General features: G+C 34.8%; 6 protein-coding genes across 9 annotated transcripts in view; 3 read left to right on the top strand and 3 right to left on the bottom strand.

Moving 5' to 3' along the window:
- LOC105338187 (zinc transporter ZIP4) overlaps positions 1-15,742 on the top strand; it is a 17,664-nt gene extending 1,922 nt beyond the window's left edge. Inside the window, exons 2-14 of the mRNA XM_011443186.4 lie at positions 6,808-7,232; positions 7,405-7,573; positions 7,843-7,960; positions 8,090-8,194; positions 8,385-8,512; positions 8,612-8,795; positions 8,916-9,094; positions 9,390-9,492; positions 11,913-12,034; positions 12,167-12,251; positions 12,676-12,831; positions 13,183-13,370; positions 15,191-15,742. Of these exons, the coding sequence (XP_011441488.3) occupies positions 6,808-7,232; positions 7,405-7,573; positions 7,843-7,960; positions 8,090-8,194; positions 8,385-8,512; positions 8,612-8,795; positions 8,916-9,094; positions 9,390-9,492; positions 11,913-12,034; positions 12,167-12,251; positions 12,676-12,831; positions 13,183-13,370; positions 15,191-15,325 (2,097 nt within the window). The 3' untranslated portion in view covers positions 15,326-15,742. The remainder of the gene's footprint in view (positions 1-6,807; positions 7,233-7,404; positions 7,574-7,842; positions 7,961-8,089; positions 8,195-8,384; positions 8,513-8,611; positions 8,796-8,915; positions 9,095-9,389; positions 9,493-11,912; positions 12,035-12,166; positions 12,252-12,675; positions 12,832-13,182; positions 13,371-15,190) is intronic.
- An 8,031-nt stretch (positions 15,743-23,773) lies between these two features.
- LOC105338186 (FAST kinase domain-containing protein 4) lies at positions 23,774-29,321 on the top strand. 2 transcript variants are annotated; one of them, XM_011443182.4, is made up of 7 exons: positions 23,774-23,913; positions 25,714-27,117; positions 27,589-27,713; positions 27,906-28,011; positions 28,379-28,448; positions 28,662-28,776; positions 29,142-29,321. In XM_011443182.4, exons 2-7 carry the CDS (start codon positions 25,728-25,730, stop codon positions 29,226-29,228), a joined length of 1,893 nt encoding a protein of 630 aa, XP_011441484.3. In that variant the 5' UTR covers positions 23,774-23,913; positions 25,714-25,727; the 3' UTR covers positions 29,229-29,321. The 2 variants fall into 2 exon arrangements, with proteins under 2 accessions (XP_011441484.3, XP_065940320.1); XM_066084248.1 differs by lacking the exon at positions 23,774-23,913 and adding an exon at positions 24,631-24,696.
- A 1,096-nt stretch (positions 29,322-30,417) lies between these two features.
- Positions 30,418-37,042, bottom strand: LOC105338185 (ras suppressor protein 1). The gene is made up of 9 exons (XM_011443181.4): positions 36,837-37,042; positions 36,658-36,708; positions 35,795-35,862; positions 35,046-35,098; positions 34,301-34,419; positions 33,842-33,924; positions 33,393-33,507; positions 32,993-33,125; positions 30,418-30,751 (listed from the first exon to the last, which is right to left on the bottom strand). The coding sequence occupies exons 1-9, from the start codon at positions 36,943-36,945 to the stop codon at positions 30,667-30,669; spliced, it is 816 nt and encodes a 271-aa protein (XP_011441483.1). The 5' UTR covers positions 36,946-37,042; the 3' UTR covers positions 30,418-30,666.
- A 158-nt stretch (positions 37,043-37,200) lies between these two features.
- LOC105346397 (probable cytosolic iron-sulfur protein assembly protein CIAO1 homolog) lies at positions 37,201-42,621 on the top strand. The gene is made up of 4 exons (XM_066084107.1): positions 37,201-37,312; positions 37,427-37,599; positions 41,573-41,822; positions 41,996-42,621. The coding sequence occupies exons 2-4, from the start codon at positions 37,456-37,458 to the stop codon at positions 42,604-42,606; spliced, it is 1,005 nt and encodes a 334-aa protein (XP_065940179.1). The 5' UTR covers positions 37,201-37,312; positions 37,427-37,455; the 3' UTR covers positions 42,607-42,621.
- A 921-nt stretch (positions 42,622-43,542) lies between these two features.
- Positions 43,543-60,130, bottom strand: LOC105338181 (tudor domain-containing protein 1). Of its 3 annotated transcripts, none has more exons than XM_066084105.1 (20): positions 60,041-60,130; positions 59,643-59,751; positions 58,319-58,457; positions 57,387-58,094; positions 57,106-57,149; positions 56,408-56,564; positions 55,500-56,292; positions 55,155-55,270; positions 52,275-52,408; positions 51,648-51,881; positions 49,684-50,978; positions 49,212-49,381; positions 48,467-48,580; positions 46,927-47,022; positions 46,538-46,726; positions 46,336-46,390; positions 45,992-46,127; positions 45,499-45,656; positions 45,105-45,161; positions 43,543-44,423 (listed from the first exon to the last, which is right to left on the bottom strand). In XM_066084105.1, exons 2-20 carry the CDS (start codon positions 59,739-59,741, stop codon positions 44,231-44,233), a joined length of 4,887 nt encoding a protein of 1,628 aa, XP_065940177.1. In that variant the 5' UTR covers positions 59,742-59,751; positions 60,041-60,130; the 3' UTR covers positions 43,543-44,230. The 3 variants fall into 3 exon arrangements, with proteins under 3 accessions (XP_065940177.1, XP_065940178.1, XP_065940176.1); XM_066084106.1 differs by having other exon boundaries at positions 46,526-46,726; positions 60,041-60,116; XM_066084104.1 differs by lacking the exon at positions 60,041-60,130 and adding an exon at positions 59,848-59,983 and having other exon boundaries at positions 46,526-46,726.
- Positions 60,131-63,686: 3,556 nt separating this feature from the next.
- LOC105346396 (uncharacterized) overlaps positions 63,687-69,426 on the bottom strand; it is a 13,909-nt gene continuing 8,169 nt past the window's right edge. The window contains exons 8-17 of the mRNA XM_066084994.1: positions 68,190-68,370; positions 67,833-67,994; positions 67,444-67,587; positions 67,041-67,163; positions 66,503-66,685; positions 66,048-66,238; positions 65,579-65,933; positions 65,096-65,492; positions 64,401-64,441; positions 63,687-64,142 (exon numbers count right to left, since the gene is read on the bottom strand). Coding sequence (XP_065941066.1) covers positions 64,072-64,142; positions 64,401-64,441; positions 65,096-65,492; positions 65,579-65,933; positions 66,048-66,238; positions 66,503-66,685; positions 67,041-67,163; positions 67,444-67,587; positions 67,833-67,994; positions 68,190-68,370 — 1,848 coding nt within the window. The 3' untranslated portion in view covers positions 63,687-64,071. The remainder of the gene's footprint in view (positions 64,143-64,400; positions 64,442-65,095; positions 65,493-65,578; positions 65,934-66,047; positions 66,239-66,502; positions 66,686-67,040; positions 67,164-67,443; positions 67,588-67,832; positions 67,995-68,189; positions 68,371-69,426) is intronic.

Genomic DNA, 69,426 nt, shown 5'->3' with positions numbered 1-69,426 from the left:
AATTAACAATATTTGATATGCGATGCTTCGTATTTTGCCGCTACCACGTATCACCAAAAAAAAAAAAAAAATGAAACAATGACTTTTTTTGCTTTATAGTTTGTCAGAATTATAATAGAAAAATGTTCAATAAGCTTTCAAATAAGCATTTGTTTACCGCAATTGCCCCCCCCCCCCCCAAAATGAATCATCAGTGTTGTCGATTCTGATTGCATGACGTCATTAATGGGACAGTGTCAAATCAAATGACTCCTACAGGCATCTGTCTATAAATATCGGTGGAGTCCCGGTGATGTCATTCGTGTTCAAATTGTTTCAGGTGTGTTACGAGGAAATGATACAGGCACGGTCCAATTCTTAACGAATCACTTTCATACACAAATTAATTAACATCCTGTGTTTTCTGCACGGACATAATCATTTTACTCACGGTTTTATGATATAAATAGTTACAGCTTGACATCTCGACCCCCCCCCCCATTTTCACCTGCACACACGCATATTTCTGACGTAGACTCATGTGGGGCAGGGGGTCAGTCATGGTCGTTCGTGCCGGACAATTTGTACCTCATCTGTCACGGAAGTGCTTTAGGCTGCACGATGTTATATATTTTGTTGTCTGAGAAAAAATGAATGTGTTTTGTGTCTCATACAATGTACATAGATTGACAATCGAAACAATTAAAGGATTGTTCGCGTAGTTGAATAACACTTCATTCACATTGACTCCTTTTAGCTTGTGTCATCCATCTAGGCCTTTGTTTAGAGTTCTCTATAGTGCAAAGTGTCTGGGTGAGACGTAGCTGTTGACATTCGAAAAGTCTTTCAATCCGAATCAAATATTTTTTATTGCTGAAATTGTATTGCATATGCACGGTATTTGCAATGTATTCAAACCAAAAAATACATGCAGCAAGCGTCTTATTTCTTTATGCTTTGAATACTGCTATTTTCAATTTGAGACTTCACGGAACTTGATATGGGGGTTTGGGAATAAAATAATCAAAAAGGACTAGATTTTAATTATTTTCCTATTTTCTACCTCAATAGGCGTTTCTCTTATATTAATCTATTCAGTAAGTGAAGTTACGCCCGATGTTTCAAATCATGTTTAATTTCCATCTAGAGGAACATTCATCATAGCTGAAAATATATTGAATATTTTCAGCTATATATAAAACAAACTTTGAAATCTGTTGTTTATGTTGCATAGACTTTCATTGATTCAAATCATTTTTAATTTCCATTCAGAGGAACATTCACCATAGCTGGAAATATATTGAATATACATAAAACACACTTTGAAATCTGTTGTTTATGTTGTGTAGACTTTTCGTTAAATAAAATAGATTTATTCAAATTAGGGACACGATAATACACTAAATGGTAAATGTATATCTTTTCGACATATTTGTGACATTGATGAATGCTGATCCAGCAGTCTTCCGTATTTTTGCTACATCACTGGGCCGGTTTTATGCCCTTTTACATTATTTAACCGTTTCACTATATATATTGCTTGACTGCTCAAATCCAATAGAATTAGGAGATCGGGTCATTTCTTTTATGTCCATAAAAGTTTATTTACTCAACAAAATTGATATCGCACATTCATACATGTACAATCTTTAAATAACGCCTTAGGCAGAAATGCCTTTTACAGTGTACTTTATACATGTCTTTGCAAATCGTCACCAGTTATATTGAGCATGTGTTTTTATTTTTGTGCAGATGACATGTTAGTTTTCGATATCTGCAAAATATGTTCAAATTAGCACAGATTATATAATGTGTACAAGTAGATAAGGCTTGAAAGGCTAGGTATGCGAGGATTAGCAAGATTAATAGAAAATGTATTGATCTGTAACATAGATTGGAATCTGTAGGCCATTTAAAGACAGTTTAGGTACGACAGTACTGGCTATTTGGAAAGATTGACCGACTTAATACACAAAGAACCATTTTAACAAGACCTTGGACTTTGGGTAGTTGTGTCAAACAGAAATGTGATGTAGGCCTGTCTATTTCATTGCTGGTCATTCAGCCTTGGCTGTTTGAAATCGACAGAATTTGTCTTGCTTTTGATCTAAAACTACGCAATCGGTGCATATTTCACTTGATACTGCGTCATTTTTAACTTGTTTTGACGCAAGAAATAGATATCTACGTCCTACCGAAAGTCCAAGGTCTTGTTTAAATGGTTCTAAGATCGACTCGACTCCATTTTGTTATCACCGGGGAAATTAAGGTGTTTCTATATATCCGGCGACAATAAAACTAAAATGCTTTAGATGGTAAAAAGCACTTTATTTGAACTTTAGGTCGGTATAGGTGATTTCTGGGAATCCAAAAACTACACCCGAACAATCCGAAACCTAATTCCTCTCTCCCGACAATAGTGTATAACACAATATAAATAAGAATTGAAAACAATAGAAATTAGCACTTAAGCACGAGTGACATATGTCATAGAGTAAAACTTCAATATGAGTGAGTCAATTAAATCAAAGGTGAGGGTAAGAGTTAATAAAATAATTAAGCAATTATAACTGAAGTGAATTATTGTCTTGTACAAAGGGAAAGGGCATATTTATGAATAAATAACAGTTACTCAAATTTCACTCCATGATAATTCCCTCGCGCTTCGAAAAATGAGACGTCCTCGTCTAGAAGATCATCGGAATGATTTGTAGGGAATGTGCGGTCTGTATCTCATCGTCGTTTGCTTAGGTCTTGGCCGGAATATGCAAAATATGTTCTACATTGCGGAGGTCCACAACTGCAACACGGCATTCTGGGCTGAACCATATTTAAAACGAACCTTTGTCGTCGGTCCCCACACCAGGAAAATATTCCTAGGATTCGAATGCAATAAATCGGTCGCTTAAAAGAACATATTAGCATAGTGGCAAAGAAATCCACACACGAAACACACAGAACGAGAACAAGTGTTCGCAGGGTGACGTCATCCCGCTCTTGTTACATGCTGGATGGAATCCAGGCGTAGAGTATGTCCGTGCAAGTCCTGGGATGTCCAAAACTCGAAAAGCAGCGACGTTGGTATATGGTCGTAAAAGGCGGTTAATTGAATCTTCTGCTCTTGGGTTGTATTATCGTCGTTTGTTGATGCTCTTGGAAACTCGCTCGGTTGCTGGTACGCAGGATCTAACTGCTACAAAGTATATGTAGCAGTCCCGGGTTGTGTCACGGTGTGAAATTCAATCTTTCGGACTATTTTTAATTATTGTGTAAATTATGTTTTTCGGACTTTGTGTTAATTGTTACAAAAACTTTTCATCTATTTCGACAACTGTTTTATAAACGTTATAAATTCCGCGCAGCATTAATCCCACCTGAGGCACAATCAGTGATGGACAGCTAATCTTTTAATTGACTTCTGTTTATGTTTATTGACACTTAAGCTTCTTTCATCATATTAATCCTTTTATGTACATGCTGCTAAAATGTCCCGAGTCACTCAATAGCTGTTTGATAATTGATTTACTTACATCTGTACTTCTTATGTTAATCCTTCATTGTGTTGTTCCATTGTTCATTATATATTATTCTGAATTGTAAATTATAGTCAGTTGGAATCAGACCTTCGGTGCTGATGCATACCAAACTCACGTAAAAGTATAGTTCATGTAAAATCTATATTAAAGTCGGAAAACTAAAACGCGTGTTGGCTTGTTGGAGGTTTTATGAGGCTGGGTCCAACAACAAGAGAAAAAGCTCACGGCTGGCCCAGTGTTAGTCCTGTACGGGAGAGAGCGCCCCGTAATACTTGGTGGAGAAACCTAAGGGTAACGACACCCGGGACTGCTACATATATTTTGTAGTAGTCAGATCCTGGACCTCTACAACAGTTTAGCGAGTTTCCCCAGATTAAGAGTCTACAGATGAAGAAGACGATTTAAACTAGATTCAACATGGAATATTCTTTCCGACCGCAGTGGAGACAGAAGAAGTTCAGCTTTCCCTCCTGTCAGCGTCCAGTGTGCGGAAGGTGTGGAAACGTGCATCCCAACGTTTTATGTTTCGCGTTCAACCAGAAGTGTTACCGATGTCACAGAATTGGACATTATTCCAGAATGTGTTTTACACAGATGAAGAAACCAACAAAATGTGTTGAAAAGGAAGCAGTTTTGGGTCGTAAAAAGACGCGAGACATGAAACGACTGTGCAAATATCTTGAAAACAAACGTACTTTGAGAGATTTGCCGTTTTATTCAATTCGTAACAATCAATTTCATTCTTTGTTTGATACCTCAAGTATTCTACGAACTGAGCTACACAACATTAAGATTCAGCTACGCAAGTCCGATCTACTTACGAAGAGTATGGCTGAAAATCTACAACGTGCTAAGTCTGAGAACGCAAGACTTCAAAGTGAAAATACGGATTTGAGAACAAAGCTCCAAGAAAACTCGAAACGTTCTGACATTGATATTTATGTGAAGAAAATACAAAAATTAGAAGCAGAGGCACACGGTGATAAAGTACTCATGGATTTAATGCAGAGGAAACTAAAAGATATCAGGAGTGAACATTCTCAATATGTAATGAAAATTCAGACAGAGGCTGACGACACAATCAAACAGCTGAGGGAACAAAACAACGCCCTGCTGCAGACCATTTATGTATTGGAATGTGATAACGAACATCTAGAGGCCGTGTTGCACGATAAACAACTTGACCGCCGATTTCAACCACACAGGCAGCAAAGAAGACAACAACGCGGTTACCGTCGATGATAAAAATTTAAAACACGAGGACGTGTTTTACGCGGACGCGAAGCATGTGTCACGGTGTGAAATTCAATCTTTCGGACTATTTTTAATTATTGTGTAAATTATGTTTTTCGGACTTTGTGTTAATTGTTACAAAAACTTTTCATCTATTTCGACAACTGTTTTATAAACGTTATAAATTCCGCGCAGCATTAATCCCACCTGAGGCACAATCAGTGATGGACAGCTAATCTTTTAATTGACTTCTGTTTATGTTTATTGACACTTAAGCTTCTTTCATCATATTAATCCTTTTATGTACATGCTGCTAAAATGTCCCGAGTCACTCAATAGCTGTTTGATAATTGATTTACTTACATCTGTACTTCTTATGTTAATCCTTCATTGTGTTGTTCCATTGTTCATTATATATTATTCTGAATTGTAAATTATAGTCAGTTGGAATCAGACCTTCGGTGCTGATGCATACCAAACTCACGTAAAAGTATAGTTCATGTAAAATCTATATTAAAGTCGGAAAACTAAAACGCGTGTTGGCTTGTTGGAGGTTTTATGAGGCTGGGTCCAACAACAAGAGAAAAAGCTCACGGCTGGCCCAGTGTTAGTCCTGTACGGGAGAGAGCGCCCCGTAATATTGTTATAAAAAAGTGCACTATTTCTATGAATAGTGTTAATATACCAAATGGTGTGTGTGTGTGTGTGTGTGTGTGTGTGTGTGTGTGTGTGTGTGTGTGTGTGTGTGTGTGTGTGTGTATATATATATATATATATATATATATATATATATATATATATATATATATATATATATATATATATATATATATATATATATATATATATATATATATATATATATAACCACACTTTATATTGATAATACTGCATACATTTGAATGAATGCATGATCAAATGTACGCAGATAGCATAAACAGGAGACTACACAAAACATCCAAACTTGTTATCTTGTTATTATAAGAAGTGAGGATGATCTTGTAAACATCGTTAATAAAGTATTTAAATTGTCAAGATGTTTTGGATCGTTGACATGTATACTTAGGTCCGATACACCCAAAGATTCACCAAGCAATTGATTTTTAACTCGAGTATTTTCTAATTATAATTTTGAGTTTGTTATTACTTTGGTATTAGGTCACAAATTAGTGATCTAATCAAATACTAATTCATATGTTTCATGTTAATCAATATGCAACAACAGGGATCACTGTGAATATATTTTTCGTTTTCGTCGTCGACCGAAATGTAAGCCAATGTTTATAAAATGTCGTTGTAACATGTCGTGAACTTGTGTTTAAAACACTTGGAATCTCGTGTTTTAAAACCTTATCGTTCTTTTTTTTTAAACAAAGAAACTTCTGTGTATTTTTATCGTAAACAAAGCTAACTCTGGCGATGCATGCTTCATGAAAAAAAAATAGACAATGCGTATTAAAACATCTGATATGTGTATAAATCTACTCTACTCTACATTGTCATTAATTTGCATAGAGGGAAATCATTGTACCGTATAGACATTTTTTGAAAGTATAAGAAACTAATCTGTTATTCAGAACAGGATCCTCTCCAAAAACTTTTTTAAATAAAGGTTTCACTACATCATAAAACTTCTTATCGATTTAGAATTTATTCTCAGACTCCCGCATTACTTTCGCTATAAATTGTTTGATGTTAACCATTTCAAAGGCTGATCAACAAATAGGTGATATAAGCACAATTAGAGATAGGGGGCGGTTAAAAATGGGGTTTCGGTAACCGAGAATGAAATTGTATAAAGTAGTTCATACTCGATAAATATACTATTTTATTGAGAGAAAAAAAACACGAAAAAAAAAACAACGTAAGCATTATGTCTGCTGTTGCTCTTTGTTGTCTGTGTGTTTGAATTGTCACGAAGAAAATAACCATAGTTACATAATTTAACAAGTACAACTTAAAGAATAAACATACAGAAAGAAAAAATTAACAATGCCAAGATATGAATTATTACACTTGAATATTTGCATTATCTAATTTTTCTGTGGTATTTTTTCAGTGTCTCTCCGGGAGTGAGATATTTGCTTACCTCGGCCTCCAGGAGACAGAGGAAATTCTGGAGTCCCATTTCGGCGACTTATCCAATCTTCTGTTGTACTATACGACGATCGCCAAAAACAGTTGCCAGCAGACTCCAACCATTAACTCCTCCTCACCCAAGACGTTCTACACCGGTGAGCTGACGAAATATTTCACTAGGGGTCAGCTAACATATGCCTCACTCACGATGAAGACGCTACAAGAAGCACTTGATGACCTTAATGACGTATACGAATCTGATGACGAAAGAGATGACGATCATGATGACGATCATTCAGATGAACATCATGATAATGATGATCACCATGATACCGATGATCATCATGATACAGATGATCACCATGACGACCACACAGATAGACCAAGCGACACAAGTACAGAAGAGTAGGTTCAATAATTTTTTAAGCAGCACAAAATAATTTTTTTTTTACAAACTCAACTCCACAAACCATAACGAGTAATTTTTGTACAGATCTATATACAATTTTTGTAAATTTGAAATCGAGAATTATCCATAGCACAAAACTGATAAATAAGCAAAATTCATTTACTTCAGCCATACTGACGACCATGGTCACGATCATGATGACGATGATCACATGACGACATCCTCCGTCACTGCCCATCATGATGACGATGACCATTCAAACGAGGACGATCACGACAGCCATGAACATGGTGATGACGATGATGATCACAAGACAGTCAACCTTCATCAGACAAAGGTGAGTATTGTAAAGAGAGAGAGAGAGAGAGAGAGAGAGAGAGAGAGAGAGAGAGAGAGAGAGAGAGAGAGAGAGAGAGACACTACAGACGTGAGAGAGAGAGAGAGAAGGAGAGAGAGAGACGCAGATAAAGAATGAATGAGAATGAATAAAAGAAGGCAACGAAAATGACAGATACAAGAGTGAAGAAGTCGAGTAAAAAATACAATAAGAATACACTGTATTACAATCATGATATTTAGTACACTATACTATGCTTCCTTTAAAAGTGTCTGAGCGCTGGGAGGCTATATGACGAGATGTACAAGGACCCCCTAGAGGACATGTTTGGTGATGAGCATGACTTGGAGGGACTGTCTCAACTCCTCCTCTTCCACATGCTCTCCGGTACGTCACTAACATTTATAATGTTTAACAGTTGATATTAATTTCCACATTATAATTATAAGTTTCCAAATACAATAAGAACCATTAGTACACTGTTTGTTGATAAAATTACATTGCATTATAATACAGGCGATAAAGTATCCCCTAACTGCCGAACTCTGCCCAGGAAAAATTACATGGAGAGTAGCCTTTTGCGATATGTCCATGCCAGCAACGACACGATTCGGAAAAAAGGTAAGTTTGTCCGCGGCATAGCAGTGCTAGTACATATATATAATGTTGACCCAGTTTGGGGCATTAGCATTTTTATTTTGCAAAAGACAAAACATAAAGATTAAAGATAAAGACGCTTAAAATATATCATTATAACATAAGCTATGGTATTTGAAATGTGAACACTTAATATTCAATGTTTATTTTCCAGATTTTGAAAATTTGATGACTGCTCTTGGTCTGGTGCAAACCGCCAAAGTAATGGAGGACAGTATGGACAGCCATGATGGACACGATCACCGCAGACGTAAGAGGGCGGTACCGGACAACGAGTCATATGTAAGGATATCAGTGGACATATTAGCTTATACAGTGTATGTATTTCTTTAGTTTAATTTCGTTTCAAAATATATGATAACGAATGTTTTGTGTTTTCAGCCAAACAAATGTTACAACGCGGACGAAATCCTGGCCATCTACAACGCTAGAAACACGGACACCTTGACCAAGAAGAATTTCTTAGAATTGTGTCCGTCCCTGATTTATCAGCAAGTGTCCAAGGCCTGTGCCCCACTTCCGCAGCAAGGATCAAAACCCAAGCTTACCTTAGATTCATCGGAAGGTCCGAATATTTCTATTTCGTTTGAAGAGTGGTCTTTTTGTATATTTTTTGTATTTCGATGGCATTTTATCATGAATTTCAATTTTATTTATTTATTTAATTTTCGTTTACCCTTTGCAGCATACGGATACGGGACCCTGGCCGTCTTCATAGTCTGCCTCTGCTCCATTGTGGCCGTTCTCTTTATTCCGTTTGCCAACACAATCTGTCTGAGGACTTTCGACTATGTGTTGGGGGTGTTTCTTGGCCTGGCCGTCGGAACACTGATCGCCGATTCTATTCTTCATCTGTTCCCGGCAGTAAGCTAGATTTTTTAAAAGGGTCCAAAAAAAAGCTCAACATTTTTACTACTATTTCTTTATGGCAATTAAATCAGAGATTTCACCCCCCAAAAAAAACGAAATGAATTTTTAATGTATCTCGATATTAAACGATAAGACACAATTTTAATGGAGGACTAATTTTACGACTCCACGGAAGAATAACTTTCAAATGACATTAATACTGACACCATTATTTTTTGACTGTTCAAAAGGTAATATAGCAAGTGCAGAAAATAAAACACGGCTTTGATTTCTTTTTTGTCTTGTCTAGGCGTTTGGATTACATGTCCACTCTGAGGATGAACATAACCACGCCCATGGCGATGGGGTAACCATGGAGCCCTATGTAGGGTATGGACTGGCAGCAATGGCTGGTAAGACTATTACCACATGCGCGGATCCAGAAAATTTTTCCGAGGGGGGTGGTCCGATGGTTATTTGAGTTTGCTGGGGGGGGGGGCTCCAAGGCATATTATTGGTAATTTTATAATGTAATTTGACTCCCTGAGCCCCCTTCTAGATCGGCATATGTATCATTTATAAGAACAACGAAGATTTATTTTAATAGTTTGAATTTTTGCGATGCTGTTTGTCAACTGCATCGATTCCTAAAACTCCCTCGTCACTTCACACATTCACAATATTCTGTGAAGATTTTTCATCGAAAAACAGTCGATGACAAACAAATGTGGCTATGTTCACTTTTCCATAAGAGGGAGTAATCTATAGCAAAAGAATTGCGTAATGAGTTCAGACTAAGTTCAAGATGTAAATTCCGTCTATAATGATGAATAACATGTTGTCCTCTAAATGTGATTGGTGAGATTGAGTACGGTAAACAGACTTGTTTTCTCCTCTTTTAATATTATTACGACAGGGAATTCTACACCTTAACATGTTTGTTTTGGTTTTGTGTCAAATTTATAATATGTTTTGTCAACAGCTTTTATAGTTGTACTTAAACAGTTAAACCTTTAAAGCTTTAAAGAAAAATCTCATGACGGTATATATATACATGACTGTTTTGAAAAAAGAATCACCGTGTCGCAAATAAAATGAGAAGTTATTTGCAAATTGCTGGAGTTTTTTTTTTTTTGGAAAGCACCGATTTACCCCGAACGACTGATGGATTGATTTTCACGCTTCTTTACTTGACATGAAAACGTAGCTTTGGCAGATAAAGAATCACTTTAATTATGTCGTTGTTATCCCATAGACATGTTGTGTTTTCCCCCAAAAAATCCCCCGCTGTAATGGATCCGTGTTACTTCGTGAAGTCAAATTGCTGTTTCTGACAGCAACCATTAAGAAAAAAAGAAAAAATTCATGTTATCTTTGTTGCCAATGTTTGTTCAATACAGGGAGAAAGGGCAATCGGTTTTTGGGACGCAATTCGCTATTCGCAATTCAAAATTGAACTGCACTCTAGAACGCAGTTCGCAATTCAAAATTTTTAATTCATATTTGGGGCCCTGGGGTAGGGGCCCTCGATGTTTCCGACCCCGATGTTTAAAACCCCATTTTAATGAATAGTGTTCTATAAGTGAGGACCCGAATCTTAAAAACAAACTAGAGATGACCTCTTCACCATATTTTGACAGTGGTAGTGGTATACCACAAGTAGATGGCGCTGAAAACTTCAGCCCCAGAGTAGATGTTTCTGAGCCCAATGATAAAATCCCATTATTATGAATAATGTATTTTTAGGGCACCTTATTTGAAAAACTGGAGATGACCACATCACCATTTTTCACGATGGAAGTGGTATACCACTAGTAGATGAAAAATCAATTTTGAATTGTGAACTGTTTATTCGAATTTTATTCAAAGTATAAATACATGCCAGTGTATATAAAAGAGCTGCTGTCTGTAAACAACTGAGCTGTAATCTAATTAAAACACAAGTGAATGCATCTTGGGTTATAATTCAAAGATTTCTTGTATGTGCAATTTAAAGAAGAGTTGTCCATTACCGCGTGTGGTCGCCAGCTAAACTCTCCAGATACATGTATAACCTTGAAATCAAGCTCCAATTTCATATGTTCAATGGTGGCAGTCTGGTTATTAAAGTCAAAGGCGCAAGTTGAAATGGGTACACGGTTCACGATTAGCCTATTGAAATCCTTTCAATCTTTATGGCTGTAGAATGGTGCAGTTCGGTTGTCCCTTTCTCATTTCTGTTTATTGTATAGAAAAACAGTCGACCTACAGTAGACATTGTTGGAAGATGAAAAAGATAACCCCAATTCACATTTTTCTTCTGAACATTTCACATACGACCAGTCTTGCATGCACTTACTGACCGCGGCAGCCAACTCATTGAAAGTTTCACGTTTTCATGAATATTTATTAGTCCCCTACCAGTGAAACCCGCGAGAGGGGGTGGGTGGGCTTAATTAATGTCTTTATCGTGGCTTGTCATTTTGTCCCCATTTCTTTCGTTGTGGTACTGGAGAATTGATTTGAGAATCATCACTGGTCTTAATTCGCAAATAAAAAGCGAAACTCTTTGGTATTTAGAATTAATTGTATCAACACGAAGTACATATTATAAATAACAACTTGCCCCATGCACATTGGTTCCAACAATAAATTTCACCACAAGCAATACATATAGCTGATAGAAGTTACATTGACCCATGTTTGTGACCTCATATTGTAGGTCACTAGTACTCTTCCTACTTAGATTAATAATGCGGTGTATCTGTACCATATTGGAATGCATCTTCCATGTAACTTTTTAACATTTTTGTATAGGATGCGTATCATCTAATTCTCTGCTTTGCCTTTCTAGGTATTTACGCCTTTTACTTCATGGAGATGTGCTTCAATCTGTTCAGTAAGTCCAATGACGCCGACGATGACCATGGCCACTCACATCTTCCAAGTCTGGACAAGATGGAACTGCACAGTGGTGTAAGTCTCTCTCTCTCTCTCTCTCTCTCTCTCTCTCTCTCTCTCTCTCTCTCTCTCTCATGTATTGAGTTATTAAACTTTAGTAACTTAATAACTTGAAAATTACTGATGAATATTCATATATTCAAATAGATGAAAAATGGAAAAACTACATCACGCTCCGAGTTATATGAAGTACAAAGTAATGCGGATTCGGAAAGTCCCAAAATTAGTACAGGTAAGATCTATAACAGGTATTATATAAACAGGTATATATGGAATCACTAATACGGGTAAGAACTTTTCTTCTCATCTAATAAATACAATTCCATGCGCGAGGAATGAACATTTGGTAAATTTTTAATGGTTCGCAAAACACAGAGATATGTATGCCAATACAGAAACAAAAAATGTTCAAATTCATTACAGTGGAACATCTGTCTTTGTATGACAGGTACATACTGTCAAAAAATCAGGATCATTGAAACATTTGCTAAAATTATAAAAAATAAAATTTTAAAATCCCAAATATTTTTTATAAAAATCGGTTTCCATTAAAATTTCTTTCAAAAGTTGAAGCTTTCTGATTATTGGAGTCCCGATCAATGGCGCTCATATGATTTACACTAGCAAAAGATTTTACGGTAGTTGTTATATTACAGCAAGTTCCCGATCCCTGATATTCATGGTACTGCTTGGAGACGCCCTCCACAACTTCGCCGACGGTCTGGCGATAGGAGCAGCCTTTACTGAGAGCGCGTCTGTGGGAATCGCCACAACCATCACTGTTTTCTGTCACGAACTCCCACACGAGTTAGGTAATAAACACTAGATTTATTCTTAAACTTGTCGTATGGGAAACATTTGAAATTTATTTCGAAATACGTTCATTTGTTTAGTTTATATATACATGTATATATGAAAAAACCAACGATTTTTAGCGTACAAAAGTTCGCAACTTCAATCACAAAATCGAACTTCTTTCATGTTGCAATATTGTTGTCCCTTTGACCACTTCACAATCTACTTTTACCTCAGTAGTAATATTAAATTTTTGTTTGAAGTAAAATAGACCAGAAGGACATATAGTTTACGCATTATCACCCGATGTTTTCTTCTTTGCCAAAATAGCCAACTACATGAGTTTACGGTCTTTTTTTTTCTTGCAGGTGACTACGCCATATTGGTCTCCAGTGGACTGTCCAGAGGGAGGGCTCTACTGTTTAATTTCTTATCTTCCCTGACCGCCTTCATTGGTCTATACATAGGGATTTCTGTGTCAACAGACGACACTGTTAGACAGTGGATTTTTGCCATCACCGCTGGGCTCTTCCTGTATATTGCCTTGGCTGATATGGTAAGTCAATAAATGTCAATTTTATAACTGTCTGAAATGCAAATGTACCATCAAACTTCACGGAAAGAAACACGCCTTTTATTTTTTGTTTTTGATAATCAGTATAAAACCAAGTCGAACAACATCTTGGTCACCTATTTCGGTGCGTCATTAAAAATTGAAACCCTATGACGATATATGGATGCAGATTTTTTTTAATGGACGGTGGAGCGCAGACGATATTGAATCGTTATTATAAGAATATATAATTCGAACAAATTTTATTGGATAATGTTTTTATTCGAAAGGGTAAAGGGATCGAGGGATAGTGTTGGTTTTTATTTAGTTAGGGTCGGGGTTAGTTTTGGGTGAACCGTTTGGAGAGAGGTGTAAGTAAATATAAAGTTACCAAAGAGTGAAGAGCATCCATGCGTAACTTTCTAACCCGCTGGCGCCTCAATTTGGCGTCATTTGAAGTTATTGGTTATATAGTACTAAATCGATACGTACTGTTAAAACAGGCTAAGACACTGGAAAATGTAAATATAATAGCGTAATCGAAACCTATTTGTACAATTAGAGTTCGTTTATGGAAATAAAAACAAATTCAATATTGCTTGTTAAACACTTACTTAAACTTGTTTTGCTGCATCCTTACGAGGGTCAATCAAAAAATACGAAGACTTTTGTCATAGCTATGTTACTTAACGTCATATCATTACTAAATTTGGTAGACATAATTTAACAATTGTTTCAAACAATTTGCAAGAAAAAAAGTTAATAAATTCCTTTATTTCTAAGAATTATTTAGAATCTAATCCTGCAAAAACGAGGTCACGGCGCACGGTCAAAATTTGTGTTATGTCAACAATAAACCATATAATGTTGAAAGTAATATCTCTATAAATTGGGCTTAAAACCAAATAATATTAAAACCTCGAATTAAGTTTTGTCTTGGTATTCTATGTTCCAAATAATGACGGGAAATATTGTTTTGTCGAACAGATATTAGTAACTAAAGACAGATAGTCCTCTTTAGAATTGACTAAAAACATCGACGTCGCCGGACGTCACGGCGCAACGAGAGGTACAAACAAAATGGATTTAACCCAGGAAAAAGCCGACACAAGCTGTAAAAATGCTCAATGGTGCAAAAAATAACACAACAATTATTTGCAAGTTTGTATTTAACTGTAATAAATTTTGTGGGGGTGGTGGTAATTGTATTTTGAATATAAAACAGTCCGAAAGAGAGTAGAATATCTGTAAATATTTGGTCAAAAAATAAGTAACGTCAACCGACGTTCAGGGTTATTGTTACTGTAAACCAAGAGATAGAAAATGAAAACGTTGAAGAACTAACTTATGATTCTCGAACAAATGTGTGCAAATAAGATGTTAAGTGGTTCAGAGCAATTTTAAATTGTAAGGAGAAAGGCACAAGAGACTAAGCGTGATATAAAGATGGGGTTTATCTATAAACTGTGTGTGTTTAATCTTGACGTCATGTTTTGAACGTTACCGTGCGCCGTGGTGAAAAAACATGTTGTTTTTAAAAAGGGGTAACAAAAATACCGTTTCATCAAATGGACTAAAACTTCGCATATCAATAACATAAGTGTTGGTGCACAGATTAATCTGTTAAATATGACTTTCATGAAAAATATATGCTATACAGCCACATTGTCTTCGTATTTTTTGATTGACCCTCGTATATGTTGCAACTTTAGAAAAAAAACTTCATGTACATGTACCAACCTGTATACTGAAAAATGCCAATATGCCAGTATGATGGTTCAACTCTTTTTTTTATTAAAATGGTTTTTTTTGCTCTGTTTTAGATGCCACATCTGACAAAAGTGAAGGGACCACATGGGAAAAGACTGCTAATGATTATATGTAACAACATTGGAATCTTTGTGGGTGTTCTCATTTTAGTTCTGTTGTCTTTATTTGAGTCAAAAATCAAAGTATGAACAAATTTCACAGTGCGATTCAAGTGCAATTTTTAATTTTCCATAAATCGTCATTTTTATGTGCAATTATTCGGTAATTTTGATATGAATTTTTTTTTTTTGAAATGACTTCTTTTGTATCTTCATTTTTTATGCAGAATGTCATCAAAATGTGTTTTTTTTTTCTTTTTTCAAAACTTGTATTTTAGATGTGATGTTATTCAATATGCAATGTTTGCAGAATGTACATAATTCATAAAAACGCTATGTATAGAGACATAACAAACAGCTTACGTCATTGTGACAATGGCTGAACTAATTCATGTTACCTGATACATAAAAAGATGTTTTATATACTGTACATATCTTCAACTGTTCTGTGATATACCGGTTTTAATGTTTTATATTTATCAATACAACGATGATGATGTATCTATCTCTTTGCGTTTTGTTTGTCTTTTTATCAGACAATTAAAAATACTACATCGTACTATGTATCTTAATCACGCTTTGCTGACAGTCTATCGAAGATATCTATAAAAAAAAAAATCAAACTTTGAGAACGTTTTAGACCAAAAAAACCCAAACAAACCATATTTCGAGACTTTTTTTTAATTAAATGAAATCTACAATATTGAATTTGAGTTTGATAATGCGTTTAATTCTCAAATATGATTTCCTCCCAAGATTAAAATCTTGGTATGCCATGTGCCTTAATTTTACTTAAGTTTCAATCTACAAACATATTAATCTGGAAAAATCCGTATCTTTATCTCTTAAAGGTTGCTTCAGATATGTGTCTCTATTAGGGATACAGGTCTGGCCCCGCTGTCACCAACTTTCCTCAAATTAATACTCAGCCTCAATTCGGAGTTTGACCTCAAATCCATGCACTATCCTTATAAGGATTTGAGTTGAGGACTAAGTTGAGTGATTTGAAAATTTTGGTGACGGTGGGACAAGGTCTATTAGAGATACAGATCTGAAGCAACCTTAATGAGGCTATGGGAAAATTCGGGCAAAAATGCAGTAGAGCTACAATTCCTCCCATATGAAATAAAGCCTGCAAAACATACATGTGTATATGTGCACGGCTCAAAAATATTCCTAAAAAACATGCACTCTGTTGAAACATTCGATACCAAAAATACAACGTAAGAAGACTATGTATGACGTGTTTTTCGCTGTTCAGCCAGATTTGTTTCATTTGATCTTTACTTTTACATTTATAAGCTTACATACAGTGTGTCCCGTGTAATAAATGAATCCATTTAAAATTTAAATAATTTAAACACTTTTGCATGGTAAGAACCTTGTAAATTGTTGCTCAAATAAAAGTGAATGGTTTAATTTCAGTGACGAAGCTAGGGTCAGAATATTTGTAATCATGGGGTCTGAATGGCGCAGTCCTCAAGAGGCTAGGCACATTTTTCAAAGAAATAAAAGGTTAGCCAGCTCACATATCCCAAGCCCTTACATTACATGACAATGTTACATAACATAAATAATAATAACAAAATAACATTATAAAAGACAGGGTATGCATTTGATATGTAAATAATTTGATTTTAAAACGAGTTTAACTGGATCCCAAAAATCATCACATCAAAACTTTCTGCAAGAATGCACATTAATTAACAACAACAACATTCTTAAAGAACGATCTCACACATCAAACGCTCTCACTTTACATGACATTGCTACATATAATGAAAGACAAGGAATACATTTGATATGTAATAATTTGATTTTAAAACGAGTTTAACTCCCCCAAAATCATCACATCAAAACTTTCTGCAAGAATGCACATTATTTAACAACAACAAAATTCTTTAAGAACAATCTCACATATCCCACGCCCTTATATTACATGACAATGCTACACATAATAAAAGACAGGGTGTGCATTTTATGCATATATAATTTGATTTTAAAAAGAGCTTAACTCCCATGCAAAAATCATCACATCAAAACTTTCTTCAAGCAACAAAATTCTTAACAACAAATTAAAAACAAAGTTTAAACGTTTAAAAGTGGCAAAATTTGCGTAAAAATAATGGAATCGGAATTTTCTGGTGATACATGTAGCCATCTCTGCACGTTGTGTCCCAAATACATACCAAGATTTACGCCGTGAATTCCGTGCAGCGGTTTAAAAGGAGTTTTGCTTACAAAAAACAGGACTGACTGACTGGCGGATGGACGGACGGACGGACGGACGGACCGGTCAAAAACATTTTATGCATCACAACTTTTTCCATGGGGTATAATTAGGTCGGCAGTATTAAATAGTTTAAATATTTTTATAGTTTCTTTTTATTACCTTTTGTCTACATATTACCAGAGACATTTATGTCTCTGATATTACATCGAAATCCTTCAAACAAAAAAATCAAAGAAGTTGATAATAAAACACAACACAAATCAACAGATACAAAAGAATCAAGAAAATAAATCTAAATAACTAACTCAGAGGTTCTTTTTATACGAGGCATCCATGCCTGAAACCACGGTGAAAGTGTGACTTTTGACTAGATTATTTATAATGTCTAGATTTTAATTTTGAACTTGCGACTCAGTCAATATTAAATGCATGTATTTCGAAAAGTGGTTTACTAAATGTATAAAAACAAGTTCAGAATGCTACAGAAAAAGTTGCTGCACAAACGCAGTGTTAAGCTAGGTTTTCGGGATTTGCAATGGAGTGGGGGAGCTTTTTTCGGTTATATTATGTGAATTTAATAGCGAGCGCAGCTCGCCGGCGCGCAGCGCCAGCGCGAAGCGAGCTCTACCGGCAAGGCGTGTGTGAATAGAAAATTCGGACTATTTGCACATTCATTCAACTACTCTAAGTAGTTATTGTAAATCTGCTGAAATATAAATACCAAAATCTTCTCAAAATCTTGCAGACCTAACGAATCGAGAGAATTTCAGAGATAGGAAACAGCTGTAACTTGCTCTCATTTGGATGAATGCTCACATTTATTTTATTCACTGTATTAACGGTAATTTCCAGGAACGTTTTTTTAAATGGGGCGTGGCAAAATCATTCAAAAAATCTTCACAAGCAAAAGGAAAAATAAAATTCTCAAAATCAGGAAAATTCTAATCGGGGTGAGGAATGGGGAGTGCGTGGTACCTTTTATGGAGGGTAATCGTGTTCAAAAATCCAGACATGTAAACTTGTAAATCCTAATATGCAATCGCGTTGATGTGTGAGCCTGAGTATGAATATGTGTAATTCTGATCGTGTAACCTATAAAACTCGGGCATAAACACGTGCAAGATTTGACTCAGTTCCTTCGCATGATGCACTTTTTGCAACTTTATTTTTTACATTAGTTAATTAAACCTTCAACTTTGCACACTTTCAATCCGTAGTTTCTGCATTTGTAATTTCGGGCTCAGCAATAGCACATCTGACATGATAGAAATTGACAAATGTAAAGGCTACAAGTTTGTCGAATTTTGACATGACCTTATATGGCAACTGCCTTGCTGCGGGAAAAGGCATGCCGTAATCGCCGGAATGGAGAAAAATAAACATAATATTCAGCTTAACTGTTGCAATCGAAAATACCAGATTGTTTTTAGAAAAAAATTTGAGGTATGATTGAAACTGGACCAAACAGGAAGAGGTTCATGTTAAAAAAAATCTTTTCCGATGTGACGAATGCGCTAATTTCCGTAATAAAATTCTCATGGTATTCAGGCACGTAGCATCGTTTTTGAAAGTGGGGGGGGGGGGGGGGGGGGGGCAGACCCATCCAAAAATTCTTGACAAGCAAAAAATAAAAGAAAAGGGAAATTAAAGTTTTCAAAAATCTTCAAAATCCTAATCCGTGGGGGGGGGGGGGGGGGGGGGGGGGGGGGGGGTACTAAACTATACTTTCAAAAAAAAGAATTCTTCCGTACCAAATTTTTTTCCCTCCAAATCATCAAACTCGTAATCCGTTTTTTTTTATATGTAAATTTTAAATAATTTGTTGCTGCGAGAAAAAGTGGGGGGCCAGGCCCCCCCCCCTGGCCCCCCCTGATGCTACGTGCCTGAGTATTATAAAAGGAAATGCCTAATATCTTATTTTCTAAAAAAAAATTGACATGTAATTTAAACTGGAATTTAAGTTAATGCGTACTCTTTTCTAGAAATGAGACGGATCAAGAAATTTTCTAAGGGGGTAAAGAATTTTTAACCGGGTTTCCGATTATTGAAATAGTAAAAATGGCGGGCGGGCGGGCGAGTGGCTGCCAAAAAGGTACCCTTCTTGTACCGAAAACTCCTCGAACAGTTTTCAAGATAGGAAAGTGTTCTTTTGCAGATTAATTCTACATATACATGTATCAGAGGTATGCAAATTGCTAGGATTTTGATTTCTGATTTATGATAAAAAATTAGCTGTTGAACTTAGTCATTTTTGGGCAAAAACATTGCATATAGAGTACCCAATTTCTTTGGATAGGTAGTATTTATCAATTCAGGATTGACAAATGGATTATGGATACTGTTCAAACAAAAGAAAACCAGTTTGCTGTCACATTGACAGCTTTACTCTTGTTATTTTTCTGAATTAGTTAGAATAAACGACCTGCAAAGATTTGGTATTTTACGCGGAAAAATTTATGTAACTTTACATGTACATGTATTTATACTTTTTTTTGTTATGCAAGTGAAAGATAAATAATTACACAATCTTCAATAATAAAAAAAAAAAAACCAGCGCATATTTTTGTGCGCCGTAAATTGAAGTTTTTATATGGGAGGCACTGTAGCTCCAAGGTCGTCCATCCAAATTTTTTCAGACCGGGAGCTACAGACCTGCAGCTAGTTCACAAGTGGCTGTAAAGCTGTATTATAATAGCTCTTCAGAAAATTTTTATCAGCCAATTTCCCAAAGTGAGTCTGTATTGAACCGACATTCAGGGCGTCATACTCATATCCCGTAATAATTGCTTGAAAAAAAAAATACTAATTTTTACCTGCATGATAGGCTTTTTCCCCTATATATTGCCGACAATGAAATGAAACATTTCTTAAAATAATTTATACACATTTTAATTTCACGACAGTTAACCTTATCTTTGGAATTTTTATTTATTTTTTTAAAGAGGGTGTCGCTTCTTATGTATCATATTAATCACAATCTCAAAACCAATGTCTTTAAATAGTTTGTTTTTCTTAACGGTAACTTTGCAACACAGCTGACCGACCCCGTGTAATTTTTCGCAAGGGGGGGGGGGGGGGGGTTCTTGTCCCAAATTTATGGTAGCGATAAGGATGCTTTTGGATATATTTTCTTAATTCAGCCGAGGCCTATACTTTAACAATTTGTTGCATGCACTCTTATAAAAAAAAAGCGTATATATCTTTATACACGTGTATTCAAACAAAGTCATTAAATGTAATTTTTTCAGTTCTAAGAAGATATCTGATCTGAAGCCGATCGAATTCTTCACTCGCATCTGTTATACATTTTCTTGATAAAATGTACACCAATCCTATAATTTAATTTTCCGAAAAATAATACTTTCTAAGAAATGTTGTTATCCAGAGATAATATGATTATAGGCCTACGTAATATTTTTTTTTTAATTTAATCCGTCCCTATTCCGGCGATTACGGCATGCCTTTACCTGCAGCTAGCCTTTTTCTATCAGTGACGTCACTGTTTCCATATATGGTCATGTCAAAATTCGACAAACTTGTAGACTTTACATTTGTCAATTTGTAACATGTCAGCCGTGATATTTCAGAAAACGGTTATACAAATGCAGACTCTACAGATGGAAAGTGTGTATTATAGTGTCAGGTAACATGTAAATAACCAACGACATTTTACAGTTGCAATTTGCATCTGTAGGAAAATTTAGATTGAAGGCTTGCGGGGTCAACTCTGAAGTGTTTATCCCTGAGTTTTATAGGTTACACGGTCAGAATTACACATATTCATACTCAGACTCACACACCAACACGATTGCATATTCGGATGTCTGGATTTTTGAACACGATTACCCTCCATAGCCTTTAGCTCTTTAGCTGCTAAAAAGTGTCTTTATTTTCACTACTATTTACGGTATTACATGCTACCGGGGGATCCATTTTTCTTATGTGATCAACACATTTTTTATACGTAAATTTGATTTCTTTTTAAACGGAGGAGGGGGGATTCTGTGATAAGTCAATTTTTATTTGTTTAAGAAAAATGTCTGCTGCAAGAAAAGAGGAAATATTATGTTAAAACATTATGTTAAAATCTTTATTATTCAACAACATTTTATCTGAGATAAATTCTATACTGGCGTGCGACCAGTATATAAACAATCTGATCAAAATCAGATTTTTGATCCGCTCCGACAAATTCTGATGTCGCTACACTTTGTTCAGCGACTATCAGAATTTCGGAGCGTTATTAAGATCTGATTTTAATCAGATTGGTATATAAATAAATAAAAAATCTTATGAATTATGAATAATAAAAATTTACTGGAAAATTGGTATATTTATTTTATTTTGCATTCTTCATTTGCGTGTACTTTACGTCACTACTTTTATTTTCATTGATTTATCATAATTCATTTTTGATCACCTGCTGCGCTCGCCCCAACGGTCGCGCCGTAAAACATATTAAGGTAACTCACTCCTCATGTTTTTATTTCATTGCGCAGATGATCATTATATTTAAAATGAATATGATTTTATTTATTTAATCATCACAGATAGATTATTATTTCATAATTACACAACATTCATAAAGAAAATCCATTTGAATTGAAGAAACAAACAAGTTTTTTGGGGAACTATTTTTTCGTGCGGAAGGTTTTTTAGACGAAAATGACAGAAACAAGCAATTTTATGAATTTTCAATATACTTTTCTTTTTATTATACTTTATTCATTATTCACATTTTTAACATTTGATAGCCTTGTAACATATTTTATAGGTTCTGTGTGACATGTACAAAATCAAATCTTGAAAATGTGATAGCCGTTTAGCATAAAATCATGCAAATATATAGAACATGTCTGAATTTTTTAAGCCAAATTTTGCGAGAATTTTACCTTTGAAGCCCTATATCTAAAATTTGACATCACTGACCCCCATGTTATATTATGTCAAAATGATACTGAATACATTATCTAGGCAAACTGGATTAATCTTATAAAATTCTTGATATTCAAAAAGTTTTTATTTCAAATCAAATTGTAACTATTATAAAAATTGTCTATTTTAAGTGCAAAAAGGTCACACAAAAATTTATGCAGCTTCGTACAATTTTTTTTCGTAATCCCTCTATTCAGTGTGACCATTGTGCATAATTAATATGTAAACGGTGTGACCGTTGGACCGAGCGCAGATTTAACTCAGTGCAGTTTGATTTTTGTAGAACAAAATTTATTTGAAACGGACGCAGTAGGATCCGCCTGGTTGACTACTCAAAGCATTAGCCAAAGTTTAACGAAACGTCGCGTGCTTAGTCTACATTATGACGTCATGTTTCAAACGTAATACACGTCTTATCTTCGGAAATAGCCGAAGAGAGTTACGTTATTCGAACTTTTTTTATTTCTTCTTTCATTGTTTATCAATTTAATTCATATAAATGCCGTAGTTATAAAATTGAATACTTTATTCAGTATCTAAAAGATCAGTTCCTTGATATTAATGTTTTTATTTTCCATCTGATAATTTGATAAGACATACATAGAACTAGTCGTGTTTCTTGACTGAAGCACTATTGAAACTTATTCGGTGTCCTCTTTTATTTCTTTTGATTCAAATAACCTTCTATGTAAATACTGGAACATTTTAATCGAGTTTAGGGGCAACAAACATCGATAAGTACCGGTCAAACAATGATCGAATTAACTTTTTAAAAACAAAATGGCTGCCAATATGGCGGCGCCCATGGCTGGAAGAAAATTTTTTTGGCCTTAGTACCCCTGATTCAACTTTCATTTTTCAATGATTTTCTTATATATACGTGTTACCATTAATCCTCGCTTCGCGAGGCGGGCTTCGCCCGCCTCTCGCTGCGCTCGGTAAAAACAATATTTGAAGAAATAAGTTCGCTTAATCAAAAATACTGACAACAAATCCTAACTAGGATGAAATTGCATTTTAGGTGCGAAAAGGTCAAATTAAATAGGCCATAACTCAGAGGGATGGATACTGACCCCCCATTATCTTTGTATTTTTTAAGTATGCTTTGTCTACAGATTTCAATGATATACATTTCAAGATAATCTTTATACAACAACATTGAGTGTTGAACACATGCCCCTGATTGTTTATACACTGACAATTTGATTTAAAAACACTGTCCTTTTTACACTCCTACGAGTGTAAGGAGAAGGGGGGGGGGGGTAATCAGACTTTTTACACAGCTACTCTGAAAATTTTATACGAATAACATTTGATCGACTTGTTTTAAATAAACTGGTTCTTGGTCTTGTTGTAGGATTTGGGTACCAGATTTCGTCATCGATGGGAAGAAACATGGTAAACCAATGTCGTACAGAACACAACAGAAATGCTACACTGATTGTCACTGAATGGTAAAATCTAGATAATGCACCGAGCTGAGGCAGAAATTCTACAGTTATAAGTAGAGGTATAGACGATTTGAAAGAATTAATGATATTTTATGCTGTGTTTGTTTTCATAACTGCATCATCTCGAATTACCTCGTTTACAACTTTATGTAATTCACTCATACTAAATACTTGAAAACACAGCTTGCATGATATGTTTTTGTTAATTGATCTACTTAACGTTTACGACATTTAAATATGCATGAAATAATCAAAATAGTCCCTTAGTCTTACTAACTTGTGTTCTACAGACCTGCAGCTATACTGTACTGGCATGCGACCAGGCTCCGGGGCCGTAAAAGTTAGACGAGCTCACTTTTGATCTCAGTCTCACTTTTCCACTATATATTACTTTTGTAAAAGCGAGACTGAGATCAAAAGTGAGCTCATCTCAGTTTTATGGCCCTGGAGCCAGTTCTCGCCGAGTACCTTATCTCGCCAGTACATTGTGACGTCATTTTATCAACACATAAAATTATAGACGAAATATGACGTCACAATGTACTGGCGAGAAATGGTACTCGGCAAGAACTGGTCGCACGCCAGTATAGTATAGCTGCAGGTCTGTAGCTCCCGGTCTGAAAAAAAATATGATGGACGACATGGGAGCTACAGTGTCATATGTGTAAAAAGTTGAAATTTACGCACACAAAAAATTGCATTAATTTTTGGCTGACTAACGGTAACCCTATTGTAACAAATTCTTTTATAGTAATTAGTACCATTAAATTCTTCAGACAATTTACTTTAGATATCATCGCAATACTTGATTCAGATGTTTAATACTGGATTCTACACTGTGAGTAAGTAAATGTCATACAACTGATTTTAAAAAGATAATTTTGTAATTATTAAGCTTTTAAATGGACAAGGGTATATAATAAATTTACCATTATAACAGTAACTTGATCCAAAGAGCCACTCACGTCTTATTATCAGACGGAAGCATCAGATCAAACTCGACTTTTGTGTCTCATTTGATCTGATGATCCTCGCTTGTCATTTTGACCTGATCTGACCTTTTGGATCAAGTCATTGTTATAGTAATATATATGTAGAACCCAAGTCATCCATCAAAATTTTATCAGACCAGGAGCTACAGACCTTCAGCTATTCTTAATACAGAAAAGAACTGCAAATGCTAATGCCCATTGCCCCAGCCTACATTTTACATCCCAATATTTCGGAATTTCTGTCAGATACCAAAAAGTTATCTAATAAAAAGTATCATCAATGCCTAATTGATTTATATTAGAATAGTAGTCAAATAATTATTTTTGAAACAGAAGTTTTGGTTACTGGGGGTCTTAACACTTCTCCATGGAAAACGGTGTCTATAAGTTACAAAGCAAAATGCTTATTTTGGAATGTCTGCAGACATATGCCCCCCCCCCCCCCCTAAAAAAAAAAACCCAAAAGAAATTTAATTTAATTTGTGTGGTAATTAATGAACAGAGAAAAGTTAACTAAAATTCCAAAAGGCATCCATGACTTTAGTGGATATATACATGTACATGTCGCCTTGAATGTGGTGAAACTGTAGTATTGATGTTGCAATTTGAGCACACAACCTTATTTCTTCTACTGGTTGTTCCAGCAATGTGGTTCTCATTATATGGGCCGTATCTACTTGCAATTATTTTGATTGTGTTTGCTTACATTTGACACTAAGACACTGATTAAATGTATTATAATCAATGAAGTGGTATTAAAATCATTTTTTTTCCACTGTTCCTTGAACATAAAACTACCTGGTGTCCCCTCCAATCCATAATGTTGATAGTATGCACAGTAAATATCTCTTTTTTCATTTTCTTTAGGTTGAAGTGCCAAGATGTTTTCCTTCCGACATTTATTCACACTTCGTCAGATGGCAATGCAAATGGGCCTGAGAAGATCAGTCCAAAGGCTTTCTAGCCACACAAAATGGGAACAGCATTCTATTCATGAATGTTCAAATGTTAGACTTCTATCCACAAGTGAATATGAGAAGCTTAATGAATTTGCAAACCCAGAAATGAAAAACGCACCTGAAAAACCTGTCTCAAATACATTTCTTTGCATTACGCACATCTTAGAAAGTACTAATAAGGGAGGGAAAGAAGAGGCTGAAAAAGTCTTCAATGATCTGGTCGAAGGATATCAGGCCAATGATGAGAAAAGGAATCTTAAGGCTGTGTTTGACACGCTGGAGTCAGTCATTGTAAAGGGAGATGTTCATTGGTTCAAACATTTACAGATTCTTCAGACATGTAAAGAATTTAGAGGACTATTGGAGAAAGTATTTTTCTCTTTATCTAATTATAATGAACACGATTTGTTGAACCTATTAACTTGTCAGCTGACTTTCCGGATTTATGATAAAACACGTGAAGCAAAACTTTGGGAAAATGTCCTTCCTAAATCAAATAAACTGAATATTTCTGGTTTAATTCGGCTTCACCATATGTCTAAAAACAGCAAAGACAATAGTCTCCAAAACCAAATATCAAAACAAATTGCAAGGCGTTGGATGGAAATAGAAAAGGTCAATGAACTTATTTCTGTCATGAAAATAATGATCCTAGAAAGCAAAAAATCTTCTGAAGCTTCTGTATTTGATCATTTGGAAGAGAAAGCTTTGCAGAAAGCGGAAACATTGAATTTAGAGGAAATAACTCAACTTTTTTTTGCATTGCGCGCCTCAGGAAGAAGAAATTTACCTTTGATCAAATCCCTGGCATACTGTATGAAGAAGAAAATGTCAGATGACTTCCCACTCAAATCCACTGCTTCAGTTTTTACAAGCATTAGTAAACTTAACTTCCATGATGCTGCCTTGCTAGGACTTCTGAGTGACCATGCTGTCATGAAGGTTAACGGTGTTCAAGAAAAGAAAGAAGCTGTGAATTTCCTGTCAATCATTTTAATGTCTTGCGCCCATTTGAGATGGTTCCCACCCAACCTTGAGAAAACAATTCAGTCTCACTTTGAGGAGTTTCCCAACCATCTTAATCCTGTCCACCTATGTTTTGCAATCTGCAATATGAGTAAGTTGCACAGCTTCAGTGAGAGTGAGAAGGAGGTGGTACGGAACATGGTGGCCAAGTTGGAGGAAAAGGGAATTGAAAAGAGCCACCCGGTTGTATGGTTGAACTTGGCATTGGCGTTGGGATGGAACGACTGCTCGGTAGACTGGGTCTTATCTTCAGTGCTAAAGCAAGATTTTGTAGATAACATTCAAAGTAAGTTTGCGTATTACATGATATTAATTGAAAGGATTGAAATATTTACAATAATTATCATTATTCAGTCATATGTTACAATTAAAACAATTAAAATAGATCAGTACTGCATCTGAAAAACATAAACACTTTTTCAGTGTAAAACTTTGCTATGTACATGTAGCATTGCATTCAGGTGGGAGTTATTTTTTGTTTAGTAATAATTGTCAGCTGATAAGTAGTGTTATTTATTTTATCTTCAAGCTATCCAAGAAAGATATCTTAAAGGATGAGAAAAGCTCTGATGCAGTTTTTTAGTAGCTCATTTTAGAGTACTTCCATTAATGGTTAATGAAGCCTGTTGTTAATCCTTATATTTACCATACACTTTTTATGAATGAAAGTTTTACAAATAGATGAAACATGTATTAATTATATATGTTTTATGACCACAGTACATGTACATGTACATGTATGTCTTTTCTCTCACAGAAAATTTCCCCACCATGGTATCAGTTTTGCGACAGTTGGATTACGAGGCCAGTTTTGCCTTTCCTAATTTCCAGGGGCCAAGACTAGATCTTGGGGGTCAAAAGCCAGAGAGGACTAATACCAAGGTATGAAGCAGCATTCCAATTTTTCTGTTTTATAAATCTATAAATCTTCATACTGGCTGCAATGACGTAGCCCTAGATGTAGTTTCTTGGTGATAAAAAATGGAGGTGGACAACAACTTTTGCGGGCAAATATACCCTGGTAATTCAAAGTTAACTCCAAATTGAGATTATGAACTCTTCATTTGATTTCAGCAAGATTCCCTGGTTACAGATGTTATAGACATAACACATGTACTGGATAAACAAATGGATGAAAGTGTACAAACCAGGATCATGACTTCACAGGGGCATGAGATAGGTTAGTTTTTACTTGTAATTTTATCAGTGAATTAATCGTTTTTCTTAATTAATGAATTTTTAGCTTGCATTAACCCAGTTGGGGAGCTTATTTAACCACCTTGCTGTCATTATGAAAGTTCTTGAAACATTTTCTTTTTAATTATTTAATTTGGACCAGAGCTGCACTGATAATGTGTTATTATCCATTCTGTGTTTTAATTCAGTATTTTTTATTTATAAAAGACAAGGTTGAAGTTTTTTGAGCAAGTTTTGTTTCCAAGCTTCTTTATGGTCTATTTGAACTTGCAGATTGCATGAATGATTGCCAAATATAAAGTTTGTTCAATACATGTATAAGTAAAAGTGATCATCTCTTGCCTTTTCAGACGCCCTGGTGTTGGTTGGTAATGATAAAAGAGTGGTTCCATTCTCTAGCAGTGGATCCAACTTCCACAAGTATGTATTACATGAAGATCTTGGTTATGTAGCTAAATATATCATTTATATTATAGTCATGGCTATATCCCTTGGCACAAGTGAATGAAGGGAGGAGGGTTCCATAAATCATGCTTTAAAAAAATTGAAAACAACGGTAAACCAGATAATTTTGATGAATGAATGTGATTTCATACTGTTAGTTAATAATTTATGATATTCAATGTTTTTCAGGGTAGCCATAAAGGTGTTGAAGTTTAAGGACATGATTCAGCCTGGCGTGGTCCCTACCTCGGAGAGCAGAATGTGGGTGAGGCACATGCAGTCTCTGGGCTACAAACTCGTAGTGGTGAGTGTGTAAAGACCTACAGGTCATTGGGAACAAAACGTATGGGGGATATATGTCCCTTGTTTTGTCAAGTGATTTTTTTGGACACGTGTACATGTGCAGCTGAAAACAAATTTCGTCTTCATTTTGATTGGATTTTTTTTTAATTCCCTTTTACAAATTTTAAAATCTCAACTTTCTCATCATTTTTGTAAAAATTAAATTTATTGTTCTAAAAGCATTGCTAATCCTAATGGATTATATCATACATGTTTGTAAGACACAGCTGTGGTAGATACCGATACCTGTATTGATGATAATGATTTTTGATTGACATATTTTCTGGAGATGATTTTTTTATTGAATGTTTGTTCCATTGTTTTTAGATTTCTTACAATGAATGGAAGTCTTTGCCTGGAAACAACTCCAAAATGATGTATCTTGAGAAAAAGATTACAGAATCAATATCATAGGGAAATCTAAATTATCTTAAATTTTATGAATTATAAAACTGTTTTAATGTCTTAATTGTCAGATTTAAATGAAAATAAAATTATCTTGCATAACTGGAGTTGTACATTTTATTGTATTAAGTTAACAATCAGTATTTTCAGTAGCTTCATTATTTGATATAACTATTTAGAGATTCATATATTCGTAATTTAAGAAAACATCACATAAGTACAAAATATTTATTTCATACTACAACATGAAATTCCACTTTTTAATATATAAACAATACAAGTATTAATATGTAAAGTATAAAATATTCAAGAAGTATACATCAGACCTGCTTAACCCTCTTTGACTTTTTCAAAAGATTTTGTTTACTGTAAAAGTGGTTATTTACACTGGTGGTTAATTACGCATTTTCTTTAGTCAAACAATACCTGTGGGTATTAAATATGCAGATGTGTGAATTATCACATTCAAGTTCTGATTTTATTACCTGGGGTATTTACACAGTTTTAAGCTTACAGTGTAACTAGTGTATATTTCCCCAACTCATAAATAATTATTTTCACAATAGACTGTTATTCAATGTCATTTAATTTAATTTTCCTTTCTGGCAGTAAACAAAAAATTGGTCACATTTAAAGTCCATTAAAATCTGTAATACAGTTATACAGTACAAAGAGTAAACTGATCTGATACATTGTATGTATCCTGTACATTTATGTACATACATGTACATATTAATGTATATACATATATATCAATGACTAGGATAGCAAAACTATATATTTTCTTGTAGAATATGTTAAATATAATCTTAAAAAAATGATAAACAAAAAGCATGACAAAAAGTCTGTATACATAATGACTTTTACAGATTATCCACATTATATTGAAATGTATGTATATCCTAATTGAAAATATTAACATAGTGAGTATGAATGTATTCTTGCCAGTTAAATATATCCAAGAAAAATTATTTGAGTTATATGTTGTAAATGTACAATATTCAAAAATGCAGTATTCAGAGTCAGCTACATGTACAAGCTATTCATAGGGAATAACTGGAATACATATTTGAGGAAGACATCTATGGGTTAAGCAGTGTATGTTCACATATCGGGTATACGTGTATGTATTCATAAAGGCATTGTTTGTTAATCACATATACATGGAATAACAGTTATAACTTGACCCCTAATTGAATTCAAAATTAGCACCACAATTTTATTACACATATTGTACTGGAAGAAGTCCATTGGTTATATTTAATATCAGCAATGTACACATGCATTTTCAGTCTTTAAAATATGGATTTACATGCACAAGCAACTCTTTATTGTTCATCTTCTCTGGCAGTCACTTAAACGGAGGCTTTGAGTATTAACTGCATTGTAATAAAGCGCTTATTGTAGTCACAAACGGGAACTTTCTGGGCAATTAAGCAGCACTGGTTCAACCCATCCTACTGATCTTTTTGGATTTGTCTGCCGGTTTATTGGGGGGTGGGGCATCGGCAGCAATATGCCGACCATATAAACTGGAAAATGACAAAAACAAAATATTCACAATAGAATTGTAACAGATCATCATAAAAAGTCTTTGGCTATTGGAAAACTTAAGGAGAATCTACAATAATTTGCTTTATACAAAAATGTTGATTACGGGTACTATGATATCTTCTTATCAAACTATCAGTATAGTTACATTTAAATATCATGGTAGTTATGTACCTTATTATTTTCACAGACATTAATGTACCATATACATAAGAGAAAACAATACTATGTATTACATAAACACAAGTACTTGTAATATAATAATAATATGTAATAATCCTATTAAATGCAAAATTTTGCTAAATATCCATAAATTGTTTTTCTAACATTTACCAAGGATATATCAAAGTACAGAAGTACTGACGGGAGTTGATTTTATGGATTATTATTTATTCTAAAATGGAATTTCGCATGGCAAGTAGTTTCTTAGCTGTATTTAAAAGGCTTTTCCTACCAGAATACGGAAAGACAGAAACCCCACATGAATGTGTTGTGTAATATTTAAAAATAGAACACCATCAAACTCTATGATACAATTGATGCATTATTATGGTGGCATAGATCTGCCACCACTTGTCAGATAATTATGTCGACTTGTCTGATAATTATGTTGACTTGTCAGTTCTTTAAGTCGACTTGTCACTTATTCACGTGTTTAAAAATTTAACTCTATAATCTTTTCACGCCAAATTTGTGCCATCCAGTTGAAATAATATTTTCTGACAAGTCGGCATAAGGATCTGACAAGTCGACATAGTCATCTTTAAGTCGACATAATTATCTGACAAGTCGACATAATTATCTGACAAGTCGACATAATTATTTGACAAGACGACATAACATCTGACAAGTCAACATCATTATCTGAAAAGTCGACTTATAATATGAATGATAATTTTCTTTAAACTAGTGGCCATAATATTTTTTCTGTCAGATAATTATGTTAACTTACCAGATCTTTATGTCGACTTGTCAAATAATTATGTTAACTTGTCTGATCTTTATGTCAACTTGTCAGAAATTATGATGCCAAGTAAATGGCAGTTAGTTATGGTGGCATAGATCTGCCACCACTTGTCAGATAATTATGTCGACTTGTCAGATCTTGATGTCGACTTGTCAGATAATTATGTTCACTTGTCAGTTCTTTAAATCGACTTGTCACTTATTCACGTGTTTAAGAATTCAACACTTTAACCTTTCCACGCCCAATTTGTGCCATCCATTTGAAATAATATTTTCTGACAAGTCGACATAAGGATCTGACAGGTTGACACAATCATCTTTTAACTCGATATAATTATTTGACAAGTCGACATAATTATCTGACAAGTCGACATAATTATTTGACAGGACGACATAACATCTGACAAGACAACATCAGATCTTTATGTCGACTTGACAGATGATTATGTAAACTTGTCAAATCTTTATGTCGACTTGTCAGATGATTATGTAAACTTGTCAGATATTTATGTTGACTTATATGATATTATGATGACAAGTAAATGGCAGTTAGTGGCACTAACAGCTTTGACAACAAAATATTGAGTTTCTAGTCACTATGGTTATTTTCTGACAAGGCAACATAAAGATCTGACAAGTTGACATAAATATCTGACAAGTCGACATTATCATTTGAGAAGTTAACATAATTATCTGACAAGTGGTGGCAGATCTATGCCACCATAGTTAGTAGCCTTAACACGCTTTAACATCGAAATATTGAGTTTCTAGTCAATATGGTTATTTTCTGACATGTCAACATAAAGATCTGACAAGTTGACATAAATATCTGACAAGTCGACATAATCATCTGACAAGTCGACATAATTATCTGACAAGTAGTGGCAGATCTATGCCACCATACATTATATATCAGTAATCAAAATATTTTTAGAATTTACACTGAACTCTGGCATAGGAGTACCTACGACTAAAAATATTTAAATTGTTTGTTCCATTTAAAATCTAACTATTTTTAAGGTAATCAATGCTTCTGAATACATCACATCGAATTTATTGATTATTTTTAAGAACTAAGTCTTGTCAGCGGTGATGATTTGTGCCTAGGTCCAAACACTGTTTCACTTCCGTTTTGCCAGAGTACCGTTAACTGCATAGGAGAGTTGATTAAAATCAACTCCATAAAATTAATTGGGCTTCTTTAATGCAGTTACATGTATAAAATACACATGCAATGTAAAAGATGAAATACTTACAATCTATATGTTTCTGAGCGGATGTAGTCGAAAACATGGGACACACCGACTTGGTATTGGTCAGCTATGGGTGTGACCCAGGGGTTATTCTCCCCCCTGAACACCTGCTTAGATCCAACTAAATCTAAATTTCCTGTAAGAAGAAAAATTACTTCCGACTTTTTTAATTTGAAAAATTGCAAGTGAGGACAGATTTTATGATTTCAAATTTCTAATTTATTTAGAACATGTATGAAAAATACTACAAAAACACCATTTCAAATGGGCAATGTTAAATGTCAAGTCCAAAATTCTATTTTGAATTATTTTTTATCTGTGCATGTACAATATACTGGTATATGTTTAAGCAAAATAGGATTTTATTTCTTGCTAGTCAGGTTGGTTAGTGTTAGAGACGTACCTATTTCTGGGGGTAGCACTGTCAGTCTGTTCCCCTGTATGTGGAGCTCTCTCAATCGCGGCAGATCCCCAACTTCCTTGGGCAGAGTCACCAGATCATTCTCTCTCAAACACAGCTGGAAACATATATAACAAGTGCCTATAAGGAGAAATATCACTCTCTCTCCCTTTCCTCCTTTCTCTCTCTCTCTCTCTGGTTTATATTTTATATTAGATATCTATGCTGTGCCTACAAATTTATATATATACATATAAATACATGTGTAAAAAATACATGTATGAACAATAATAAAATATATTACATGTATCTCTATGATAACTCTCTTGATATTATCTTGATAGTACCCGGTACATATAAATCGTATTCATTAAAAGAAAATAAGTTTTGTTTAGATTTCTTCTATGTATCTTGCTGTTAACTCCCATTGTTTAAATGCAAGTTTCACTTACAATTTGAAGATTCTTGAGTTTCCCTATTTCTGGTGGCAAGACTTCAAAATCATTGTCACCTAGATACAGTGCTCGTAATGTGTCTGAAATGAAATAAAAAAATAAAACAGTCAACAAATAAAAAGCATAATTGCAATTTTATTGTTTTGGCAATTACATTTATCTGATATTAAAAAAGACAATATGCTTTCAACTAAAAATTACATGTACTATTTTCACAGGATATTTTTAAAATTTTTATACATGAACATACCAGATATTAACATGTTATACCAAGTTTTTCTATCATTTTTAGAATAATGCAAAGAATACATAAATTCAAAGAAGATAAATGAAAATACTATTATAAATGCCCTAGGTAAAACAAAACTGGCAACTTGTTCATGTATTTTGTGAAATGTACAATAATATACAAGTAATTTCCCAAGAATTGTATGATAATAATCATTTTGTTCATACCTAAACAAAAGAAATTCCCAGGCAGAGATTTTTCGCTCAGGTTGTTGTAGGTAAGATCTAGGACTTCTAGAGCAGGAAAAGCACCAAATCCTCGCGGCAAGGCATTCAGTTTGTTCATTCTAGAAATGCAAAGAGTGGCCAATATTAAATACTGTTGGCTAGCGATATCAGGGAAATACCATATTATTAGATCTCATTATACCTATATTGTAATTTGATTGTCCCTAATCTCACACAAAGAAAATTAATAAACACATGGCTACAGTAATTTCAGGGAAATATTGACCCTCTTAGCTTGGCCACACATTTCTTAAAATAAATGCTGTTAATAAATTCTCTCTTTCACCCTTGCCTAGCTGAGCAGGGCATGCACTTAGGATAAGTGATAGCATACACACAACTTGATTTTATATGCAGGATGCTTTTAGAAAAAAATTTTAATCGCCTAAACTGCAAATAATTCCATGGCAAAAAAGTATGTTAACTTTATCATTCTTTTTAAATCCTGTCTCATCTATTCTGAAATTGCAAAAAAACAAAACAAAACAAAACACAAATAAAACAGTATCACACTATCATTCCTATTTTGGAAGTTTAATATTTTTACCCACAGAAATTATCAGTTATGCAGTAAATGTAATAATATGCCCAACAATTAAGCCATTGTGTGATTTAAGTTTCATAGGATTCAGCATATTTGAGACACTATTTTACTGCTGGGTTTTAAAAAATGTAGTACACATACCCAAGGTTTAATATTTTCAATTTCATTAGAGAATTCAGAGTACTTGGTAGTTCCTGAAAAGAAAAAAAAAACAATTCATGTTCAAGTGAAGGATAGATGTGAAGTACAGTGAGTTAAAAGGTCATAGTCACGATTTTGGTCAAATGTTATTTTTCTGTTTTTATTATTTACAATGCTTTAGGAATACTTTTGAAATGATCAAATGAAATTTGAGAGCCAGTCATAGAGTTATATAAGCAAGATATAAGGCTCACAATTCTTTGTCTTGTAAATAAGGCATGTGTCCTGTTTTTGTTTACATAGGTTTAATATACCCGGTACAAGTAAAAAAATCTTTTTCAAGCTGATTTGCCAATCATTTTAGACTCGTCATTTTAAGCATCAATAATAACACGTTATTCTAGGTCTAAAACTGGAATTTTTGCTTCAACAATTAGAGTGTAAACAAAAGCTTTCTTTACATTGCAAAGAATTGTAAGCTCTGTAACTCACTTATAACTCAACAAATTACACTCAAATTTTAGTTGCCTATGAAAATAACCTTACGCATTGTAATAACCTTAGCATTGTAAATATACCCGGTAATTAAAAATGAAAAAATCATTTTTGACCTACTCGTGACCCTTTAAATATCATTATGCACTTGAAAAGACTTTTCAACACGAAGTAAAGAAGTCAAATGTCTTCAGATTATTTCAATAACATAAAAATAATAAATATCTACAAAAAATGAAGTGAACAATCCTTGCCTTAATATGGTTATTGAAAAGATTAAGATGCTCCAAATTGGGTAATTCTGTTATGTTGGCAGGTACCTCTGAAAAGCAATTATAAGAATTTTAATGTACTGATAGATGTTAAATGGCACATACAAATAAATATAATCATTCTGGAAAGTGGTACATATTACAGTAAACAACTTCAGTTCCCCCCAAAAGATCTCTACATCTTAATATTTTATTGCAGAGCGCCAATGTTTATAAAGTTAAATTCATGATGGATATATTTTGCTTACAAATAGAATGCATTAACATTTTCATAAGGTTATAATAAATAAAGCAGTTTACTAATATAATCTGTCCCAAGTTATTGCTTCCATCAATTTTTGATGATTTTTAATAAAAATACACATACCTGTGAAAGAAATACAATAGAAATCGATGAAAGGGAATATATCCAAGATATCTTCATTGAACAATTATCCCTTTTCACTCATAAAATTTCACAGGAACAAAAACAAATTTTCTTACGGAGATTTATAATGGGAAATGTTTACATCTTTTCTCCATTCGGAAGTACTCGGGAAACCTCGCCCAATTTTTTGACGTTATCATCCGGGCTTATTAATGGCTGCCAGCCATTGGCTGATGCAACGCAAAATCTCCGTAGACTTTCAATTCTGGGATGTGTATATAGAAACCTGAAGCGGTAGAGGGGGCGTTTCAAAACAGATAACCTGGACATTTTTTCACATTAGTGGATGAACGTAGTTTGAGCACAAAGGTATTTTCAATTATTGAAATTTCTAGCAAAAAGTGGTGGAAGCAAAAACTCGGGACAGAGTATAAATAGATGTCCAACAGACTATACATGTACATATAAATATACCAACCATTTATTTTGTTGTGGGAAAGTGTTAGTCTAGTCAGGTGCTTCAGATCCACTGAAAAGTAAATAAAAAAATAGCATGAGATATCAGTAAGCATTAACTGTGTTTTAGAACACCGGAAATTTGTAAAATAACTCCAGAATAAGACGAATTCCTACATTGTTATAAAGTTAATTACTTACGAAGGCCTGGTATGTTTAAGTTGGGAATTCCTTTATCAACAAGATCCAATTCTGTATTGTTTGGATCGCCTTTGCATTCGTCAATGTATTTCTTGACTTTGCTCGACATTTTCAGATTTGTAAGACACTTAATGCAGTGGAATTTATAAAATGCCTCTTTAGGAAATATTTACTCCGGAAGTGCCTAACAACATATCAAACCAAATTTATACGCCTATAGAAATAGTTCTACTTTTTGGAACAAAATTTGATATCATTTTATCAATATTGTGTAAAATAATAACACATCTGTAGTTAAAACATGATTGTACTTTTAAATTGGATTTAATGAATGAGAGACTAAAAGCATGGCGTAACAATACGTGAACTATTTTCAAAATGGCTGCGCCCATGAAATGTACTTTTTCTGGGTTTTTAAAATAAATTTAGAGTGAAATAAGACAACTTTATTAATGTAATTCAAAATCCATCGTTTGGTAAGTTTTTCTCTGATATTTTTATATATGTTGCTTAGAGGTTTTAGAAGATTTATTGCCTCATGCCATTTAAATGATGAACATGCTGTTTTCATTACAATGTGTCACTTTTAGTTTTAGACTGCTGGTGACAAACGAAAATAATGGCTAAAATACAAGAATTAATGAAGCTGTCTGGACATCAAGACCGAGTTTGGTGCGTTGCATGGAATCCCACAGGAACATTGCTGGCCTCTTCTGGGGGAGACAAAACAATTCGTATTTGGGGAAAGGAAGGAGACAAATGGGTACATTATTTTATGTTCATAAAAATCATTAATGTAAAAAGTGTGATTTGATAAATGCGGTACAGTGCTGTCTTTAGAGCGAGAGTATTCCAATTATCCTTTGCATATTGACTGTGTCAAGTAATAGAAGGCCACTCCAATATAATTTCTTATTCGTAGGACCCCACGGGCTTGTATTTTAATAAAACTCTATAAATAATAATAATTAATTTCCCCCACCCAGGAAATATTTTCTGTTTTATTTCCGCCCTATTTTTTGTAGCTTCAATAGTTTTAAATTAATAAATCAGAGACAAGTAGAAAGAATACAACCCTCTGTACAAATTTATTAATGTACCGCCTAAAATTTTTGCCAACAAAAAAAAATTTCATTATTTATTCGCTCCAACAAACAAGAAATTATATTGGTGTGGCCTAATCAATACAAGGAAATCCCAGTCTGGTCCCTCATTATTTCTTCCATTCCATTACACATCCATGATTGCTTCTCTGGCTATCGTAATGTTTACAGTGCTTTAATACCAGGCACAGCTTTGCCCGCCTTACGAAGCAAGGCTTAATGGTAACACATATACATATAAGAAAATCAGTGAAAAATAGAAGTTGAATCGGGGATTACTTAGGGCTGAAAATTTTTATTCCAGCTCATCAATCAATAGAAAGTATATTGACTATGAAAACCAGATAGGTTTCAACAGTGCTTTAATCAGGAGATAAGACTAGTTTCACATATGTCTTAAAAGATGTAAAAAATAAAAACATTTCATCATGGAACAGATCTTTCGATACTGAATAAAGTATAAATAGAAAATTTATCAATTTATGAAATAGAAATATACCGTAAGCATTGAAAGGAGAAATTAAATACTCATGGAATCACATGCTTTTCTTCGGCTATTTTCGAAGACACAATTTTTAGCTCACCGAGACGAAGTCAGGGGGAGCTTATGCTATACCCTCGGCGTCTGGACCTGGTTAAAGTTTTTGTTGCAGGTCCTGTATCTAAGCTATTACTTGTCCTATCTTCACCAAACTTGCATGGATGATGCATCTGGACCTACTTATGGACTTGAAAGACTTGGATGCTGAATCTGAGTCCTAAATTTCAGATGCTGGAGGAGGCTAAAGGACCAGGTTAAAGTTTTTGTTGCAGGTGCCTTTCGATAGCAATATGTAAGTTACTGCAGGTCCGTACTTCACCAAACTTGCATGGATGGTGTGTCTTATGATACTGATGCACCCGACAGGCTTGAGTGCTGAATCTGAGCTATAGGTTTCGGATGCTGGAGGAGGTTAAGGTTTTTGGAGCAGGTTAAAGTTTTTGTTGCAGGTGCGCTTTGATAGCAATATCTAAGTTACTGCTGGTCCGTACTTCACCAAACTTGCATGGATGGTGTGTCTTATAATACTGATGCACCAGGCAGGCTAGGGTGCTGAATCTGAGCTATAGGTTACAGATGCTGAAGGAGGTTAAGGTTTTTAGAGCTGGTTAAAGTTTTTGTTGCAGGTGCCCTCTTTTGATTATATCTTAGTTACTACTTGGCCTAACTTCACCAGACTTCCATGGATGGTGCGTCTTATGATACTGATGCACCAGACAGGCTTGAATGCTGAAACTGAGCCATAGGTTTCGGATGCTGGAGGAGGTTAAGGTTTTTGGAACAGGTCACATGTTTAATAGATAATAGTACTATTTCAAACTTGCATAATTGATTAAACAGTAATATGAATGAATCACAGAGGAAGCTTCAGTTGCAGAGCTTGATCTCCATTATCAAGGATGCTAAAAAGTATATCTTAGTTATTACAGGTCCTAACTTCACCAAACTTGAATGGATGGTGTGTCTTATGATACAGATGCACCTGACAGGCATGGATGTTGAATCTGAGCCATAGGTTGCGGATGCTGGAGCAGGTTAAGGTTTTAATTGCTAGTGCCCTCTGATGATGATATCTTAATTATTACTGGTCTGAACTTCACCAAACTTGCATGGAGATGTGTCTTATGTATACTGATGCACCTGACAGGCTTGAATGCTGAATCTGAGCCATAGGTTTCGGATGCTGGATTGATGTTTAGTTTTTTTGGAACAAGTCACATGTTTTATAGATGATAGGTTGCACAGTTGATTAAACTATATTATAAATGAAACGCAGAGGTTGCTTCAGATGCAGAGCCTGATTTCCATTATCAAGGATGCTAAAGAAATCTCCTACCTCACTCCAACCTGCTCGATAGATAGATGTGTTTGTTAATAAATGATATAACATGATTCCTATGATATAGTATTGTATAGTATGAAACAATATTGTTTAATATGATACAATATAATATCATATGTAATATAATAAAAAGTTATATGATACGATATGATATTATATCAAATTTTTGATATTTTATGTTATGGTATTGTATCATGATATCGTTATGTATAGTATTGTATATTATGATACAATATTGTATAATATTATATTGTATTATTAATTTATTATTTTATCACATGATACTATTACATAAGATATTGCAAAGTATAATAATGTATCCTATGATACAATATTGTATATTCTATAATATTGTATCATACGATATTATATTATATAAATTATATTAGTTTCTGTAATATGGAATTATATCACATGAAATTGTATAATATGATACTGTAATATTTTATAATATCATATCATACGATATTGTATTATATGATATTGGTTTATAATATGATATATTATCACATCACATGAAATTGTATTGTATGATATTGTAAAATATATTATTGTATCAGATGATACAATATGTATAGTATAATATTGTATTATAAAATACTTTACTTTATCACATGATATTGTATCATTTGATATGATACAATGTTGTATCAAATTATATTGTATCATATGATACAATATCATATTATGTATAAAAAATGATACAGTATCATACAATATCATACTATATTATACAATATAATATCATATGTTTCAATGTTATGATGTATTATGTAATATGATATTGTAATATAATACTACATTGTTTTATATATTATGATATTGTATTATGTGATAAAATACAATAACGTATAACACAATACAATGTCATATCATACGTTACAATATCATATCTCATCATTGTTTATTATGGTATTTTATTGTATTTTATGATATATGTTGTAAATATGATAGGATGCAATATTTAATTTTATATTATTGTATTAATTAACACATGAGCATATGATTATCATACAATTTTTTAACAGATGATATATGATATTGTGTCAAAACAGAATCCATGAATATCCAAGATCATAAAGTATGATTTTCATTTAATATGATAAAGGTGGTCTCATAAAGGTGAAGTCTCAGAAGGGTGATGTCTCGTCTCGGTGAGCTTTGTAATCTGTGATTACCTATGTTTACATTTTGCGTATGAAACATGATGTCATTATTGAGACTGAGCATGCGACATTTAGTTTAACTTTGGCTCCTAATTTGAGTAGTCAGGTGGATACTGCTGTCTGCATTTCAAACCAAAAAAAAATCTGCACTCGGCGCAACCGTCACACCGTTTTCATATAACTTTTGTCAAAGCAATCGCTGTCCAATACTTTGGAAAATGTGATGTCCATCTTGTTACAATAAGTGGATTTAATGTTTGATTAATTCATAAGCTGAGGGGTTTAATTGGTTTATCATGAAACAGAGAGGAATATGAAACCTGCAATTTTTGACACCAATTGGTGGCCATTACACAGTAATACTGATGCTTGATCCACTTATTTATTCAATTGTGGGAAATACAATGAGCACTTCACATTTACTGTGATGTCACATTGTTTTAGTTTTGTTTCCAACAAATAACGAAGCTTTTGGAAACATTTTTCCCTGCTTTATATACAGTACATATTTTCTCTTAAAAAATTGGTTGAAAAAAAAGAAGAACTGATATTTTAAAGTCATCACAACTACCGGTATTCTTCAGGTTTGCAAAAGCATCCTTGCAGAAGGCCATCAGAGAACAATTCGCAGTGTTAGCTGGTCCCCGTGTGGCAATTACTTGGCTAGTGCCAGCTTTGATGCTACTACCAATATCTGGAGCAGGAAAGAAGGAGAATTTGAATGCATTGCATCTCTAGAGGGCCATGAGAATGAAGTGAAAGCTGTATCATGGGCTCCCACTGGTCTATTACTGGCAACGTGCAGTAGAGACAAAAGTGTATGGATTTGGGAAGGTAATCATTTCTCTTCTTCACATCATGTTCTTTAATAATATTAACAGAAACTGAATATATCTAAATATTGATAATAATGTAATGTAACTTTGCCTCAATTAGAGCCTCTGCAAAACGTCCTATAAAGTAATGACTTGCAAAAGATATTACATGTGTATTGCACTGTTTTACAGTCACAGAGGATGAAGAATATGAATGTGCAAGTGTGATCTCCAGCCACACCCAGGATGTTAAGTATGTAGTGTGGCATCCAACCAGGGAAATGCTTGCATCGTGTAGCTATGACAACACAATCAAATTATTTAAAGAGGAGATAGATGATTGGACATGCTGCAACACATTAGAATCCCATACCTCTACCGTGTGGAAAATAAGCTTTGACCAGACAGGTCACAGAATTGTATCATGTAGTGATGACAAAACATTGAAAATTTGGCAAGAATATTTACCGGGAAATCCAGAGGGAATTGATACAACAGGAAAAGAGTCAACATGGAAATGTGTGTGTACCCTCTCCGGATACCACAATCGAGTTATCTACGATGTGGACTGGAGTCCCAGCAACGGTTTAATTGTGTCAGCTTGTGGTGATGACTGTATTAGAGTATTTAGAGAAGAAGAGATATCGGACAAGAATCAGCCCTCGTTTAGCCTGGTGTGCTCTCAGAATAGAGCACACTCACAGGACGTGAACTCTGTAGCCTGGAACCCTAAGGAACCCGGCCTACTGGCATCAGGCAGTGACGACGGAGATGTTAAACTGTGGAAAGTGGTGCTCGATTAAAAAATTCAAATGAAATTCTTCTTGTTGTTTTCTTTTTTCCCTCCTACATTTCAACAATGCTGCAAGGTTTTAATTCTGTAGAATCTAAACTTTTCATAGGTACAATGTACATGTTGTTTTGCGACATATATGTAGAATAGTTGTGTATGGATTTAATATTGTCGTTTCAAAAATAACATGAAACATATTTTAATAAATAAATATTTTAATAGGGATTTCATTGATAAATGTTTTCAATGAAAGAAATGAAATTTAATTTCCAAATGAATATACATGTTTCAGCTGATTACAACAGGATTGCACTGAAAGTTAAGAACAATGCAATTTACATCTTTGAAAAAATTTAAAATCTCAAAAAATTGATTTTATTTTTTCATCCCTCCCTTGTGGCCTAACTTTTCTCAAAAGAGTCATGATTTAGTTAATCAAACTTAAGTCATTAATAAATCCTTCAATATACAAGTTAAAAATACTAGCATTTCCCAGAATTACCCCTTACATACAGGCATTTTTGTTTAATCTGAGGAAGATTAAGCAAAATAATGGAAATTACCTATAATATAAAACTGATTATAGAGAGATCCAATATGACTTTCACATTGACCTTGAAAATCGAATCAGGATCACTACACACCTTTACAAAAAAGCTCTGTATATGTGAAGTATGAGCCAAATATGGTCAATTGGAAAGTACATGTATATATGCTCTGAAAATGTATTTTTGCGTGGTCTAATATGACCTTGACCTACAAACTTTGTTCAAGGTCACTGCACACCTTTAACCATAGACAGTGAAGTATGAGCCAGATTGGATTCAAGGGGAAGAAGATAGGCCCCAGACAAGGGTTTTATATATACTGTAGAAGCAGAAATATTCGTTGCATGCACACAAATGATACAACTCTATTTCCAAGGGGCTAAATATGAACCCAAGTCTGTGAGAATTATAACAGCTTTATTGCTCTTCTTGCATTTTTTAAAACAGGACAGAAACATTTTGGCACAATCTGCTTTGTCTATTTGGACAAAATACATATTACATAATACTGCAAGTTACAAAATAAAAATTTACTTTGTATCAAAAGGAAAACAGTTTAATATCTACTTACAAAAAAATGATCAAAAGTTCAACAATAAGAATAAAGAAAAACGCTTTTTGATGACCCACTATGAATATATGAAATTAAAAGTGTTGTTTACTGTTTTAACTAGTGAGAAAAAGTATCAATTATTGTAAGTATCAATTATTGCAAGAGTATGATATATAACATACTTCATACTTTATAAGTTTATAACACCACATACTTGCATGAAAATCAGGTTTAGAAACCTAAATATATAGTGCCACCTTTGATACATCAATAAACATATGAATTTTAAACTGACCTTCCTAACAAGAATATCAATTTGAATCTAACTGGTGCTAAATTGCATTGAACGCATGAAATAATCTTTACATAAATTTATATTCAAGCAAGTTAAAATGGACTTCTTTAGCCTTTCATAAAAGGAAAAAAATACTTCCTTGAAGATAAAAAAAAAACCTGACAAATAAAAATGTCAAATCAAATGTTGGCATCAGTTCATGGGACCATAAATCCCTGTACACTGATTGGACGGCTGCCTATCCAGGGATTAAGACCAAGGACTCCTGACTTGACACAAGACTGGAAGTGTTACTACCCCGCCCACTGGTGGTGCTAGAAAGGACGGTTGACTCCTGGGCCAGGCCCCTCTCAATCAGTGACCCTGCGATGCTGATATCCTCCTCCCCTGTGGTATCAAAGAGCTCCACCCAGGCACAACCACTCCAAGACCTACAGCAGACACAACAGTTCAATTACCTATAGTAAGTTAAACTATTCAACTATCCCAAATCAAACAGATGTCTGTAAAATATACATATATATTATTACAGTAGCTCGCTTCAAAGGGTCAGATCATGTCGAGTTCCCAGGCGTGGATCATCAGATCAAACGAGACGTGAAGGTTCGAGTTTGATCTGATGATCCATGCTTAATCCAGCTCTTTGGATCAAGTTACTGTTAATGTAATTGATGGGTATATGATCAATACATGTAATGCGAACTGTACAATCTATTTGGATTTTTACATCATACATGTACATGTACTAGTTAAGTACAATCAATTTCATTCTATGCTCATTAAAATGAGGTTTGGGAGTATTAATAAATAGAAATTGGATGTACATGTAAACAGGGTATTATTCCAGCAATTTGAGGTCTGTTTTATTTTTGGTATAAGAAGTATTTGAGGGTACTTGTATTACAGATTAAATTCATGCAAAATCCAGTAATAATTTTTGGGTAAATCTAATTGGGGCCTAGAGCACATTACCCTTCATTTTCTCTTCTTTTTTAGCAGAGATCAACAAAAGAAAATGTCTTGTAAGTTATAGAAATCTTCTACATGCAGTTTTTAAATCTGAAAATTGAAATGAATGATGAAAAATGGCACAAATTTAGTGAAGTACAAACCTTGATTTTATGTATGCAACGAGTGTCTTCCCATCAACCAATTTTCTGAATTGAAGCCTAAAAGAAATATTATTATGAATTTTCATGTACATGTAACTTCATGTTCATTATTGCTCATACATCAAGTATTGGTACACACAAGTGTGAGGATTTTCATTATTACTTATCAGTCTGTGTTGATTTTGTCTACCCAGATATACAATAAAACCTTCAGCAAAATGCTTTAATATTGATGATGCTGGTACAAAATCTCAAACTAACTTAAATATTGGGGCATACCATCATATCCTTTACATGGAATAAAACTTCTCTTAAAACTTTGAAAACTACGGGTACACAGTTATGGTATAACATTGTAATATCATGTCAAATTCAGCTATCTGACAACATATACCTTGCTTCCTGAGAGAAACTGTCTCTTCCCCCTACTGGTTCTATATCAACAAGAAAACACTCCAGGGCTTGGAACGGCAGGTGAAGGAACTGGGGGTCAATATTACGAATGGAGATGTCCGACACAAACTCCTTGTTACCAAAGTCAACGTAAAATACCTGTAAAACAATTTGAGTTCAATTTAGATGAAATTGTGACGATTAATTAAGGATTTTGGTTTTTTCAATTATGAAAATAAAAATAAGTCACTCTGCAATTTTTTTTAGATTTACAGGATATTTAAATCATTCATTTACAGATTCCTTCAGAAATTCCTAATCAGCTTGTTTTTACCCATATTACTATGCTGATAAAAATCAACTAGAATGAGGGCAAAACCACATGAGGAAACATGTCTTCTGTTATAACATTGAGTAATTTTTCATTACTTTAAGACAAAAGTATTGAAGCAGTGAATATAGATTATGCTTTGTAGGACTGCTTTTGACTGTACCTCTACTTTCCTGTCCCCTGAGCTGATGACTCGGGCTCTGTACCACTGGAGATCCACACTGTAGCGGGCTACCACTACTTCTCCAGGGGCATAGTCTACATAACTCCCCTCAAACTGCTTGCCACCATAGAAGTCTCTGTAAAAATACAAAGTGATAATTAGACGACATTGCATCGTTTGTCGTTTTTTACTATCAGAGAGCCATGTGTATAAGGCCATTACATCTACAGAACATTTTCAAATAGATAAGTAGTGACCCATATAAAAGAAAATTGCTACAAGCAGGAAAATGCTTTTTTTAAGTGTCCAGTGTATATCTATATAAATGTCCTATGTGTACTTACTGCAAGCTAGCCATCAGGTCCTCTAAGGTCTCCTGTTGAAAACTTCCATAACCATCTACAAACAGTCTCTGACATTAGGTATATACTTCACAAGATGATTCATTCTTGTGTATATCTTTCTCTATAATGTTTTGCTGAAACTTTTTTTTTTTCAAATAAAGCACCTTTTTTGGAATTTTATTTCTCTCACCAGATGCACTACCTTCTTTTTTAGCAGGTTCCAGAGAAGCGAGCGGCTCTTTGCCAAAAGGCAGGACAATGTAAAAGTGGGCGGGGTTAATAATGGCAGACACTTCACAGGCTATCCAGGTCCCTGGGTCCGGGAGTCCATCCTGGTAATACTCCTCCATAACATCACCGTACACATAGTCCACATCCGCTGTCAAAGCACCTGTAACAGTGATTGTTTCATGCAATGTCTGAGGGCCACGGCATTTCAACATATGATGAGGCTTCCTTATCTTACTGTACATTGACTACCAGTGGAGCTAGGATTTCACATTTTCAATGTTATTTCCTCATTCTTTTCATATATCTCCCCCCCCCCCAAAAAAAAAGAAAGAATGTAAGTACTTCAATCTCAATCTGTACCTTCTGGGACAATTATATGTCTGTATGGACATCTGTCTCCACTCCAACACCTGTTTTTCTGGTAAAATCTGCAAATCTTCTGGTCGTCTTGCCCCTCTATCAACAAAAGAAATGTTTGGTTAATAAACATGGTTCTATTTGTAAATGTCATTTCAAACATCTGAAGGAAAGACACAATATGAGGCCCATGGGCTACATCGCTCACCTGAGGAACAATAGGTATGATAAAATCAGCTTAATGGTGTCATAATACAAACTATCTGGACAATGTACAATAATACATGTAGATCCTGTATAAATAAAATCCATTTTCCCCCTGGATATTCTTATGTTTATAATCATTAGTCCCTTTTCTAACAGGATGATTTTATAGTCATATCACAATTTCAATTTTCAATTTCTTTATTTACCAATTAAGGGCCCTCAAGGGGCAACATGAAGAATGTTGAGTACTGCAGTTCTCAAAAAGATCCTTAACAATTGTTTATATATGGGATATAAAGCTATATCAAACTCTGAACCTTCCTGTGAGGCCGAAGAATTGTCCTGGAGCCAAAGTCTAAACAATTATAAAGAATCATCTGGCTGATAAGTTTCTGAGAAGAAGATTTTTAAAGATTTACTCTATATATTCCTATGTAAAACTTCGCCCCCCCCCCCAATTGTGCCCCACCCTACCCCCAGGGATCATGATTTTTCACAACTTTGAATCTACATTACCTGAGGATGTTTCCACACAAGTTTCAGCTTTCCTGGCTGATTAGTTTCTGAGAAGAAGATTTTTAAAGATTTACTCTATATATTCCTATGTAAAACTTTGCCCCCCCCCCCAATTGTGCCCCACCCTACCCCTGGGGGTCATGATTTTCACAACTTTGAATATACACTACCTGAGGATGCTTCCACATAAGTTTAAGCTTTCCTGGCTTTATGGTTCTTGAGAAGAAGATTTTTGAAAATTCCTCAACATTTTTCATTTATTTCTAATTATCTCCCCTTGAAAAAGGGTGTCACCCTTAATTTTCACAACTTTGAATCTTCTTTGCCCAAGGATGATTTGTGCCAAGTTTGGTTGAAATTGGCCCAGTATTTGTTGAGAAGATGCTGCCAATGTGAAAAGTTTACGGACAGACGGACGGCAGACAAAATGTGCTCAGAAAAGCTCACTTGAGCTTTCAGCTCAGGTGAGCTAAAAACTATAAATTTTCCTGATTGTAACAAATTAATTCACAACAGCATCAGCTTCTTTTAAGTCAAAAGGCATTGATCAAGTCAATGATGTCTTTTGACTTAAAAGAAGCTATCAAGACTGCTTCTGTCCCAGCCTCAGGAATACTTTGTGTAAAATTTATACTAATGACTGTTATCATTGACGAGTCTGGTTCTCTTAGAGCCGTACTTACTGTAGCTTACAGTAGCCACTCCTGCATCATTCAGAGCTTTTCCTACTTAGCATATGGTAGCCACTCCTGCATTATTCAGAGCTGTACTTACTGCAGCCTACGATAGTCACTACTGCATCATTCTGAGCTGTACTTACTATAACCTACTGTAGCCACTCCTGCATCATCCACATCCACTTTGTAGGAGTTTCGTGCATCCATGTAATCCTCCATCATGGGGTTCCAGTCTTTCATCTGATCAGGGGAAGTCACTGCATAAAAATATCATAGATATACATGTACACTAATATGCCATTCAACAAAGACACCATACATTAAAGTACACTATATTAATATATATCTGACAGGTGATATTTTGTTACTGTGTACTTTATAATTATACAGGCACTTAATCATATTTTTTTTTTTTTTACAACTTGTCTAAATGCTGACATTGAAGATTATCAGTAACTGTTCTTCTAAAATTTATCTCACAAAAAATGAAACACAAGGACAAGACATAATATGTATCATTTGTGAAAGTATGATGTGACTTGGGAGTAAAATAGATTTTGAAATCCCTATAGCGTTTTCTCTGTACTTACTATAATAACACTGCGACAAACCAATAGAGATCTGCTATCTCTAGGTGTTAGGCACTACCGTCACTTTACTGAAGAAAATACAACTAAATACAATGGTCAACAACTCACTGATACAAGTGGGGGTCTGCACTCATCAAAGACCAGTAACAGAAAAAACAGATGCGATGTATATGTTTACATGCATGGTAGACAGTCAAGGCAGCACCTAGACAATTTTTTACCTAGCGTCACTAGGACCACTACACTATGTTCATTTCAAATATCCTGCTATGTGTAGTATGCGCTGTTTATATTTCACCTGTTTGTTGAAGACTGTTGGGTGGTTCTTTGGAAGAGTTCTCCGTGGCACATAGCCTGGCCAGTCCTAGTCTGATGAGGTCCATGTTCACACAAACATCCTCCTCTTCTTTTGTGTTGTCAACCAAAAGCACTTGCAAAGGATCCATCTTCGCTACTTCATTTGGATGTCTAAACAAAAATCCAAAGTTAATGTACGATAACAGATTCTAAGTTAGGTAATTGTGAAAAGATGAGGTATACTGTATACAGAGCTATTTTCTTCCCGAGTTATTTTCGCCCTTCTTGATTTTCAAACCGTTTTGTCCCTTCTTGATTTTGCCCAGACATAGTTGTGTTAAAAGAAATATATGTTAAGACATTAGAATTCGCCCAGTCTTAAATTCGCCCATTGACAACGAGGGCGAAAGGGGCGAAAATAAAACGAGGGCGAATATTTCCCTGTATACAGTATTTGGACAATACTGACTTACTTTTCAAGCATCATTTGAATATTCCCATCCACAATAATCATACTCATGGCAGAATCAAATCCTGTTAAAGAGATGAACTTTTCAGTGGCCTTGTCTGTCCACTTGACCTCCTTTTTAGGAGAGCCCCTGGCGACACTAGGCTGGATGTAGGCCAGACAGACATGCAGGGCCAATCCTGGAAGATCTGCGTACTGGGGAGGCAGGGGGAACACTCGCCTCTTGGGAACCACTTCATGATTACCAAAGTCTAAGTAAAACACTGACACCTTCCCAACGTTTTCTGAACTAGGATCTTTACTTCCAGAGCCTTTAGTGGGTGATGCCAACTCAAGCCCCATAACAAGTCCTCTGTAATACTGGTTATCGTAGGAAAACAGCACACAGCACAAATCTCCCACTGATGGTTTGTATGATTTGCTCATCTTCTGCAGCTGTTTCTTTGATGTTTCCTCCATTGTCTTATTCAAGCTAATGTGCATATGATCAATAGTTTTTGCAGACACCTCGGACACGAGGTGAACATAGAAATTAGACGGAGATTCTACATGAGACAGCATGACTTTCAGACCCGGGATGTCCACATCAATGTTGGTCGGTAGATTGACAGATTTGTCTTCAGCGTAATGAAGGCTCTCCGTCTCTGAGGATCGAACAGACACTAAGTCTTCAGCCACATTCTTGATCTTGATCTCCGTGATGTTCTGAACACAATTGTGGTTTTCCACTCCCTGCTCGGAGGCAGTATCTAGTGACTTCTCAATGTTAAGGTTATTGTGTATTCCATGGCCTTTAACCGGAGTGGAACAAACAGGTCGGGTTGAATCAGTGAGAGTATCATCCTCTGTCTGTACTTTGTCATCACATTTCCTTATCTTTGATCTAGGGCTGTCTTTAGCACTCTTTGTCTTCACACTTTTTGATTTTGAACTGTCTTTTACGCCTCTTGACTCCGTTTTTGTGTGTTTTACGCCCGTAGACCTGCCATCCTTCTCTCTCTGCTTGGCCTCTCTTTTGTCTTTCTCCTCCAAGGCTTTCCTCTCCCTCTCCTCCCTGGTGGTAGACTTAGGAAGTCGTGGAAGGCTGTGTAGGCTGTCAGACAGGGTCTCCATGCTACTACCCAGGTTCACTGTGGACTGACTCTGAATTGATCCCTTGCGGTCTATGTTTTGTGCCTTTTCCTCTACCTGGCCAGCCAGTGCTGGACTCCTGGCCACTTGATCAGCTGGTTCTTTCTGACATTGAAGAGTATAAAGTAACTGTAGCTGCTCCTCTACTGTTACTGACTTGGCTAATCCCTGTAACAGTCAATTTGAATATACTTTTACCACAAGCATTTTCTTTTCATAAATATTCATAACAAAGACACCTCCAAAATAATTGGTTATTAAATGCAAAACCCAATTAAACAAGCATTCTGGGAGTATTGCATAAGCAATACACGTCCCCTACCGGTTTGTGGAAATTGTGAAAACAATGCACTGTTATGCAGAATATCGAACCCGAACATTAAAAAATTTGAATATAAAAAATTAATTTTCTCGAAAAAATGTCAACCAGACACTACAAAAGTGTAAACTTGATCTGTAGTTTGACATTTTGAAGCTGTTCAGCAAATTTTATGTTATTCCTCAAACGCATAAAAAAAAAAGAGTGGAAAACTTTAAGTGGGACAGACAGACGGACGGACGGACAGACGGATGCAGAGGAAAGCTATAGTCCCCTCCGGTGAAAACCGGTAGGGGACTAATAATTATCAGAATAAAGTCACATGATGAAAATAAACATAAATCTTCAGAAAGCTTTAACACGATGATTACATTAATTATAATAAATAATCAAACATAAAAACAGTAAAGTTATGCAAAGTTTTAATCATCTCATCTAGTAGTTCTAAAATAGAAAAGATGGAACCATAAGGAAACTGACAAAGAAGAGGAGAACACTTCACCGTTTTCCTGACCCACCTTTTCTATGAGGTACTCGTGGATACTTATTTGTTTTGGTCCGGGCTGCATAACAATATTTCCATCTTTAATAACTTGTTCAGGGATGTTAAAGAAGAGACCCACAATGGAGGGCAGATCTGGTTTGGTGGAGACATGATACGGCATACAGTTAAAGTGTCTCCCTGAAACAATCTGTGTAAATAGCATGATCTGATCCTCCGTCCATATTCCATACTTATTGTTAGGAGCCACCTAAAATGAATTACCATAAGTTATTATGATTCTTCATCATAACAATGGGAGACAAAAAAAAAGACAGTACCATCTTGGCAAGGTTAATAATTTAATATGCATTGTTTATAAATGTTCACAAACATGCCTATAGTTGAAAAGATAATATCCACTTTGCTTTGCTTTAATTAATGGCTTTCAAGTCTGTCATTCGGATCTAAAAGTGATTAGTTCAAAAGTATTGAGGACGGCTACAGCTGTAGACCAAGAGCATACCTCCAGACCTCTAAGAATTGAGACTCCTAAAACTTAATCTGATATAAGCTTTTCTTGAAATGGAGACTAATTAATTCTATTTAGTTTGATCAAAAGGATTCCCTTTACATACCCAAGATCGCGATTCCCTTTACATACCTGAGATAGTGCACACAGAATTCCCTGGGCAGGTAGACTGGCATACTTCTGTGGTAACTTTCTAAGATGGGAGGGTTTTCTGGATTCACCATTACCATAATCCAAGAAAAGGACTTCTACCGAGATATCTTTTCCTATAGAAAATGACACAATAGCCACATAATAATTAAATAAATCTGTCAACTGGGGTAAACAAATGAAAGACATGAAATCTCTGACACCATATGCAAACTAGAACATTGAACCATAACTGGTTAATAATGATTGACTTTCCATGATCACCAGGGCTGCATTTTACGAAAGCACATAAGACTTTATACGACCAAATTAATAAATGCTTATTAATCACAAACTAATCAATACTTCAATTTATTGGCTGTAAAATATAATTATAGAAATCCAATTAACGAAAATTAATGTTTTATATAAATGTTGCTCCATAAGACTGAAAATATTTACGACTTTTTCATAAATTCTTTTGTAAAACGCAGCCCAGGTTCGATGACAAAAGACTATGTAATGTTGTCAAAACTGCTATGAAGCTAATCTGGAGTTTGGAAAACTTACGGATTACCAGCATGTTTATGACAAAAATATTACACACACCAGGGCACAAATAATACTGTGGTTTCATTAATTTTCAAGGCTATCAATTTTCGTGGATAAAGTAAAAATCACAGTTTCAAGGATACGTAAATTTGTGGTTGATGATACAAAAGGTTAGTAGCAGTAGATGTTGTATTTCAATGAACATGTAAATTCGTGGATCAACTTAACGAAATCCACGAAAATTGGTATTCAACGAATATTGATGAAACCACAGTACTTGAGTAATTTGCAAATTGTGCAATGCTCTTTGAACGAGAGATATTTGTGAAACCCTTCGAGTCCCTTGGACATACATTACATGGTTCAAAGCCTTTAATATGGGCAGTATTCATGGAAATGAAATTGAACTTTTGAACTAAAATTCAATAGCGAACATCTACTGGTACTAACTGAGATGCATCAACCTATTAAGCATGATGTGTCTAAGCTAAAAAGATTAAGAATTATGGGTCACACAAATCTTCTACATCACATCTTTAGCAAAAACATGTTTTTTATGATACATGTATATGTGGTAGAGTCAGGTATATGGCATTCCTACTAGCTCTGGCTAGTGGGTTAACCCTTTAGCTCGATCGGTAGAGTGCTGGACTGGCATGCCAAAGGACCCAGGTTCAAACCCCAGCGGAGGCAATAAGTGTCTCTGTTACATTTGGCGCCCACATTGGGACCTGGGAATTCTCTGGCGGGTGAAAGAGATTGTCTATAGTACTTCGCCCCAAAGGTGCTGGCACTCCAGGAGAGTCGGGACGCCTCTTTCCTTGGAGGGGGACAATGTGGTAGAGTCAGGTAAATGGCATTCCTACTAGCTCTGGCTAGTGGGTTAACCCTTTAGCTCGATCGGTAGAGTGCTGGACTGGCATGCCAAAGGACCCAGGTTCAAACCCCAGCGGAGGCAATAAGTGTCTCTGTTACATTTGGCGCCCACATTGGGACCTGGGAATTCTCTGGCGGGTGAAAGAGATTGTCTATAGTACTTCGCCCCAAAGGTGCTGGCACTCCAGGAGAGTCGGGACGCCTCTTTCCTTGGAGGGGGACAATGTGGTAGAGTCAGGTAAATGGCATTCCTACTAGCTCTGGCTAGTGGGTTAACCCTTTAGCTCGATCGGTAGAGTGCTGGACTGGCGTGCCAGAGGACCCGGGTTCAAACCCCCAGCAGAGGTATAAAGTGTCTCTGTTACATATATCAGTAATAATTTGTTCAATTTTTGCAGAGATAATGTACGGAAACAAATAATTGAAATTCTTCTAAGCACTGTCAAAAATTGCTCAATCTTACCCAAAACATAACTTGACCTAGATATGATTATAACCTGTTTACCAAATTTCATCTCAGTATTCGTAATCCCTGGGAAGAAAATGAACGGAAACGGCAAACAATTAGAATTTTTCTAAATCCACGGGGCATAACTCTGTCAAAAATTGCTTGATCATACTCAAAACAGAACTTGTACAAGATATTCTTATGATGAATCTGTATACTAAATTTCCTTTCAGTATGTGCAACTTTTGCAAAGAAAATGAACAAAAACTGTTTGTGGACCGATCAACAGACAGCAGTAGAGCAATATGCCATCCCTTCTTCAATGGTGGGCATAAATAGATTGAACCATTTTAACAAGAGCTTGGACTTTGGGTAGTTGTGTAAAACAGCACTGTGACATAAGCCTGTCTATTTCATTGCAGGCTACTCAGCCATGGCTCTTTGAAATCAACCAGATTTGTCTGGCTTTTGAGCTGAGACTATGCAATTGGTGCATATTTCACTTGAACTGCGTCATTTTTAACTTGTTCTGACGCAAAAAATAGATAGCCACATCCTACAGAAAGTCCAAGGTCTTGTTAAAATGGTTCTATAATGAAATCACTATGGCCATGTTGTAACATATTGACAAATTGAATAAATTTGAAATTTTCATTGAGTTGCAATGTATTGTGATATGAATCATATCACATCTCAAGTGTCGTGATATAAGTTCAGTATTGTTCCAGCCCTAGTACAGGATTATTCTCACTAATTTTATTTCGATCCAATCATGTTTGTAAAAAGGTTTTCCAAATCATTGTCTATACAAAATAAAATTTAATTACAAATTTATAACATATATCATTGAAATTAGACCTTAGCTTAATTTTCACACTGACAATGAAGATGAATGCGACAAAAGTAAAACAAATTTTCCCAGATTGTAATCATGTACGTATAACCTTTTCATCAAACCACTAACCATTTGGGAAATAACTTGTTTTTAAATTTAATTTCATGTTTACCTTTTGAAGAAAGTTCTACTACTTTAGCTCTATAAAAATTGCCATCTTTAGAAAACTGTGCCAAACAAAGTATTCCTTCTGTGGGTGAAATTATAGGCTCTAAATCTGTCACTGTTCTGAAAGCAGAATCACCAGAAAATATTTAAAGTACAAGTATTTTTGTTTCAGACATTTCCATATCAGATAAAGTAGAACATGTTTATATTTAAATGCAGGAGATGTTTAGATTTATTTCAAATTAAATTTATTTGTCATGAGTTATAAATAACATGATATTAAAAAATGATGTAAAAAAGTGCATAACACAGCTATTAATCTTAAATCTACACTATCACTAGAGCTTACCTTAGATCATTCATCATTTCTTCCAAGTCTGTGGTGAATTTCTGCACATAAAACATCCAGGGACTGTTGGCTTCACTCACAATGACACTGTGTATCTTACTGTTCTCCAACACCTCACAACGCAGACCAGGCCCCTTCCCATAGTCATCTTTTTCTGCAATGTTTGATGTTTGGTCATCATTCTTAATAAGACCTCCAAGATTGTCAGTATTCTTAGATGAAGATTGTTCGGTTGCAGTTTCTACAAGATCATTTGTTTCAACACTGTCTTTTACTACACAAAATGATTGCTGTTTGTTGGAGTCAGTTCCTGTTTTGCCTTCCACACATTTCACACTGTCACCAGAATCAGTCACTGCACCTTTCAAGACTTGACTATTCTTTGTTTCTTGCTTTGCTAATAGTTGGTCATCTTGCCCTGTTTCATCATTTGTTTCACTAAATGCTTTGCAATCTTGCTGATTCAAATTGTTTTCCACTAACACATCCTTTACATATTTAGAAGAAGCCTGTTCCTTACAATCTGAATGGACAACTAATTCTTTGGTCTCTTTCATAGGATCTTTAACTTCTGTTTCACTTTTATATCCTATTTCCTTGCATTCAAATGGAACAGCCTCATTTTCATAAGTAACTGCCTCATTTTGAATCTGTTTCTCCTCGTTATTTTGAGTGCCTGTCTTACTGTCAGTATGTTTTGTTTCTGACACAATGTCTGCGTCATCTCTTGATGTATTTCTGCTTTTCTGTAATTTCTCTCTTCCTTTTGCATTTTTCTTCCTCTCTTGTTTTTCTTAAAAAGAAATATTCTCTGTTTACATCATTTCATTTATAACAAGGCAAGTGAAATTAAATATTTCAAAAAATTAAAAATTCATTATAACAACAATTCTTTAAAGACCTTATACCATTGTTAAGCTTCATGTTATCCTCATTAGCTTGCTGAATGACCCCCCTCAGAAAGCGCTTAGCCACATCAATGTCCAGCTTTGGCTGACAGGAATTTCCAAATCCTACATAAGAGTGACAATCCTTGGACAGGGAAAGGCTGTTATTCTCTAAAGACTGCAAAAAAGGAAAGGAACAATGTATTCAAAGCATCTGAATATCATTAAAAAATAAACATATTTACAAATATATCACCATTAGCATGATTAAGAATAAATTCCTAAATGCAAGTACAATTAGAATATGAGCAAGGGCAAGAAAAATGAGAGGACAAGTTTTGAAGAGCTCTCTTCACATTTTCAACCAAAGCACAAACATTACTTATATTTCAATACAGTTACCATCTATTTTATTATCCTGCAACTAAGGTTCACAACTGATCAGATGAAACCATGACATCAAAGTGTAAATATTTAGGGAATCAGGAATCATTCAAAATTAATTCCTAGTGTTATCACAGACAATGACATTTGAAAATATTCCCATATAGACGGCATCACAACACATTTGAACAATGAATACATGCACTTAGATATATTCATTTGAGACACTGAACTTTGCTTTGGTTTCTTTGGTAACTTATTTGGCTTCTGGATGGAACAATTGCAAGATAAAAAGAGGTTAATATACAAGACTGAATTTTTAAGACAAAATTTACCTGTGTTGATGGCTCTGTTAAAATAGCTTGGCTTAGCTGAATACCTGTTATAAAAAAAAAGATATGATATTTAGCATTTGCAAATCAGATTTATTTTAATTATATTTCATTTTCTAACAAACTTTTCTAGTAGTCTCATGGTGAAAATAAGGAAAGTCTCAAAGCAAGTAGAACAATCCAGACTCTACTTTAATTTGTTTGATGACAAAAACTAGCTATTTACATGTAGTACACTATATATACCACTATCACAAAAGTATCAAATGATAACAAGCAGGTACCTTCTTTTTTAGAACTTTTCTTGCTGTGCTCCTTTTCTAGATTCTTAATTTTACCCTCTGCAGATTGGATTTCTTCCACTTTTATAGCTTTTTGTTCTAAAATACAACTTTCTTGTTCTGGATGGATATTATGGATGATCTCTATATTTTCCTGGTCCTTCTTCACCACAGTTTCTTGTACCTGCATTTTCTGTTGCTCTTGGGATTGTTTTTCTTTTGTTGATTCTTCTGTGCGATTCTCCTCATCCACGCCCCCTTGTACTGGCCTCAATACACTGAGTACACCTTTTACTGCACTAGGTTTGTTTGTTTGCTTGTTCAAGTTCACATCTTCACAAACCAAGACCGAGCTTTGGACAATGTTGCATTTAGAGTCTGCATTTGTTCTTAACTTGATGTCAGAGTTTCTGTTTTCACAATCTAGAGTATTCACATTGACAACTGTAGCTGCAACACTAAATGAATCTGGCTTGGCCGATTGACATTGGTCACGATCTCTATCACCACAAGGGTCTACTGTAGTACACAGAAAATTACTGGCCCTAGAATTTGAGAGACTTTGGTTATCTTTTGTTGAATCATGGCGACTGTCCGTGGAAGATGAGCGAAGATCCCTGGTTGTGTTTGCCCCTGCTGTAGCACCCAACTCAGTATCCTCGGTTCCCTCACTAAAACTGTCATCATCTCCCTTTGCGATGCTTCCACCATCTGTGAGAATGTTAAACAATAATGTTTATACATGACTTTTAACTTTTATAGTTTTTTAGGAACCCAATTCATTTTCCAATTTCCTCATCATAAGAGATCACTTAGTGATAGATTGGTGCAAATTATAATCAATATCAAAATTCTCTTTTATTGGCATAAAGAAATAGAATAGTTGTTATTATCAATAGAAAATATGAGCAACACTTATTCAAGACCTTGCTTACTTATTTTTTCCTCTGCCTCTGCTGACAGCAATACAAAGGTGTTATAACACCTGTCCAGGTGCTGCATGACCTCAATATAGTAGTTATTGAAATGACCAGCATCTTTGGTGGCAAGCAATTCATCTGCTTTACTTTCAGCCTGTAAAATTTAAATCAAGAGTTAACACTGGGTTTGTCAACATCATGTTGTCATGCTAAGAGTCATTCATACACATTCTACAACTATAAAATTATTTAATTCATGGGTTGGATGGAAGTTAATAATCTTTATTAATTTGCTTTGATTATGAATAATTCATTTTAATTTCACTAAGATACTGTGGAATCAATAAACTTGGTGGGGGCCAATTTTTGTGGATTGCTCAAGTTTAACAGGTTATTGGGGACATAATCTCGTGTATTATCTTATTCCTTCAAAAGGAGATACGACTTTATAACCCTAATTCAATAATTTTTAAAGGATGTTAATTCGTGGACGAGAGGTACCTACGAATCCCACAAAAATTGAGCCACCAAGAAATCTAATGATTCCACAGTATCATGCATATATGTAATATATGTAATAATAATTTTACTTCAGGATTGAAAAGCATATAAATTAAAGGATTGCCTAGCCAAAAGAAAAAAAATTGAATTCCTATTTAATGTGGAAAGATTGATCAACATTAATTGTTGTCTAAATTCTTAAGCCATGAAAAATCTGTAAAATCTTGTATGGACGACCTGGGAGCTATAATTCCTGGCGTGCAATAAAGTAGCTCTAGTTTTAGACTAATATTTAACTTATTTCCACACACATTCTGTGGAATTACTTACAAGTTACCACCATTACATTTCTAACTCGATTTACTACTACTGATGTCTTTGCTTTACTTATCTCAGACTTTCTATTATAGAGCAAGATTTTATACTGGTAGTTTTACCTCAGATAAATTCAGGTGGGGGTGGAGCCAAATTGATAAATGTGTGAATTAAGTCCATGGAGGGAAAACATGCTCCCTTGTGTATACACGTCTCTATACATGGGGAGTTCAAATTCTGTCAACATTTTTGTTCCAATGATATAGAAAAATTTGTAATATTGATGTATATGAACTAGAGAAAAAAAATTGTCAATCGTTGAAATTGCAACTTGTTATAACATATAAGGAACTGTAGCTCCCAGGTTGTCCATTTATATATTTTTTTTTCAGACCGGGAGTTACAGACTTGCAGCAACTTGAAAAGCAAGAAGAGTTTGTAAAAAATAAATGTGTTCAAAAATTCTTTGAATTAATATTGTCATTATACAAGTATAATGGTATAAAAGATAAAATGATTTTACCTCAGAGACAAATTCATTTAAAAATGCAACAATAACGTCTCTCTGGTCTTTGATATCCTGGATCTTCTCCTTGATTGTTTTCTTTAACTTTGCAGACATGTCTATAAATCTGAAGTGTAAACAGGTAAACATGCAGTTACTGATACACTTTAGCACTGACCATGATAAGTATGATATAGGAGTGCCAATTTAAATAAATTACAACCTTGCCTTGAAGTACAACTGAATGCACAGCTGCAGAAACACATAATGTCTCTGATGATGCTATTAAAGTCATTGATCTGATATTAAAAAACTTTCAGTCATCTATATTGCAACATATGCACGATATTTTTGACTTCAATATAATTTCATGATAAAAAATACATTAAGGAAGGATTTATAATCAGTTTCAGCACCTTTTACTAGAAGCACGTGTGACAATCGGCGGGAGATGAAAACAAATTTGGTCACGTGATGTTTTGGAAAATAAGCTAAAATAATGCGTACTACAAATATTTCGAATTATCAACGAATAGCAGAATCAAAGTACTAATAGTACCGGAAAGCATTTAGTTATATTTGTATAAAGGAAGTTGGATCATACAATTATTAGTCTTAATTTCTTATTAGTTAGATAATCTCACACAAAGAGCTTAAAACAACAATTGGAGGTCAATACAATATGCTTATTTCGGCACAATGGAGCACTGTACGTGTAACGTTGCAAATTACTTTTAAACTGCGTTTTAAGCGACTTTATTTTTACGGAATTATTCATGTCACCAAATGCGAAGTTATCAATAATAAATAATTAAATCTAAAATGCTCCAAATTCTATGATATAATGTGACTTTTTTGAAATAACAAAATGTTGTTTTCTGGAATTAATAGATTCGTAAACCCCTTTTTTAAGTCTACATCTGATCAAGTTATCTTTCAATTCGGACTACATTATATGTTGAGGTATCAAATCATTCCGATATAAATATTTTTTTAATGTTCTCAATAAAAAGTTAAAAACTTATGATTTATCAATGTTTAATTCAAAACAGAGGTCGATCTAATCAATGAACAGTATACAGTCGCGTGCCATAAACGAGTTCGCAAAATGGGCGCCGAAACATCTTTTTTTCTGTAAGGTAGATTTTTGAAACGAAAACAAAGCCAATTTTCTACAATGACCAGAATAAAAAAAACTCGTCCGATGATTCTACGCCTTTTTTTCTGCTTTAGCCTATTTTATTTTTTGAGTTAATCTCCTTTGGTAAACAATTATCGTCTGCAAACCAACATGGCATCGAACCGGAGAAAATTTATGGGAAGGCAGTTACTGTAACAAGTCGTCATACAGATGTCAGATGTTGGAATATACTTATAAAAAAAACTGGAATGATGAACGGAATAAAATACTGAAGACCATGGTAATGCTAAACTCGTAACTCGAAGTGAAAGTTGTTGAAAAAGGGTACCGCGAGATGACTGAATCCCCAGAAATAAACGAAGAAAATGTTAAAAAAAATTTCATGCCCAAGGATATGATACAAAGAACCATAAATATCTGCTTAGCCATATTTACTTTGTTGCTAGAAAGAGCAGTTCAAAAAAATCAGGTGATATTGATACCTGAAAAAACGCCTGCCATTTTACGAACTCACTTGGGCCAACTACTGTACAGCATTTAGGGAAATCACCTTCCATATGAAAGCAGACTATTATCGGGTAATTGTTTGTAATAAAATGAAGGAGGGATCGTTAAACTATCTATTTAACTTGCAATGACACAGTTTGTAGTTACGAAAATTAAGAATTTTACCATAAAAGATGTTTATGTATCACCGTGTATGCCTGTTTTCATAATATATTCACCGATATTTCTATCGCAAACCTAACTCTAATTAATCCACACAGAACCAGATAATGACGGTCTTGTATCACTCTGCTTTTGATCTCCATTGATTCTTTGACAAAAAATTAAAATTCCAGATAATAAACTATAGATCAATTAGAGATCAAATTTTCAGTGGGCCTAAAGTGTAAAGGAGATGAATTTGATTCGTGTTTATTACATGTCTTTAAAACTAAATCAAATGCCCGAAACGTATAATTATGTAGCCCATTCAAAAATTTCAATTTAATTTGACGGAGAAAGCGTTCATCTTTCCTGTGATTTTAACCAACCGTGAGTTTCCGACGATAGCGAGAGATGCAGATGATAGAGTTTTACTGCGATGATTGAAACCCTAGTCAGTATAAACTAATAAACAGATAAAGAAAGCACTTAGTTGTCAACTGCATGTTTTATATAAGCCATAAATGAACACAAAGAGAACAACATTTATTAGGCAATTCATTTAAGACATATCTGTAGGATACTGGATCTCATCAAGGTTGGTTTTTTTTCTCCACAATTCACTGATCATGAATATGAACTGAGTGATACTGTGTCATGTAAACTCGAACAGAAATTAAACAGCCAAACTGAAAACAAAAACTTCTGTCATGAGGAAATAATTAATCTAATTATATGATTTAAAGGGCATGGTCACAATTTTGGCCAAAAATGATTTTTCCGATTTTAATGTTTACAATGCTTTAAAAGATTTTGTCCTCTCTGTAACACAAAACGTATAGCCGATGAATTTCATTATATATTTTAGAATGTGATGCAATATCACAAGTCCGGAACGAGTTTACAGACCAAAAATTTTCGGCTAGACCAAATGTGCCAAAATTGTCGTACCTCATGACAACATGTAACATGAAATTGTTGAGAAAATTGTGTATATTTATAACAAAGATATACGAGGTAGTCTGTCCTCCATGAGGTTTCATTTTTTATAACTTTTCCTCACTTTATAACCCTTATATTTATATATGTTTACCTCTGACCACTTTATATGTATATTTTAATGTTATTTTTGTCCTCATTTACCATAACTTTGAAATGGTTTTGAGCGAATAAATGAACTGAACTGAAGTGAGGCAGTTTTAATAGGGAACCAAAATTTGAGTGTCATTTGTTGAGTTATAAACGAGTTACAGAGCTTACAATTCTTTGCTATGTAAGCAAAGCGTTTGTTTATATTATATTAAATGTTAAAGTGAAAATTCCAGTTTAAGATCTAAAATGAATGTGTTAAATGTTAGAAACTGTTTCTTTATGCTTAAAATGAATAAGAGGATAGACAAATCAGCCTGAACAAGATTTTTAGTGGTATATTGAACCATGTAAACAAAAATTGACACAAGCCTTGTTTATATGACAAAGAATTGTGAGCCCAGTATCTTGCTTATAACTCCACGACTGACTTTCAAATTTCATTTGATCATTAGAAATGCATTCCTAAAGCATTGTAAATAATAAAAATAGAAAAATACAATTTGACCAAAATCGTGACCATGTCCCTTGAAGTCCAAATTAATTAAAATGAGAATCAAAATTGATCACTAAAACTACATTTAGTAAAATTATAACAGATTTTTAAATAAAAGTATTTAAGATAAATCATATTTATAATTTGTCATGTAATAATTTTAAACTCTAGATTGACCCCAATAACCAACTCTCTGAACCAATTGGTGAAGTTTTCAACCCATCGTCGGAAACCCACGGCCAGTCTCGCATACGCTTACTGACCGTCAGGAAACGTATGCGAGACTGGCCGTGGGTTTCCGACGATGCTTTCAACCATTAACTTTCATCAGCCAAGAACCTGGTTTTGGGTCTAACAACAAAACATCATACTGGATGGAACCTTTGACCAACAACTCTAAGCCAATAGCCTACATGGGTTTGATTCAACAACTTCAAGAAATCTAGACATTGGAATGGGATCTCTTCGCCAATATCTGCATTGTCAGAGCCATGTGGCTGTTTCAAATCCCTGTAATTGATTAAATTGACTTTAAATTGATATTTCCACCTTTTATGTAATGGTACTTAATATTCATTTTTTTTCACAGATGCATGGTAGCATTTGTAGGACAAAGTCAAAGAAACAATTCAACGTCATGCTTGATCATTTAATCAATGTTGTTTTCATATCAAATAAAGTTTCAAATCATGATGCATCAAAGAAAAAAAATTGGAATACATATAAGCAACAACTGATTATTTAATAAAATAAATCTTAACAGAGTATAAAAAAATATATTTGTGTAACAATAATAAATAACATGGCATGTACAGCATGATACAATATTTTAATAATTTAGATATATAATTATGGAGAACATCCCAAAAAAATTGAAAGATATGAGGATGCAATAAAAATTATTTACATCTCTAATATCTGAATACTTAAATATCTCTCTCTCTCTCTCTCTCTCTCTCTCTCTCTCTCTCTCTCTCTCTCTCTCTCTCTGATTTAGAGAATTTTTCGATCTTTTACTTCCGAAAGTCAAAAGACTCCATTATATTTGGCGATTCGTATTTGGTCTGTTAATGTTATTGTGGGTTGAAACTATCCGGTATTCTCCATGCATTCCACGTTTCAAAGTTGGCCGGAGTTCTAACATCTAGAGAAATTTCAAAAACGAAGAAAAGGTTTGCCATTTAGTCAACAACATCCACAATATTCAAAAAGAACGAAATTGCACATTAGCAAGATCAAAATTGTAAACAATCGAACACGACTCATACAATAATTTTTTTTTTTACAAAAGTAATTATATTATTTCATTTCTAAAATACATACTGAGAAGCTAAGAGAAATTGACTACTTGTAAGTGTTAGAGTGTCCGTAAATAGAATTAAACTTGGTCTATGGTACTTACATGGGATTGGAGTAGGTGACCTGGATATGATCTGCCTTTTCCTGGAAAACAATTCAAACACCCCATCAGTGTTAAGCGACCGCGTTATTATTGTACAATAAACTGCAATTTAAAAATTCGAATTTCTAAAGACAACGTTTCTATTTTTAATTAGAATTATTTCAATTGATTCATCAGTGCATGCAGTACGGTGTAGCATATGTAATAGTATAATATTATTATACGGTGTCTCTTCATATACCTGTATGTACTTATGTACATGGATTTTGAAAGGATCCCGATATAATGAATTGGGTATAATATTTTTTTCATATTCGACAACCAGTTTCCTCGAGATCTAACTCATATGGACAGTCAGCTCCCAATTGGACCAATATTAGGAGTAAGCGAATATAAATTACAGCCACCATTCATATAGCAAAGAACATGACTTTCGTCATATCAATTTTAATCGAAGTTTTTTTTATGGGAGTTAGGAAGAAGCATGGAGCTTATATATATTTACTAAATACGTGTAATGCATACAGTCAAATTCAAACTTCATGTTTCGACAAGATCTTGGAAATTGCTTCACTGACTTCAGGTTTAAACAAAATAAAAATATGGAAATCGTCTATCATTAGATACTAGCATACAAGAGGTTTTTCTGAAATATCAGACTATTATGTTTAACAGTTTGTTAAAATTGTATTTACGGTTTCCATTTCCTCTTCCTTCTGCACATCCGTTCACACGCCCTCTTGATACCATGGAAGTCCACAAATCTGACGATGAAGTAAGCGTTGAGCACGATCAGCCCCAAGGTCATCAATATGACAAACACAAACCACGCCACATTCCGCGTGTCCTCAAAAAAGGTCAGGTAGCGGTCAGTGGTAGTAATGGCGGTGGTTGTGGCGACTGCAGGGATGATAAGCGTGACGGTGGCGATGTCTGTGAGACCACCGCCGTCTGTGGCTGTTAGAGAAACCGCCAGGGTCTGTCCTGAGTAGAATCCGGACAAGCTGGACGCCACAAATAGGTCACCGGTGCTAGAGATCCCGAAATAGTTGGCACCAGTAGATGTAGGGTCGATACTGTAGGTTACATCACCTAGGAGATAGCAAAGGATGCAGCTCCATTTACAGTGTGCAAACATTTAAACGTTCTCTAAAAAAAAATCAGCAAAAGACGCTTACCAAAAGTTCCTATATCTCCATCCGTGGCGGGAAGGCTTGCAATGATTGTGCCTACGTCAGCAGTAGAAGACGCGAAGAACGAGTACGAACTGGCGGTAAATGTCGGGGTGTTATCGTTAATGTTGTCGATGATGACGTTCAGGGTGGCGGTGTCGGTTAGTTCCCCATCAGACACCGTGACCGTGCAGGACAGTGACGTAGCACTTCCGGTATCGACGTCATAGTTTGTGCTTAACGTCACAAGTTTTGTAGTTGGATTCATTGTGAGTTCAGGACAACTTTGTGTGTACGTTAAAGTGGTTCCTGCATCTGGATCACTCACCGAAAACGATGGAGTGCCAATAGTGGTCCCTGCCTGTAAATCCGTAAAGAAGACTGACTAGACTAGCCATAAAAATACATCACAGATAAACAAAATCATAGATTTCTTAAAAGATCTTGCAAGCTAATGAACAGAAAAAAATCTCACTGAGCCCTCGTTGCCAGTGAGGGTATAGGTAGACAGGAGAAACTGTGGAGCCTCGTTTTGGTTTGTAATTGAGATGGTCAACGTTCCGCTGGCTGAGGCTTTGCCATCGGACACGTAGGCGGTCAACAGGAATGACGTAGTCCCGATTGTCTCGTAATCAATATTCGTAGACGAAGTTTTAACGGTGCCAGCTGAAATATATGTACAATGCATTTTTGGAAATTTTACTTTTTACAATACTTGAATGACCAATTCCATCTGGGTTATTTCAAAATGCTTAAAAATCGATTAATGTAAAGACTCATAATGCCGAAGAAATCACTGAAGCAAAGGTCTGTAGATAGAACATATTTGATAATGAATCTTTTAAACAAGCAAACCACTTTTATGCAAATAATCTTTTAAAAAATATTTATCATTTCATATTTGCGATTTGAGTTTTCAGATAAACTCACTGGTAGAATCTATGGTAAAATAGAGGGAGCCGCTGGCCGGAGAGATGGTGGACGTCCACGTGTGTGTGTCCAGTGAGTTGACGTCAGTCTTGGTCACCGTGTACACGTCGGTGGTGGCCGCGGTGTTCTCCGCCACAGACACGGTGGTGGGAAGGTTGGTGATGACTGGGGCGGTGTTTATGTCTGTCAGAATTCATACTAGGTATTGATTATCTGTTTCAGTTTTACTTTATATAATTAGGTTGACATACTAGTATATCACTAGTATATTGTCTTCCATAATTTGTATGATATGTTACGGTAGGGTTGAAACAAAGCAACAAAAGCAAAATACTTTTTTTGAACTACAAAGAGGAACTGGATTCGACGTCATTGCTTTTTCAAACATATAAGTCAATGGGCACAACAACTTTCTATTCTAACACACAATAAAGCTTACATAACAAAAACAAAATTAAAGCCATTAGATTTCTATTTCTGTGACAAAAGAAATATATGACAGTCATATCATTACTTCTAAGGTCACTTGTAGGTTTACCTGAGATTTTAATGGTCAAGCTCCGAGGTCCGACCAGCGTGTGTCCATCATAAACGTAGATAAACAAATCGTAAGCGGTATCAGTCAATCCGGACAAACTCTTGTCCGCCAAAATCGCTCCAGCTGAATAGATAGAGAATCCAGAAAATGAAGGAGTGCATAGAGAAATTTCATTAGTTTTAGTCAATAAAAAAACCCTTTTCATTAACGTTTCAGTCTTTCACTAAATAAACGCAATAAACTATTACTGCATCTACATGCAAGATACAGTACTACGAAACAATCACGTCTTTGCTTTAGTACATTGGATTTTCTAAAGAACCAATATGACTACGTTGTATTTTGACGATATTAAGTCATTTATCAATTATTATAATATATTTTTGGATATAGCAGTGCTCACAGTCGTAGATTTTGAATGGACAGGTGGCGGGAATACACGTCATATTATAATACAGCTGGTCGTTCTCAAGGTCAGTGGAGGTCACAGTGTACACGTTGGTTCCTATGGAGACACTGGAGGACGCAACGTCAATCGAGTTTGATGCTGGAACCATGACAATACACATGAATATGTACGTAATATACAAATTCTGCCCAAAAAGTCTTATATAAAAAAAAATCTGAGAATTTAAAGTTCCCGTGTTACTCTTTTTTATAAAGCTAACGTTAAGTACATTTACTAAAAATTACAAATACTAAAATAAAACTCGGATTGAAGTCATAGAAAACAATGCTAATTGCGAAGAGTTCTTATAGAAATGCTACACTGAAATGAGAAGCTTCCCTTACTTGTCTGTAGGTTGGTGATGACGGGGGCCTGGTTTCTCAGTATGTACAGGGTGAAGGTCCCAGTGGTCGTGTCCTTCGTGTCGTCACACTCCACCGTCACCGTGTAGGTCCTAATGCTGTCGTAGTTCAGACCAGCGCCCGCTCGCAAGTTGATCGCATAGTCTAAACAAAGTCAGGAAAACACGATATCAGAGTTAGTTTTATAGACAGGAAATTAATAAGGTCATTATTAGTTTGCTAACCAAGTGTTCGATTTGATTATTTTCAAATAATGTCAGTGTAAATTGTTTTAAAAAAACCAGCGCTAGCTTCTCCCAAAAGCTATACTTGTCAAAAAGGTCCTTATAAAACACATACTTGAAGTCCCTGTTGCGTATCTAAGATACAGGGCCGGTAACGCAGGGCTGACGTTCGTGATTGAACACGTGACTGTGTCAGCCAATGAGGCATCAGTAACGGTGAGGACGTAGAGCTGGGTCTCCACATTCACATCTTCGCTGATCTCAGTAGAAGCTGGCAGGTTTTCTATGACAGGCGGCTTAATTAAGTAATAAACATACCCTTGTATAAAATTCACCTTCGTGGTGTAACTACATCATATATACTAGACCAGTAATAATGTACATGTATTCAGAAATGATCAACACAAAATCTCAACATGTATTGGGAAAGAAGTTTTTTTTTAACTTTTGGTAGGTATGGAAATTAATATCAGTTATTACATGTATTGATTAGAGAAGAAGGAATCATACTTTGAGAATTATGAGGTGATAGTTTCGTTCGGGGCGTGGTCAAATCCAATAAAGCCCGAAGGGCTTTATGATAGATTTGACCACGCTCCGACCGGAATTACCACCTCATAATATTCAAAGAATGATTCCTTTTTACTTATATTTATATTTTTTCCAATTTATACACTTTTAAACAACATTATTTTAAAACTCCTATTTCTTATGTATCACATGATATGTATAATTACTAAGCGGCGCAGCCAATACCGTTCTTCGGTTATGCTAAAAGACACGCCCATTCATATTTTATGAATTATTGGGTTTTAGGGTTCAAAATTGATTTGTAATGTTATCACACACAAAGACAGCTGAAAATGCAATTATTACTGAGAAACTACATGTATAAGCTACCAGTTATCACTATGCTTTAATCACTAGTATGTCGCAAATTCATTTAACAATTTCGGGGGGGGGGGGGGGTGTGAGAATTGGGAAGTGGCAGTCAAAAAATTGCTATATATACCGTACAACTCACAAAGAAAGACAAGATCAAATATTGGTATTCTTTCTTAAAATTTTATTAATTTTTCTAACTTTTTGGTCATCAACAACAAATTGTAATTGTGTTACCCAAAGTATATCACCTGAATTAATATAACGCTTGTATCAGCTGAGAGGAGCCGTAAAAGTATTGTTTGTTGGATGTTTATATTACAATTTACAATTATTTTTACAGTTACAATGTTCTCCCGTATAAAAAATTATTTGAGTTAAATCGCCCTTCGGGCTTCATGAGATTTGACCACGTGACCGACCCGTTTTTATATCCCCATATATACATTGTACATCCAAATATCACAGAG

This window comes from Magallana gigas, chromosome 5 (genome assembly GCF_963853765.1).
Source record: "Magallana gigas chromosome 5, xbMagGiga1.1, whole genome shotgun sequence".
In the NCBI taxonomy this organism is placed as follows: domain Eukaryota; kingdom Metazoa; phylum Mollusca; class Bivalvia; order Ostreida; family Ostreidae; genus Magallana; species Magallana gigas.
The sequence above is the reverse complement of the archived record's forward strand: the minus strand, read 5'-3'. Positions and strand labels throughout refer to the sequence as shown.

Coding starts and splice junctions, on each gene's coding strand:
- LOC105338186 (XM_011443182.4), top strand. CDS start 25,728: ATGTTTTCCTTCCGACATTTATTCACACTTCGTCAGATGGCAATGCAA. Junction 27,714..27,905: donor CAGAGAGGACTAATACCAAG/GTATGAAGCAGC, acceptor ATTTGATTTCAG/CAAGATTCCCTGGTTACAGA. Junction 28,012..28,378: donor TTCACAGGGGCATGAGATAG/GTTAGTTTTTAC, acceptor TTGCCTTTTCAG/ACGCCCTGGTGTTGGTTGGT.
- LOC105338185 (XM_011443181.4), bottom strand. CDS start 36,945: ATGTCGAGCAAAGTCAAGAAATACATTGACGAATGCAAAGGCGATCCA. Junction 34,420..35,045: donor TTGAAAATATTAAACCTTGG/GTATGTGTACTA, acceptor TTGCATTTCTAG/AATGAACAAACTGAATGCCT. Junction 33,508..33,841: donor AACTCAAGAATCTTCAAATT/GTAAGTGAAACT, acceptor ATATGTTTCCAG/CTGTGTTTGAGAGAGAATGA.
- LOC105346397 (XM_066084107.1), top strand. CDS start 37,456: ATGGCTAAAATACAAGAATTAATGAAGCTGTCTGGACATCAAGACCGA. Junction 37,600..41,572: donor GAAAGGAAGGAGACAAATGG/GTACATTATTTT, acceptor GGTATTCTTCAG/GTTTGCAAAAGCATCCTTGC. Junction 41,823..41,995: donor AAGTGTATGGATTTGGGAAG/GTAATCATTTCT, acceptor ACTGTTTTACAG/TCACAGAGGATGAAGAATAT.
- LOC105338181 (XM_066084106.1), bottom strand. CDS start 59,741: ATGTCTGCAAAGTTAAAGAAAACAATCAAGGAGAAGATCCAGGATATC. Junction 56,565..57,105: donor TAACAGAGCCATCAACACAG/GTAAATTTTGTC, acceptor CCTTTTTTGCAG/TCTTTAGAGAATAACAGCCT. Junction 45,657..45,991: donor CAGGGGACAGGAAAGTAGAG/GTACAGTCAAAA, acceptor ATTGTTTTACAG/GTATTTTACGTTGACTTTGG.